A 63,093-nucleotide genomic window follows, 5' to 3' on the forward strand; every position below is an offset into this window, starting at 1 on the left:
CGCTGGGATCGTTTGGATATGAATAGAGACCTTAATGTCTTAACAAAGTAACACTAAGGGAAAGAATGTGACATGGAGACTTCAACTTCCGATATAGCTGGAGACGAGTGCTTCAAAATAATAGGTCAGATTTTTCTGGATGTATAGCGGAAGGATCTTCTCACCAGTAGTTGAAGTACGACAAGAGGGGATCATGTTAGATTGGTTTGTGAGCATGAGACATCGTAGAAAAAGGGTGGTAGGGGACAACTTGGTTCGAGTGATCATGCATGATTCAGTTCAAACTAGATGGAAAGATAAACAAAGGTATTCGGGATTAGTTTTGTTGACTCTCAGGCGTAATTTTAAAGAGTGAAATAGTTAGGAAGTGGATGGGACGAGGTAACTTGCTGGATTTAATGCGGAGGAGGCTGGAATTCTAAGTCGCAGCTGCGGAACTGCGAAGCCTCACCAAGAAAGGGAAAAACCATGGCAGAGTTGTAGGCAGCTGGATAGCAAGCATCTCAGAGAGGGGATAGGAAAAAGAGAAGCTTACAGAGTGGAAGAAAGGGGTAGCAAGGGAAGCTACCTAGTGAGGTAAAACATGTAGGATAAAGTGAGAAGCTAAAGAGTAAACTGGACTTGCAAAGGAATAAACCAATATAAGGTTCTACAGCCAATAAAAGAAGAAAACAAAGAAAGAATGGGCGCTATACACGAGGATGAATGGAGGTTAGATAACCTAGGCATGGCCCAATATCTAAATAATACTGTGCTCATCTTTATAAGACTAGGAGAGAGTTTGGAGATGGAGGATGATAACGGAATGAGGATATGGAGTGGATATTACTGCATCTGAATAGAGCAAACGAACAGCTAATGGACATCGGTGGTGGATTCTCTGCAGCTTGAAGTCTTCAAACCACAATTTTGAGGACTTCAATAACTCAGTCATGTGTTAGGGGTTGTTATAAAAGTGGATGGGTAGGGGTCTGTGGCCTGCTTTGTGCAGGAGGTCAGACTAGATGATCATATTGGTCCCTTCTGACCTACGAGTCTATGAGTCTATAATTGAGTGACGTGAAATGTAAACATACCATGCAATAGCTTAAAAAGTAAATTTTATTATTGTTTTAGCTTTAATCTAAAAATGGGACTAGTAACCCACCTAATTTTTTAAGGTTTTTCTCATTACGTTACTGTAATGCTGCAATTAAGATAGCAAAAATTCAGTGGTGCTGATGAACAGACTGTGCTCTTACGAAAGACAATTATTGTACAGTTTGGTAAATGAAACTCAATAGGTAGGAAATGGAAAAATGAATAAGCAATTAATAGTTAGAGATATAATTTAGAGGAAACTGGAATAATGTCTCTTTATTGAATTCAAAATTGTTTTACCACAGACTCAGAATAAGTACCAGCATTTGTGATATCCAAAATATGTCTCTTTCAAAACAATAGAAAGTGGCCTCTAGTAGATTAATCCAAACAGGGACTCTTTGAGGCCTTGATACTGCTGAGTCTTAAATGTGTGTAAAGTTACACAGGTTCTTAAATCTTTGCAGGATTGAGGCCTGAGAGAACAATGAGCATAGTGGTCGTCTTTGGTTCTTGGCCTGAAATGATTTTACTGATCACCTTCGTATACTTCAAGCTATTCTTATAATTTAGTCAGCTGAATTAAATTAAGTTAGCAATAGATGAAGGTATTTTAATTTTTTTTTTTTTTTTACTCAATAGACTACTGGAGTTACAAGAGTCTATAACCAAGGCTGTAAACAAGAGTGTATACAATTACATCGTTCTGTAAGAGAGACTGTTTTTGCGTGACATGGGACTTTATGCACCAACCCTCACAAAATGCAGCCTTCTTATCCATCAATAGAATTTACACACTAGGCAATGATTTAGGCAACAGGTGAATAGGCACTGAGCCTAGTTTTCTTAACCTTTTTAAAGCTTGTTTGGTAACTAATCTGACTTATATTCCACAATATCAAGCACAGCAACACCTGACAAAGTATCAATCAATAGCTGCATGTTTCTGCTGCTGAATTGCTTCATTCTCTCTTCCTTTTATACTCCTAAACCTACTGAAGGTCTCAAACACCAGTGTTTTTAGAACACTGAGTTTGTGCATATGACAGAGGGTCAGAATTTGCAGCTTTATCAAAATCTCAGTTTTTGGTGTGTGTATTACACACTTGAACTATACCATTTCTTTTCAAACCATGCAACAGATAAGTACTACTAGCTAAACAAGATTTTTTGTTTGTTTTTGAAGTCTTCTGGGATAGGAAGCATTAATTTAGTTTCTGGGGTTGTTGCAGGCTCTCTGAAAAGTTCCATTTCAGCGCTCTTACACTAAAACTGTGTTAGACAAGTTCTAAACTCTTCCACCCTGTTGGCTTAATACAGCTCCCTTTAATCTCTTTTCTCTTCTGCTCCTTAGTAACGGCCAATGTTTTTATTCATTCATACTGAGATCATCAGATGGAAGTCATAAAATACATAACACCATACTGGGATTTTCTGCAATATTTGTATGTTAGCAAGCTAATCTGTTCAACATCATTTCCCCTGGTTGCAAATACAAGGATATAAATCTTGATAGGTCCTAGAAAGGGTGAAAGCAGCACCTTTTAACTCAGTTGCAACTGCCTAAATTTAGGACCAACTCAAACAATAGCTGAGCAGATTCAGAGCACACAGAGTCCAAATCAGTTTTCAAGAAGAAGCAACAGCTGCAAGACAGCTAGCTCAGTGAGATGGTATCAAGATTGTGGCAGTCATGTAGTCTCAAGGACCTTACTAAAGCATCGAAGTTCCAGGAAAGAAAAACCATCCTTGTGGTTTTAAACACTGAAGTCATTTTGTACTCTCTCAAAGCCTTGGCACCAACACTTTAAAGCCTCCTTCAAATCCACTAAAAGAAGAAAGTTTAAGAACTGTTATTGCCTCACAACAACAGCTGGAGATGTTTTGTCCGTGTGGATCCCACTTATGGGGCATATGGGCTTCAGGCACTCTAGATTGGAATCTTTTGAACTGCAGTGTCTATTGGGGCTGTGCCTGCCTCTGCCTGCCCTTGTGTCCTCCCACTAAGGACATAAAGGCTAGAATGGCTCCAACTTAGTTCCCTCATTAATTCAGAATCACTGCAGAGAGGGACTCTGAAGGAACAGGGATGGAGGGTGGGTCATGGGATCCACATGGACAAAATGTCTCAGAGAACCATGATTACTGAGGAGTAAATGTTTTCAGTCTCTGTCCACGTGGATCCCACTTAGGGTGACTAGCTAGCAGTTCCCCAATTAACATGGAAGCTGAGCTACAATTACCTAAATATGGACTGCAAAAGTGCTCTCTTGAATTTGATCTCCGAACTAGTCACCAAATCCAGGGCATAATGCTTGAGAAAGGTATGGTCTGAGCTCCAAGTGGCTGCCCTGCAGAGCTCCGATACAGGAATATTTCTTCAGCATGCTGCAGAAGCTGACTGGGCTCTCATTGAGGGATAGTTGGGAGCACATTGCAACGCACTGAGAGATCTATTTGAAGAACTGCTAGAAAGGGATGGCCTATCCATTCACAACCTTCTCTAATATGACAAACACGATTTCCTGAATGGCCTTGTCCTGCCTAAGTGATAAAGGAAGGCTCTGGAGGCATCTAAAGGAGCTTGGGTTTCTCCAGGTTTGTGTGTGATTTGGAAAAGAAAATAGGGAGTTTGGTTTGAATGGGAAAAAAACAAACGCACACCATCTTGGTGAGGAATTCAGGGGGGGGTCTCAGCATCATCTTATGTGGAAGACAGTTTGAAGGGGGTGGATGTTTGCCATTAGTACTTGAATTTCACAAACTCTCCTGGCTGAGGTGATAAACCATCATGAAGGCAGTTTTGCTTGCAAAATGCAGAAGAGCTGTCATAAGTAGATAGGTAAGGTAAGGGTTAATTTTCTTTTCCTGTAAAGGGGGAACAAAGAGAACCAAACACCTGACCAGAGGACCAATCAGAGAACTGGATTGTTTAAAGTCAGGGGCGGGAATTTGTATACTCGGGGTCTTTGTTGTTTTCTCGGCTATGGGTAAACAAGTTTTCTTCTAACTCCATCTTATCTCAAATATTCTACTAAAAGTCTGTGAGTACAAAGGAAAACAAAGTAATTCGGCTGTGAGGAGCTTTGTGTTGTATGTACAGATGTGGATTGCTGTGTCTTTGTTGTTTTCCTCGGCTGTGAGAAAACAAGCTTTGCTTCTAACTACCTCTGCTTTCAACCCTTCTCCTAAACATCTGTGAGTACAAAAGGAAGCAAAGTAATTCGGCTATGAGGAGCTTTGTGTTGTATTTACATGTATGTGATTGCTGGTCTATTTAAATTGGCTATTTTTTAAATCAGACTGGGTTATTCAGATTTTCTTAAGTAGGAGCCTGTATAAATGTTTATGCAAGTTATTAGTCTGTATTGTCTCTTTTCCTATATAAAGCTTTCTTTTTCAAGACTTGTGGAAGATTCTTTTTCTAGTAAGGCAAAGCCAAGCTGTTGGTATTTTGCATCTCAATTGTCCTGAGGGAATAGAACGCTTATCTCTTGGGAAGCAGAAAAACAGGTTTCTTGGTACGCGCAAGCTAGACCAGGAGGAAGCCTGGGAAGGAGGGGGGAAGGGGTTATCTCTCCTGCTTCTGAGACTCCAAGGGATTGGGAATCTGGGGGTCCCCCCAAGGAAGGGTTGGGGACACAAGAGAGAGGAAAGGGGGGTCAGGCCCTATAAATTCCTGACCTGGTGGCAGCCTATCAGATCTAAGCTGGAGATTTAGCTTAGAGGACTTCATGCTAGTACCTCATATTTGAACTCTAAGGTTCAAATCGAGGAATTTATACTATGACAAGAGCACTTAGGAAAGAGGTCAAAGAAGGACTCCATAAAGGGTCAGGAAGAACTACAGTAAGGTTTCAGGATGGGGGAGGTTCCTGAACTTGGGGGGGGGAGGGGCATCAATTTGTAGAATTTTAAAACAGTCAGATGAGAGAACACTGTATATGTTTGAATAAGAGGGTGGCAAGATGAAATGGCATCTAAACAGAGGCTGATAGAACTGATGGTGAAGCCTGATAGCTAGAGCTGGAGGACGTAATCCAGGATCTTGGGGACAGAAGCTCACAGTGGGTCAAGACCTTATGAAGCCCAGGTGGAAAAATCTCTTCCACTTTGATCTTTATCAGGATCTCCTGAATTTCTGTGGAACAACCCCATGTGGTGTAGCCAAAGCCTCAGTCGTCAGGTGTACAGACATGAAGTTTGGGTGAAGAATTTGTCTTTGATTCTGGTAGAGTAAGTCTTGCAGATTGGGTAGAGAAGTTAGCAGCTGTGTAAAAAAAAAAAAAAAAAAAAAAAAAAAAAAGCCAGAATGCACCCAGGAATTACTTCATGAGAGAACAGCCAGCCTAAATGCTCCTTTAACATCAATTCCTTAATCAGAGATTAGGGCTTCTGCTTCCCCTAGGGCTCTGGCTGATTCCTGCATGCAATATGGTGCAAGTTTATAGTGGACATGTACATAGGCTGCTCCCTGGGGCTGTCTCCCAACCCAGTAGGACAGATTCTAGGCCTGCTGCATTCCTGCAGTATCAACACATGTCCTTTCCCTGACTCTGAAGTCTTTTCAGCAGCATCCCCAACCTATAAAGGAGAAGAGTGGAATTTCTGCTACCAATGAGCACAATGGAAGGGGATACCTTGATAGAAATCTGTCCAACCTCTAACTAATCAGGGCTCTGCAGGTAGGGCTGGCATTAACAGCACTGCTACAGACATGTGGAGTAAGGATTCAGCATGAGAAATCCACTTGTCCTCGCTCTTTCCACCATTGCAAATAATTCCATAGCACTAACCTGTTATGTCAAACACTTACTATATATTGTTGAAAGACTTAGGCAAACAGGGAAGCAGAACAAGAAAGTGATGTGTAAATATATAACTATCATTGGCTAGCAAGGCGAACAGAAAAATGCATTAGTTAACTAGAATTTAATATACAGTAACTCCTCATTTAAAGTTGTAGTTATGTTTCTGAAAAATGCGACTTTAAGCAAAATGATGTAAAGCAAATCCAATTTCCCCATAAGAATTAATGTGAAATGAGGACGGGGGGGGGGGGGAGGGGCGGCGCCGGTTAGGTTTCCAGGGAAATTTTTTTTTGCCAGACAAAATGCATTATATACATTTTAAACAAGCAATTTAATCCAAGTATTAAACAGGCTGGCAGCTCCCCTATGCCCCCAACCCACCGGCAGACCCTGCAGATCAGCACATTCCCTCTGCTCCCCCGCCTCCTACCTGCAGCAATCAGCTGTCTTGCGGCATTCAGAAGGCTGGGGGGAGGAGCGAGGCATGCAACCTCCTCCCTCCCTCGCTTCCTGAAGGCTGCAAACCAGCTGATTGCTGTGGGCAGAAGGCAGGGGAGGGAGGAGGAAGGCTGCGTGCCATGTCCTTGTCCCTTCCCCCAGCTTCCTGAATGCAGCAAACCAGCTGATTGCTGCAGGCAGGATGTGGGAGGTGTAGGAGAGCTGATGGGGGGCTGCCAGCTGTGGACAAAGCAGGCATCCAAACAATGTTATAGCAAAGCATTGCACAACTTTAAACAAGCATGTTCTGTAATGGAGCAGGGACATAACATTCAAATATTAAGCAAGACGACGTTAAGTGGGAGTTACTGTATTTATTGTATAGTAAACTATGGAGCAGACAACTGCAATGGCTAGATTCTCAGGCAGGCTACAACCTACTTTTCTGCAGACAACTCAAGGGAATTTTGCCAATTTTAAGGAATATTTTTGGAGGGCCTTTGAAGAGTCAAAAACATTATTGATTTTCCAAGAAACTCAAACATTAGCATTGCTTCTATCAGCTTATTGTGCAAGACCAGAGACCACACACAAAAAGCGTTCACAATCTGAAATTTTACCACAAATTTACCAGATCCAATGGATGTTTTCTGCTTATGTGACCTTTCATCCAAAAGCCTCAAATCAGTTAAGCCTTACCTCACATATATGGGCCTTGAATGTAGCGGGGAGAGAGGTATGGCGAAATAAGTGTCAGTGACTTAGTCAAGATCATATAGCAAGTCAGTCAGTAGTAGAAATGGAAATAGACCCAGAATCACTTTGAACACTATTTCACTTTCATGTGCAGCATACAGTTCGTAGCTGGAGAACCCAACACATTACATTACTACTCCACGGGAGATTTTTAGACTAGACTAATTTACTTAACTAAGTTAGCATTAAGATAAAAAACAGAATTAAGCAGAGTTGGAATTATTAGATTTTGAGGTCTTCACCTCACAGAGAAGGGTGGGACAGAACGAGGAACGAAGGGGAATGGCTGTGTCAGATTTATATTGCATGCTATTTTCCTAGGGTTATGAGTCAACTTTGCAACTCTAGTTGGAGGCCAATGGCATTAGTCACCAGTTTACACATAATATTGACGTAGTTAGGTAAAAAAAAAAAAAATTGTTCTTGCTGAGTGTTGCCAGACTGATCCACCTCCAATTCAGAGTCCTGAATCTTTGATTTGGACATTTGCCATTTTCCGCTATCTGATCCACTCAAGGTCAAAACATTACTGAGACCTTGGCCTCAGTGCCAGTCAAATGGGTCCTAAGTACTTCCAGTCCACAGGAGTTTGAGGCAGTCATCATAGCACTTTTAACTACTGGTGGTGAAAGACAGAACATGCCGGGATAGGTGCCTCATCAGGACACACAGATCAACAATAGGGTAGGCTCAAAGCAAGAGAGCACCAGTTTTGCCAGTGGTGCTTCGGAAGCTGAGCAAGCCTCATACTTGAAAAGGGATGTGGGGGAGGGAGGGAGACAGACCTAATGGAGCCAAGTGCCAAAGCAATATCTGCAATGTCCAGGGAAGACCAAAATCTCTGAAAAGGAAACCTAACCATGAACTATATTAACTTTTAGATTACTGTAGTCATCTTGCTGGTCATTCTACAAACATGATGAGAAGGAAGTGAGGCTGCTTTATAATAATGTATGAATTCTGTATTTTAACCTGGTAAGTGAGATGTTTACTGTATGTGAGGCATTTCTTCCACTCCAATGATCCATGAATGTTTCTGACTGGAATATCAGTTCGAGTTAAAAAAGCCCTGGGTGGCTTTGAAAGCCACTCAAAGGATAGCCATATGCATCTAGTAAAACCATGAACAATCCCCCAATTAGTCAGAAATGTCACTCAGACTCAGCCCTATGACTCCAGAAACCAAGTCAAATACGTTCTGAAGGCCATTTGGCAGTAAAATTTCATGAGACAGAGTTGCTTACAAAAAACATAGGTTTATTATTTAAACAAACAGTGATTAACAGCAGGTGTACAGAACAGAACAAAAAGACAGGACAAAGATGGAGGAATTCATGAATGTGCTTTAGGTATTAAAACATACATTTAGCAGTCATACATGAGGCTGGTTGGCACAGAACAGTTTGGTAAAGAAAATGGGTAAAACATCTGTACATATCTAGTTAATGCACCAGGTTTAAGAGACATCTAGACATTAACTCATAATAAACATTTAACAAGTTCTGTATAAAGTATTGAAGAAACAGTTGCAACCAATTTCCATGTTTAGCACTGAAAATATATTGCATATTCAGTATTAACACCAAATTCCCCCTGGAATGGATAATAAGGGGCAGCTGGTTGCCCTTCTACATGGGATCAGAGAAAGTTCTCCACGTTGAAAGTTTCTCCCAATTTTGCTAAGGTGCCACAAAACCATTCTTGCACAGAGCTGTTAAAAATGCCACTCATTTCCTCTTTTAGTTCCCTCAGCATAGGCACTGTGGACTTACCATCCGCGTTCAGAATCCTCCTAAAGAATTTATTCCACAAATCACTGTCAACAGTCCTAAAAACACAAAACAGTTTTCAATGAGAACAGCATCCACCCGCATGACAGCTCCATCACGATTCCTGCTTCAATTCAGCTCTGCAAGCCCTGTGGACGCTCGGCAGTCTAAAACAATATTCAGCTTCACTCTCTGATGAGCATGTGTAAAGAATAAGTGAGGGGTGCTGTCAAGCTTGTATATGCAGGCCCTTTACCCTTCACAAATGGACTTACGTGCAGGAACTAGACAGAGACAACCTTAGCATTTCTGTGCATGCCAGTGAAACACTTTCACCACCACCTACCCCAACATAGCTAACACCTATTTACCATTTTACATAAGGCTAGCCAGAGGATTTTGGGAAAGGTTAGCAAGATAATTCCATGACGCATCACCAAACTTGGCAGATCTCTTTCATGGAGACAGGCTGGACGTGGATATTGAAGAACCTTAAAATATTCCCCAACTCTCAGTTATAGGAGCAGCAGAGCCCAGCTAGGTCTCTGTATGATTACTAGCATTTAAAAAAAGAGAGCTTTGCAAGGGACAACTGTCAAAGTAAGCTTGCGGCTTGGCTGCTGCTAGAAACCTCCATTCTGCCTATCTACCAAAACAACGTGTGTGCATTCTATGCAGCCAATTGTTTGTGAAACACTAGCTGTCACAAGTTCCCTGTGGGGTAATTTCCCCATATGTAATATAAATATTAAAAACAAAAGGCTGAGTGACTTTACTAAGGCCAAGAAGGATCAGTGTCAGAGCTGTAATTCAAATAAAGGAATCCTTTGCTCCTCAGTCTTGTGAGGAAATATATATTCTTTTTTCCCCATGAGGCCCCCACAACGTGCAATAAAAATTCAAAGGCCCAGCAGTGGGGGGGGGGGGGGGGGGGGGGGGGGGGGGGGGGGGGGGGTGGCGCGCCCCCCCCTTTTCTTTGGGGGGGGCGGGGGGGGGGGGGGGGGGGAGAGAGAGAGAGAGAGGTGTGTGTGTCCAGGCTCCCAACTTTAGCTCTGAAGGACTCGGTGGGGGGTGGGAATGAACCTCCTCAGAACGTACAGAGTCCCGGTTAAGAACTGCACTAGATAATACTGCCTCAAGTAGGCATTTTTTTCCTTCAAGCTAGAAATTACATTGGCTGTTCAAAGGAGATGGGTCCGCTGCAAGCAGTTGGCTAGAACAGAGTTTATAGCCGCCATATCAGCAGCAGTAGTCTGAACAGCACTACACCACACAACTGTGAATTGATATGGGGTCTTCTAAAACCAAAAAAAGTCCACCCCCAAATTCCCCCCTCCTCCAAAAATAAAAAAATCAACAGGCAGACTGAGCCCAGGAGGTAGGGCTGAGGAGACTAGATAACTTGGGATCTTTAGAGAAAAAAACAAACAACAACAACAACAACAACATATCAGTGGCAAACATTCAACCCTAGTGATCCATTTAACAGGTTTACATGACAACCAATATCAGCCTGGACATTTCCAGTTTGCCAGAATGCCATGGTGGGAAGACAAGGTACACACAATTCTGTGAGCTTTATAGGCCCCAAAGATCAGCTCCAGAACTAGAAATGCAATTGAAATATGCTTTGAATAAGAACAGTACCAACTGTGCTTAACATAAAGGCAGGAGATTTTAGTATGTTAATAGTTAACTCAAGGGATTCTGAAAGATGACAGGAGAATAAATGGTTTCAATCCTGTAACTCCTTATCTAGACAAACACTCTAGCAAAATAATAGGATTCCAGCTTTTCCTATACTTTTGTTACTAAATCAAGTCAGCAAGTTAGGAATTCAAGTTGTCTAAGTTTTCAGAGATTTCTACTTTATGTTTAAATCTCCTCTTTCCTCCAAATCTAAATTCTGCCTCTGGTCCTGGAATTCCAAACATCTCTGTACTTCGAGAAAGTAGCTCTATCAACTCAACATTTTTACCACCAGTCACTCACCCATTTATTCAGCCTAGAATTTTCTTAATCAAAATAGCTCTCACAGTGAATTTTTAAAAGGAAACTAAACTGAGATCTTGCAGAGCCACCGTTCCAGCATTCACCACAAGTTTCATGTAAGAAAGTCATTTTCCCCTTTTACTTCCTACTCCCCTACATCCCAGAGTCCTTTTCCCGGAAAGCAATCCTCTAATTATTTCTCTCAAGTAGGTTCTAAAATCATTTATGGCACCTTTCGTAGACAGGACAGAATTAATAATGTCTTCTTCAAAAAGCCACACAGGAATTACATGCATCACTCCCACAGTGCTCCTGACCCATGCCTGGATGGGCACATGGGACCATACTGAAGACTAACCAATATCCCTCTGCTGAAACTTACTCAATGGAAGTTTCTCCATCTGTGCAATACCTTCTGAGGGCAAAGGGTCCCTGCAGTGGGAAACTGGTGTTGTCAACAGCAGTCTGCAACCATAGAATGTGTTGCATGGCTCAAATAACCAGAGAAAAACGTATGCAGTCTGCATGCAAGAGCAGGACACACTAAAAGCTGAGTCTGTCTTCTCTGGCAGATCCTAATATCCAGACTCACTGCAGATTCCTCACTCCCACACTATGAGCCGCACTTCTGAAGGTATGCTGCTGCTACTGATGTAATGCTTCATGTTAAAAATATAAAATTAGTATAGTTTAGAAAAATATTACTGTAATTCTTGTTTTTGGAAGATACATAAATGCAACAGATCACTTGTCCACAAGTCTCTCTCAGCAGGTCAGATTTAATTAGCTCAAAGACCTGAACTGCCAGAATTTCTGACAGCACAGAGCAAAAGTCAACCTGCAACAATGATTCAGTTGGCAACTCCCTTTGGGTTCCTTCTGAAACAAACATCCAAAGTAGTGAATTCATCTCCAACTGAAGGAGCAGTGGGTGGTATGTGACACCCATAGGTCCACAGTATGCCTCTCTCTTCAGAGAACAAGAATTCCAAGCAATAGTCTCCTACGGAAACTGGCGCAATAAATTGCCACTCAAAAAGAGGTACAATATGAAAACACTAACAATATATATGAAACCAAAAGTGTTTGAAATGTATCAATATATTGACAAATCACTATATACAAAGTAAAGAAAAATAAAATTTTTCTGCTGTACAACTCAACGAAAGGACAGATTTTTTTCAAGGTACACTAAGAGGCATCACAAACAGAATTTAGTTGGCTAGAGGCAACTCCCAACCTGTGAACAGATACTTCAGTACCTGTAGACTAGATGTGAATTAGCACGGGAATACTGCATCTAAGCAATAGTTGTGTAAACGTATGCAGAAACCCAAGAGATAACTGATGCAATGAGCAGAGGATGTACTTTCAGAACAGAGAAAGTGGGCAAATGAAGGAATAGCTGTCTGTCCACAGAAGTGACTTCTCCTGGGCATTATTTTAATGATTAGTTTGGAGAATGAGAGATTAGGAGGGGGAAACTCTTAGTTCACCAAAAATTGTAGCATACTGGTATGAATGGCTACCTCTTGTCATTTTTGGAGTGCCTTTTGAAGATGCCCAGAAAAGGACGCAATCAAGGTATAGCAGAAAAAATCCTTTCTGGATCCATTTTAGTGGAAAAAGTCAAGAATGCCAAGTGGATAGCTGCTTATCAGCAAGATCTGCAGAGGAGATTGTAGAATCTAAGGGAAAAAGGTAGACTTAGCCATCAGGCAATAATTTAAGTATCCACTTTAGTTACAGAAAATGTTGTTCTGTTGCTGCTTAGTTACAAGCAGTGGCAGTAGGGACATTAAGTCTTCTGCCCACCTGTGCCCAATTCTCATTAACAATTTCTAAAGCAGCAGGGAGTTGAGAAAAAGGTAACTGAACTGTTACTGGCGGCTCTACAGAAACAGAGGGAAAAAAACAAATCTTTGGGTCAACCCCACAAATGAGGAGGTCCAAATAAAAAAGAAGCACTGAGCTACGCACTGTGCATGATCTATATTTCCTCAGTGGTGACTAATTCATCTAATTCTTTGAAGGGATTAGCATTCCACTAAAGGTCAGGGGCCAAAGAGTGACAAACTAGAAGTCTGGAGTCCGGGAAACAAACTGTGTGCGTCTAACAGTAACCAGGCCCAAAGTAGGAGGAGCAGGACAAGTCACTGAAAAACACTGGGAAGGGATAATGTGGAAGACTAAAGAAAAACATTATAGACTTTGGTTCAAAATGTTGAGAAATCTCTACTCAAAGACAGTACCTAGGCAGGAAACCATAGCTGATGCAGAAGACTGAAGTGACAGCCTGGGACCAGCTCCAATGTGCATAAGACTGAATGGCTGGCTCAGCAAGTTGGAAACTCCCGTGAAGAATCGAAGGCCTTAGCATAAGCTGCCCCTTTCCCAAGATGCTTGACTACAGGAGATGAGGAGGAAAGCAGGTTCTTGCTCTCTGGAAGTTAACAGGTAAGTGTGCAGACAGCAGCTGCCCACGCAACCTTAATTTTGCCCCTTGTGTGTATGCATGATGCAATCTTTAAATTGCATCATATTATTTCCTGCCCCAACAGGACCCCTGAATCAGTCTCTTTCATCCTGCCCACGCTACAGCACAGCACACAGCACAATGTGAAAAGCTGAAAAACAAAAATGATTACAACACAGAATCATGCCCACTTATTAATGTGTGATCTCTCCCCCTCAGCTCCAAATTTGCCTGCTGACTCAGAGGGAGTGTACCTCATATTAAAAGCACAGAAAAGGGTTATAAAATAAAGTAACAAATTAGGCCATGCTCTAATTTACACACTCTTTCAGCACCTTGGTGAATAAGTTACTAATGTGTGAGGGAGTCTAAACTGTAAGTGGGTGTAAATAGGTGTAAGGGAGTCCAAGAAAGCATCAATGAATCCATCTAATTCTATTACAAACAAAAAATTCAAAACCAAATCCTCAGTATAATGTAACACTACTGTTACCAACTAGAAGCACTGCATTTATGCTCCAGCTTTGACAAAAGCTGCAGCACAGAGGTGAGGGAGAAAGCTAAAGCTGCCTTTACCTACACAGAGATTCCTGATGAAACACTTACTTGGAGAAATTCTGGCTGATTTTCCAGAGGGAATCTTCTTGATAAACCTGGAGGTGCTCTCCAAACAGCATCAAATGCACTATTTCTGCAATACCAACCAAGTCTATCTGAAACCACAACAATCAATATTAGAAAACTGCTTCTGCTAATCTCTGCAGCCATTTCACCATTCCTCCACATCCATTCAATACAGCACAAAAGCATTTTTAATAGCAATCATGCCACTAAAGATGTCCTACAACACCTTCTGCATCCAATAACCCTGTATTGTGGTGTTTGTGAGGAATTAAGCTAAGCAAAGCAATCTACTATAGGAAGCAAAATCCTTGTTTAGCATTTCAGATTGAGACACGGTTTAGCTATTTATAACGAACTCTAGCTGTCAGATGAATGTAGGTACACAACTGCCCCAGATTAACAATGCCAGTTTCTTCAGCTAATGTAGAATACACAGGGTCCAGCAGAAGGGTTTTTGTTGAAGAGTTATGGCTGTTGTGGATCTTATCTAATTAAGCAACATCTTTCACATGTCCAACGACATTCAGCTTAGAATATTAGCTCTCAATCTCCATCTCGGTTCTTCAGATAAGCTAGAGACACTTGTCAAGGGGCACTCATAGCAATTACCCTGGGGTTAATATGTACTTACCTGATAAGGAAGAGAGCACTTGGCTAGGATCTGTTGTCCATACTGGGTCTGAGCTACTGGGAAGCTGTTGAGTAAACTCACTCTAGGCTGCAGCCTCACATCCAGGCTGTAAGAGAAGTCCACTATCTTCAAACCACTGGTAATCTCATTATTAGCAAATGGATCACAGATCCTAAGGAAAGAATTCCAAGGAAACATAAAAGATAAAGAAGCAGTAACATTTCCTTTTATTATCTTGTGCTGCAGGTAAGAATCTTAACCATGTCAATGGCTCCCTCTAATGGTTAGTTAAGGAATGGCTGCTAAAAAAGGCTTAACCCTCATATCATGTGAGTTAAATGATAATATTGGCATCTCCAAGCTTTGCTACGGGGAAAGTTGCTTTACAGAGATAATCCTATCTTGATATAAGTATCACAGCTAGGGGGTCTGAAATAAGAGATGCCGTGAGGAGGAAAATTTAATAGAATGCTTTGAACTTCTTTATCTCATTCTCGCGAAGGATCTCAAAACAATTCAAACATGAATGGGGTATTGGGAAGTTTAATCCATTAGATATAGCCTCTGTTTTACAGTTAGAGAGACAGACACCAACAGTGACAGATTAAGTGATTTACCCAAGGTAAAAATATGTAGCAGTGCCAGGAACAGAATCCAGGTCAAGATCCCCAGTCATTCTCTTTCAATACTTGTACATTGTGGGCCTACTTCATAATTATGAGTGCCTTTTCTTTTTAACTTTAATATTAATGATGTTGTTTTAGCATTAAAAGATGGATCAGTATTTTCCCTCAAATGTCATGGATTACTGTGTCTTATATGCAGACAATATGGTTCTAATAATCACAAACATCAGTGGGATCGAAGTGCATATTAAATGTGTTTGGTTTACAGTGACAACAGGAGGGCCTTTTGATAAACTACTCCAAAACTAAATAACTATTTTTAGTCAAAGACTGAGGTTGCACAAATTCAGGATTTATGGGCAATATATTGAACAAGTTAGTTCTCTCCTCTACCTGGGTATCCGGTTCTCATAAAACAAGTTGTGAGATAAACATATTCAGGTAGCAAAAGAGAAGGCTTCAAAATCAATGCAAGCTGTGTTACTTTCACCTGGTTCATGAAAGCAACTTAACTGCACTAGCCCTTAAAATGTTTGAAGCTAAGGTATGCACTCAAATTCTATATGGCGTGGAAATATGGAAATGGAATGATCCTACAGGAAGGGAAGGGATTCAAAACAAAAATTTCTTTGGAAGATTTCTTGGTTCTCTCAAATAACATTCCAGCTGTTCTTCTTAGAGCTGAGACCTGCATGAATTCTATTCTGTCCGAAGTGCAATATCGTAGTATCAATTTTTGACTTTGTATTTACAGTATGCCAATGTTTGCCAAGGCTATGCTTAGAGGAACAGCTTAGAAGGGCTTTTTCATGTAAGCTTCATTGGTTAAAATTCCATGTATTCTCTCTAGGCTTCTTGGAACTGGAAATGATTAGATTTAAATCCCTAATCAAGTTGAGATTAGAGGACATTAATAAGTAGCTAGACACAGCAGTTGTTCCAACTATAGGTAAGTCAATTTGTTAAAATGACTCATGGGTACACCAGATATTTAGAAAGTTTGCCCAATAACAAGTTAAGGAAGGCTTTTACAGCTCTCTGATTTCAATCTATGCAGACAGCTTACTTAGATGGCTGATATTACTGGCATTGAGAATTGTAACCTCCTCTTTCCCTGTGGCTTGGGGAAGGTGGAAGACCTACCCCATTGTTATAGTGTAATTGCAATTGCTACTTAAAGGTCAAAATGGCTTTCAGTGTTTTTGTCCTGGATCTCTTTTTCCTACGACTTCTCAGAAAATAAAACATTTAATAGTAACTGACAGCACATTTGTGACCTGAGCGATTGCCCTGTTTGCATGGCTAGCCACTAAAATAAGCAAAAGGCAAGAGACAGTGATTATATAGTTAGTTGGTTTGGTTTTTTTAATTTGTATTTGTGTATTTTAAAATTCTGGATTTAGTTTTAAGTTTTATTGTAATATACTGTGGTTTTGCCACATTGGCCTATAGCAATGTTACTATTAATAAACATGATTAGTAATTATGAGCTCACTCGCTTATCCTAATAACTTGTCAGTTGGAAATGACAGAGGAGGAGGAGGAGGAAGACCTGGGTGTACTGATTGATCACAGGATGACTGAACCATCACTGTGATGTGGCTGTTAAAAAGCCTGATGCATCCCAGGACTGCATTAGTCGAGGTATTTCCAGTAGAAACAAGGAAGTGTTAGTACCATTATACAAGGCACTGGTAAGACCTCATCTGGAATACTGTGTGCAGTTCTGGTCTCCTATGTTTAAGACAGATGAATTCAAACTGGAATGGGTGCAGAGAAGGGTGAGTAGGGGAATGGAAAGCCTACCTTATCAGAGGAGACTCAGAGCTTGGCTGGTTTAGCCTAACCAAAAGACGACTGAGGGAACATATGATTGCTTTCCATAAATACATCAGAGGGATAAATAACCTCTCTCTCTCTCTCTCTCTCTTTTCCCCTGGTGTTTAAGTTAAGCGCCAATGTGGACACAAAAACAAATGGATATAAACTGGCCATCAATAAGTTTAGGCTTGAAATTAGGTAAAGTTTTCTAACCATCAAAGGAGTGAAGTTCTGGAAAATCCTTCCAAAGGGAGCAGTGAGGGCAAAAAAACTAACTGGCTTCAAGACTTGACTTGGTAAGTTTATGGAGGGGATGGTATGATAAGACTGCCTACAAAGGCATGTAGATGATCTGTGACTGCTAGCAGCAAATATTTCCAATGGCTGGTGATGAGAAGCTAGATGGGGAGATATACCCCATAGTAACACCCTAGCACTCCCAGATTCATCATTGTTATATAAATTGCAACAAATCTTGTACAAAATGTGTCATGGAGATGTCAATGGAAAAGTTAGGGTTTCCTGAATATGATTATCCTATTTGTATACATGTACCATTTTTGTATCTGAAGTTATGAATATTGATTATGTACCTGTATTTCAAATGTGTTTGCTCCTGTGGTAGCTCCCACAAGGTAGTTTACATCCAGTCAAGCCTACATATTGTGAATGGATTTACCAAGTTGATGGTCCATCAATGAACACAATGAGCCATGGAAGAAGCTTACCCCCCCCGATGGACTTTCCTGTGGACATTCTAGCCAGAATATTGATAATGGCTAAGGCTACGTTTCAGTCATGGGTATTTTTAGCAAAAGTCATGGACAGATGCAGTAAACAAAAATTCATGACCTGTGACCAGTCCATGACTTTTACTATATACTCTTGACTAAAACTTGATTGCTCTGGGGCAGAGGATGGCCCAGGGGCACCATGGGTGCTCTGGGGCAGGGAGGGGCCTAGGGATGCTGTGGGGTGCGGCCTGGGGCGTGCAGCCCAGGACCCGTGCTGCTGCTGAGAGGGGTGGGGGTGGCTGGCAGACTCCCTACCCAGCTCTGCATGGCTCCTGGAAGCAGCTGGCATGTCTCAGCAACACGTCCCTCCCTAGGTGGACTCTGAGCCTTGGCAGTTCTGCACACTGCATCCGCCTGCAGTCACAGCCCTCACAGCTCCCATTGCCAGGAACCACAGACAGTGGGAGCTGTGGGGCCGTGACTGCAGGCGGATGCAGTGTGCAGAACTGCCTGGCGATGCCTCTATCTAGGAGACAAGGGAGGGACATGTTGCTGCTTCCAGGAAGCCCCCCGCCACATGGCAGAAGCTATAAAAGGGGGAAGTGACATCATCACTTGGCTTTACTTCCCCTACAACTGAACACCTGGAAACATGGCTAGAGGATAAAGACTGACTGGGGAGGTGGTCCAAGGCTGGAAAGGAAGAATTCCACCCTGCATATGGAAGATTGGTGAACTGTTTGTACTATCAGAGTGAGACTCTGGTTGATTCAAATCCTGTTTAGTTTATTGAACTCAGATTCAGAGGGGTAGCCGTGTTAGTCTGGATCTGACGAAGTGGGTATTCACCCACAAAAGCTCATGCTCCAAAACGTCTGTTAGTCTGTAAGGTGCCACAAGATTTTGCTGCTTTTACAGAAGTCAGATTGCAATTTTGTTTTATTTCTTAGGTAATCTACTTTGATCTACACACTTATTACTTATAATCACTTAAAATCTATCTTTTCTGTAGTTAACAACATCTGTTTTACATTTAAACTAAAATAGTGTGGTGCAAAGGGAAATCTGCTCAGGAACAGGGGCTGGTGCATTGTCCTCTCCACATTGAGAGAGGGACAGACTGGATAATAAACTTACACTGGTCAGGCTTTTGACCAGGGCAAGATGGTACACATGCTCAGGGTCCAACTGATTGCCATACTTGGTGTTGGGAAGGAATTTTCACCCAGATCAGATAGACAGAGACCCTGCGATTTGTTTGCCTTCCTCTGCAGCATGGGGCACTTGCATGTTTAAACTAGTGTAAATAGTGGACTCTCTTTAACTTAAAAGCAGCAGAGAATCCTGTGGCACCTTATAGACTAACAGACGTTTTGGAGCGTGAGCTTTCGTGGGTGAATACCCACTTCTTCAGACGCAGGAGAAGTTCTTCCACTGACCTAGCTGCATCTACATGGCGGTTAGGTCAACTTAACTACATTGCCCTAGGAACAAAATTTTTTCACATCACTGAGCGATGTAGCTAGGTTAATTTAATTTTAGGTGTAGGCCAGGGTTTAGAAGCTGGCTGCAAAGGGGAACTGATTTATCTACTTTCAGACTAGAATATTCACTTTTAAAACCTCAGCCTTCTAAATTTCTTTTCAGATATTTAATCTCAAATGGCAAGTTACTTTACATCCATTGCTGTAGCGTTCTAATACATTTGTATGTGAACTTTCCAATTTTAAAATAGTAACTATATAATGGAGTATTTTCTTCAGGAATACCCTGTTCCTTCATATATGCCTTTTATAGATTTCCACATCAACTTTCCTAGCCTGCTGCCCTCTTACTCCTGAAATAGTGAACCATGTCACTATTAACCTGCACGAGGCTCAGGACAGAGCTTGAATAGAATGGATTTTTCCAGGTCTGTGAAAAGAGGCTACCAACCTGTCTCCCAGGAAGAGAGCCTCTGGACACAAGTTTCCATGCACAATCTCTGCTTTGTGTAGCTTCTGCACCACATCCAGGATATTGTAAACAACCACCATAATCACTTCCTCAGGGATGGCTTTACAGCACTGGATGATATCCTGAAGACAGAGAGAACAAATATAAGCCACTGTGGAACCATTCTTCTGTCAAGAGATAGAGCAGCAGACAGGAACAATCCTATGATACAAGCTTTCACTTTCTCTAGACAGCTCTAAGAAGAAACCAGGAAGCTTCTCCAATTCAGACCCATACATGATCAGTTTTCCACCTAGACAACAAACCCATCAGAATTCAAGTGACTGCAAGTTCTTAGCAGACTCTGCTGATAAATAGCTGAAGAATCTGGGTGGAAAAAAAAAGGTTTAATTGAAGGCTGAAGTTTGCCTTTATTTTTTAAGCCCTGTATATGCTAAAGCTCAAACTGTAAGTCAAAACCGTATTTAAACACAAATCTTTCTAGCAAAATGCTAATGCTACTCCCCTGTGACCAGAGCAGACTGGAAATCTAGATTAGAGAGTTCTCAGGGCTGCAGTTAGAAGACCTGGATGACATATGAACGCTAGTTCTGGGGGATCGGGGTGGTGTGATTCATGCCTCAAGTCACTACTGATGCCTCTAGGGACCAAAAAGTTTTAGGCCACATCTACACAGGGACATTCAGGAAAGTTAAAGCAAGGTCAATTAAAAGTTGTGAAGTTATTGTGCATAAAATTAAAGTGTGATAAACTTTGTGTAGGTGCTCTCATTCAGGAGCAAAGTGGCCTTTGCAGGGTTAAGCTACAGCAACCCCGCCCCTCACTTTACTTCTGAACGAGAGCATCCACACGAGGGTTCAACACACACTTCAGTTTATCCACATTAGCTTCACACCTTCAGCTGACCTGGCCTTTACTTTCCTAAGTGTCCCTATGTAGACAAGCCTTTTGAAGTTGGGGAACTCCTTGTCTCATACTGGGAAGCACAAAACCCAGGAGTGAGAATGCTGCTTAGATATCATTTTTATAGAAAAAATGCTTCTTGCTAACATACTTCAAAATTGCATTCAGACAGGGCCCTATGTTTAATTTAACATTCCAGGTCCTTTGAATCTGCTTCACATTCAGCAAGAACCAACATTTCTAACTGCTAGTACAGGGATTGGCAACCTTTGGCCCGTGGCTCACCAGGGTGAGCCCCCTGGCAGGCCGGGCCTGTTTGTTTACAGGTCGCGTCCACAGGTTCAGCCAATCGCGGCTCCCACTGGTTGCGGTTCACCGTTCCAGGCCAATGGCGGCTGTGGGAAGCGGCAGGCGCCGAGAGATGTGCTGGCTGCCGCTTCCCGCAGCCCCCATTGGCCTGGAGCGGTGAACCGTGGCCAGTGGAAGCCACGATCGACCGAATGTGCAGACGCAGCCAGTAAACAAATCGGCCCGCCACGACAGGGGGCTTCCCCAGGCGGGCCGCGTGCCAAAGGTTGCCGATTCCTGTGCTAGTATCTGTGCTACAGTTCAAGTCTTCCTATGTCATACATAGATTGTTCGCACTGACCCAGAGGGTAAAGCAATTTATCTCTCTATGCAGAACAGCACAGCCATCCAGGTATAAGAAACAGCTGCAGTTCTCACTGAAGCTTTGGTCAAAGTCAGTACTCAGACGCTCTTGCAGCTGGAGTGTGATATAGAAATCCCAAGGCACAGGCTTCGAAAACACCTATAAAAAGGTACATAAAAAAAGATATGAGTTACTGTTGGAGTAAACCTAAATCCTCATCCTCACATACAGCTCAGGAAGCTTCTCATTTCACTGAGAAGTCAGACTACACAGGGCCAGAACTACTATTCTATTTCAAGAGCAAGGTGCAAGATTTTAAATAATTCTATACTCCAAATTCATTCAGCTGCCATGACCAGATTTTACCCTGATGAGCTGATAGTTTTTAACTCTTTACTGTTCAGGTGTGCATATGGTGACAGGTCCTACCTTTATTGCAAACCCCTTTGCATCCAACTCGGCAAAGCTGGACAGAACACCAAAGAACATCTTATACTCTTCACTGGTCCAGTATTCCCGTTTGATGCAGTAAATCTCATTCCCTATTGAGGAAGTTTAAGTTTAGAAGAGATCACAGGAAGTACATGTATACAGAATGTAGCAAATCTCTGTATTATCTTTATGAAAAATATGCATGTTTGTTTCCCCACTCACTTTTGAGTTTTGACCTACTAGGACTGAAGACATTGGCCAGAGACTGCTGTTGGCCATGTAGGCGCATCTGGGTTGTTGTGAAAGAACTGTGAACATATGAATGGGAGTTATAATGGAAGACCAACGACAGGACATTAACCAAGGAAGGAAGACACTGTTTCAAGCCCTAATTATGATGATCTGGGGTGTCTAAATCGTATTCAGAATTCTGCTGCCCAGTGAAGTGGGAGAGATTTGAATCCTGGATGCTTGGGCAAGAAAGGTGATTTGGACTGCCAGCAGAGAGATGCACATACGTTTTACTTTTTCACTCTAATCTAAGAACCCTAAAATACTTTATTGCAGTTGACTAATAAATATGGGCTTATTTTGAGAAGTGCCCTGCAATGCTGAAAATATCTGCTGGTTGCATATAAGGTGGACAGAAAGCTGGCTGGTTCGTTGGGTTCAACGGGTAGTGATCAATGGCTCCATGTCTAGTTGGCAGCTGGTATCAAGTGGAATGTCCCAAGGATAGGTCCTGGGGCTGGTTTTGTTCAATATCTTCATTAATGATCTGCAGGATGGTGTGGACTGCATCCTCAGCAAGTTTACAGGTGACACTAAACTAGGAGGAGTGGTAGATTTGCTGGAGGGTAGGGATAGGATACAGAGGAACCTAGACAAATTAGAGGACTGGGCCAAAAGAAACTTGATGAGGTTCAGCGAGGACAAGTGCAGAGTCCTGCACTTAGGATGGAAGAATCCCATGCACTGCTACAAACTAGGGACTGAATAGCTAGGCAGCAGTTCTGCAGAAAAGGACCTAGGCGTTACAGTGGACGAGAAGCTAGATGAGTCAACAGTGTGCTCTTGTTGCCAAGAAGGCTAACGAAATTTTGGGCTGTATAAGTAGGAGCACTGCCAGCAGATCAAGGGACATGATCATTCCCCTCTATTTGGCACTGGTGAGGCCTCATCTGGAGTACTGTGTCCAGTTTTGGGCCCCACACTACAAGAAGGATGTGGAAAAATTGGAAAGAGTCCAGTGGAGGGCAACATAAATTATTAGGGGGCTGGAGCACATTACTTATGAGGAGAGGCTGAGGGAACTGGGATTGTTTAGTCTGCAGAAGAGAAGAATGAAGGAGGATTTGATAGTTGCTTTCAACTACCTGAAAGAGGGTTCCAAAAAGAGGACAGATCTAGACCAGTGGTCAGCAACCTACGGAATGCATGCCAAAGGCAGCACACAAGCTGATTTAGCGTGGCATGCTGCTGCCAGCCTGGAGTCCCAGCCACCAGCCCAGCTCAGTCCGCGGCTCGCCTGGATGGACAGAACCCCAGGCTGGCAGTGGGCTGAGAGGGGCTGGCAGCCAGGATCCCGGCTGGCAGGGACCGGCGGACGGAATCCTAGACAGGCAGTGGGCTGAGATGCTCAGCCTGCTGCCGGCCAGGGGTCCCGGCCACCAGTCCGCTCAGCCCACTGCCAGTCGGGGGTTCCATCCGCCAGCCCCTGTAAATATAAAATGTATTACTGCATGTGAAACCTTAAATTATTGTGAATAAATGAAGACTTGGCACACCACTTCTGAAAGGTTGCTGACCCCGATCTAGACTTCTCAGTGGTACCAGATGACAGAACAAGAAGTAATGGTCTCAAGTTGCAGCAGGGGAGGTTTAAGTTGGATATTAGGAAAAACTTTCTCACTTGGAGGGTGGTGAAGCACTGGAATAGGTTACCTAGTAAGGTGGTGGAATCTCCATCCTTGGAAGTTTTTAAGGTCAGGCTTGATGAAGCTCTCGCTGGGATGATTTAGTTGGGGATTGGTCCTGCTCTGAGCAGGGGGTTGGACTAGATGACCTCCTGAGGTCCCTTCCAACCCTGATAGTCTATGATTCTATGAACAGGGATAAGTCTCTGATAGGAGTCTAAACTCATTTAGACCTGCTGGAGGAGCAACGGTGAGAAAGAGGTGCTGAAGCTGAGCTGTGGGTCTCTCTTGCAAAAAAGGGGGGGGAGGTGTAGGGGCTAGTGCTAACAGGGTACACTTCCAGAGAGACTGTATAAAAGAGAGACAAGCTTGCCCTTTGGATCTGTGGCATGTCCATATTAAGCTCTCTAGAGGCAACATGCTACCACATTAATTGCAATATCGAACTCCCAAGTTATTTTTCAAAATGTACAGTTTGGAATCCATTCTGAAGGGAAAAACCTAAGCCAGTTTGAATAGAATGCCAGCACACTAGGGTCCTCTTACTGCTTACCCAGCTCTATTTCTTTTTCCAGCTCCATCACGGGCATGGGCCCATTCTCTGAACAAAAACTTGGAGAATTACTCAGTGAATCTGGCAGAGGGTCCAACAGCCTTCTGCGCTGCTCTGCACTCCACAACCCTTGAGGTGGGTCATCTAGAAACAGAAAAGTAATAGAGTTACAGATGGGCAGGATTCAGATGTGGATTTGGTCTGTGAAGCCAGCACATATGATTAGATTAGCATGTGGATATCATGAGATGTTGCTTGTGTTCCCATTCTGCTACTGATCTTCTGCAGTATCACTCTGGGCAAGTCCACTAACTTCTTATTTATGGTTTCTTCTTTTGCTAAGCGTACAGAGTAACATTTACTCACCTTTGAAGATTCTGGGATGAAAGGTACTGAATAAGTGCAGATCATTTAAACCAAGGCATAGTCAAACTTTTGTACTTCTTACAAAACAAGATTTAAAACTAGCAGGTATTTGGGTTTAGGTGCATTTATCTGAACACCACAAAATCCTGTCAGGACATGTTCCAGAGCAGATGAAATTTGTGGTTTTTTTTGTTGTTGTTTTTTTTTACACTAAAGACTTACTGGGAATGTAACCCCTCTTCCAGACCATGACAAAATTAAAAGGTTACAGATGAAGTCATCCAGCCACATTTACCCATAACAGTGTTAATCTGTTTATTATAAAGGTGGGGCCACTAAATCACTTTGAATGGTCACAAACAAGGCTACATTTTAGTCACGGGTATTTTTAGTAAAAGTCACTGACAGATCACGGTTAGTAACCTGTGACCTATTCATAACTTTTACTAAAAACACGAGTGAATAAAACTTGGGGTGGGGGACTGCCTGGGGGCCTCGTGGGTGCTAGGGGGGCACACCCAGGCAGCAGTGTGCTGCCTGGGACCCCAGCTGGTGCTGGGAGGGGTGAGAGGCTGGCAGGGCCGGTAGCGGGAGAGGGGGGCACAGTGGCCTGAGACTGCCCCAGCAGCTGCTGGTGCACCTGGCACAGGGGCTGCCTGAGTCTTAGTCATGAACCCACAGCCTTAGTCATGAATCTTAACGTTTTTCATTCTACAGAGCAAGTATACAGGAGAAATACAAAGATATGAGCTGAGATTCCTCCACCCACTCCTGTTTACTAGAATATAAAGAGAGTAAATTCTGAAGATAAAAAAAGAAAAAAGAAAACCCATTAGTCTTATTCAATAGTTCTATTAAACTGGAAGAGATAGTTTTGAAACCGTTTGAGAGAACAATGGAGAGAAAAATTGACCTTCTGTGATAAGGAATAGTTCTATACAACAGAAGAACTAGACAGAACTAGATGGTTTTGAATATAGTTGTCTCTCCTGATAAACATGCTTAGCTATACAGATCCAACGGCCTCTGAAATATTATACTTTAGAAGGGCATTCAATATTTTCTAGTACTCTACTGAGCTCACTGGCACCAATTCTAATTTATGCTTCCAAAAAAACCAAACTATCTTTGATCACTCTGAAATTAGAGTGTCAAAGAAAACTATTGAAGCCCAATTATAGGAGTATTAAACTTCAGTGCGAATGATTGGTTTTTACTCAATAACTATTCAATAATTAGTATAATTCAAATGACTGAGATGTGGTAGCTCCTGGAGTGAAATTCACTTTTTGTATCTTCATTATAAGGCAGTTTTTCCAGAGAAAGATATAAAGATTTAGGATCTGATCCTGCATACTGAATGTGCATGGATGAGCCCCTGTGCCAGTTCAGACCCCCTCAACTTCACCAGGGATTCCACACAAGTGTGGACTCTAATTTGCATGACTGTGGCTTAAAACAGTATCCAGCTTTAAGTTCCCAAGCAAGTCTTGCAACCTTTGCATTTCTGTTCACGTAAGGACAAAAGGTTTTCCTTACAAAAAGGTATTTCGTGGATCCATTTGAAACATTTCAAAAATCTCATCCTGACAGGATTCTTTTCCGAGCCACACTTTCATCTCACATCCTGGGGATGCCTTTTAAACAGTGATGCCTAATTCTAGAAACAGACAGTTATCACAAAAGGCTTACTGGGAACAGATTTTAGGTATGTCTACTCTACAATTAAAAACCTGCAACTGGCCTGTGCCAACTGACTTAGGCTAAGCAGCTGTTTAATTGAGGCACAGATGTTTGGGCTTGGGCTGGAACACTGGCTCTGAGACCCCACCAAACATACCCTAAATGATCTATGCTAATGAAGGATTGTTTCCAATAGTATGCGAGTAAGTTTACTATCCACTAACTGAAGAGTAACAGTCAACTTACATGCTTCTTCCTGAAATCAAATGGGAGATATGAATGCTCAACATCTTTGAAAATATAGCCACTTAATATGGATTTAAGTACCTAGCTATACACACCCACCATTTTGCAAGTTTGGGCTTATTACAACAACATATGAGATTACTCCGACTCTAGATGAAAAAGTGTAGTTGTAGGCATATCAGTCCCAGGATATATGAGAGACAAGGTGGATGAGGTAAAATCTTTTAGTGGCTCAACTTTGGCTGTGGGGGGTGAAGGAAGAGAGAGAAGATTTCGAGCCACACAGAGCTCTTCTTCAGGTCTGGGAAAGGTACCTGAAGAAGAGCTCTGTGTGGCTCGAAAGCTTGTCTCTCTCACCAACAGAAGTTGGGCCACTAAAAGATATTACCTGATCTACCCTGTCTCTTCTAGAAGAAAAATTTCTTTCAATTACAGCAGCCATTTCGACTAGAAGAGGAAAACAACTGAAGTGAAAACAATCAAAGTGACTTTATAGAATCAGTCCTCATAGTTTGTGTTTTCCATACCAACAAGGGAGGAAAGACATTCAGAAAAAAGAAAGTTGTGATTGTAAAAGCAAAAAAGTTGAAGTAGAACTTAAAGGGCAAATTTAAGGCATTTCCAAAATACGTTTAGATTTTGAGTTGGATGATGGCCTTTTCAATATCCCAAACTATGGCACTTTGACTACTTTCCTGCGAAGACTGTTCTAGAGCCTAAAAGATCTTCCTGTAAGGAAGCTTTCCCTGCCATTCAACCTAAGGGTTGTCTACAGAATAAAAATGTCCATACAAGGAGTTAATCAGGAATAGTTAATGCACTTTAAATTCAGATCCTACCTTATTCTGGATTAGTTTTTGTGTGTAGAAAAGCCCTTATTTTTCCATTTCTTAATTTCATCCCATTACTCGGAATTATATTCTATTATATTACCTTAAATGATCCCTCTCCCCATTTAATATTAACATCCTTCAAAATTTGTTTTATTTATATCCCTCACACTGTTACTCAGCTTAGTTATAAGACAGGATATCACAGCCCACTGCATAGACTTACACTTATAAAACCATAAAGCCAATGAGACATTGACACAAAGTACAGCAGAATACAGGACATACATACTGAAGAGACTGCAGCTGAGCTCAAATCTAAGACACATCATATCAAGTAAAATTCAGACTTGGTACTTACTAGTAGTGTCTTCACTGCCTCCAGTGTCGCTAGCCATTTCAACAGGCAGGCTCTGAGCCAATTCCAGTTTCTCAGGGATATGCAGATATTTAATAGTGGAGATATGTGTAACAGAGGAAAGAGAGGAGGCTGAGGAAACAGATGAACCAGAGGAGTGGGTGTCTTCCTGACTTGCTTCCATAATTGGGCTGTAAATGAGAAGACTATCAGCTATTCAACCTTCCAGCTGCTGTGGTGCCTGCTGCCAATCCCTGAGCTACAAAAATATGCCAGGCATCCCCAGGAAACACAGTGAATTCACAATCCCCTTTTCATCCTGAAATGGAGACTGGACAAGCCCTCATGAGCCAAACCATTAATATATTAACAAGAAAGTAGGAAGCGCTGAAATATAACCGGAATTGGTTATTCCCTCTAATCTTTTTGGCTAAAATTTTTACTCAGCTTTAATCTTTAGATACACAGAGCATGAAGTTAAACATTGCAGCAAAGCTGTGACTGTTGGCTGAACAATGAATTCTACTTTATTGGTGTAACATCTCGAAGAATGGCAAAATGCAACCCAAATCCTGGACTGAGCTGGAAAAACGATGTGTTAAGTACACCTGGCTCTACTAACAATATTCGTTACATCTAATCTTGGGAGAGAGACTCCCAGCAACCAAAGACTCAAACAGGAAAAAAGGGCACAAGGTATTTTGCTCTTGATGGAGATGTGATCTACAGAGAATTACCTCAGCTTCTTAATGCAAAGAGTTTCATTGTAGATACCCTCACAACTAGGGATTTGCTGGCTCAGAGATGTGCTTTTAGGCTCTGGACACTCTTCCTTCAGGGTACTCTCTGGATTGGTAGGAGGTTGGATTCTCTGTGCCACTACACCATGAAAGGGAGTTGATGCCAAGTGGGCTGCCCTAACAAAGTCACAGGTATCTTCTGGGCTGGGGCAAAGGGTTTTGTTCTTATAGGAGCCAGTCAAAATTGCATCTTCAGCTAAGGGTTCAATTCCATGGAGCTCATCCTGAAACAAGTAGAAAGCAGAACAAATTAGGTGACAGCTACCACCCAGCGTCTTGATTTTATTTTATTTTGGGTCTTGAATAGTTTCTATTAAAAAGCCTGTCACATATAAAAAGCCTCTGAAGATATCTACCTCCCCCTACTCTCCAACACAAAAAGCAAGAACTTGTTTCTCATTTTTAGCTTCCTTCCTGAAAACTTCCAGATGGCAGACTACTGGATGTCCTTGGTATTTATGCATACGTACAATTTACATTGTTAATCATTCTGCTTTCTGACAGTTTACAGTAGAACCTCAGAGTCAGGAACACCAGAGTTACAAACTGACCAGTCAACCACACCTCATTTAGAACAAGTAGTATGAAAAAAAAAGTCAGACAGCAGCAGAGACCCAAAAAAGCAAATACAGTACAGTACTGTGTTAAACTACTAAAAAAATAAAAGGGAAAGCAGCATTTTTCTTCTCCATAGTAAAGTTTCAAAGTTTTGAAAGAACCACCATGTTTTGTTCAGTTATGAACATTTGAGTTACAAACAACCTCCAGTCCTGAGGTGTTCGTAACAGGTTCTACTGTACATGCAAATATACAACTAAAATTGGTCTTCACTTTTTAATTTTTAAACCCATGTCACCTCCTCCAATGATCTGTCCCCTTTCTCACTCCTTTTCCAGTTCATAATATTCCCATAGCTAGTAAAGTCATCTGATCATCCCCTTCTTCCCACTGCACAATCATCAAAATTTGTATTTCTCTTCCCTTCTGGCTCTTCTCATCTTAGATGAAAGGTATCTCTGGCACAGGCATCATATGCTCCTCCTATATCATACTGTTAGTTTTAGTTGGGTAACTGAGTTCTGCCTACCTAGAATTATATCATTTTCTTTCTGTCCTGAGCTATTATTTAACATAGTGTTGCTGAAAACTGTTTAAACTAAAGCTTACTACCATTCACCTCAGAAGTGGGTGAATTTCAGTGACTAGTAAAGTGATAACCGAATAAAATTTATTTCCATCTAAATCTGTGTATGTTTAGTAGGCACATTATAAAAAGTTAAAAGTCAAATCAAAAAAGTGCTACATACATTTAAATCCTTCATAATTCAAGACAGTCTTCAAAGCCACTAATGACTTCCGAATTCCAAAGTCCTAAAGATCTCTTCTCAACAATCATTCACCTGCAACACCCTGAACCTTTGACACAACCACTCTCCCCATTTCTCCTTGAGATGCTCAGGTTTTTTTTGGACTTCAGGACTGTCCAGTTCTTAGTTCTCCTACCATGCTAACCAAGCCTTCGTAATTAGAATTGCCTCAGGAGAAAGATTTCCTGTCTTCCCTTTTGGACATGCCCTAAGGCAGTGGTTCCTAAACTTTTTAATAAAGGTGACCCACTAAATGCATTTTTGTCTTTTGAGGGCCCTCACTGTTTTCCTACTTCCTCATCTCCCCTCCTCCACCTTCCTTCACAGCTGTCCCCACAACCCCTTACTCTCCCAACCCTCCCCCCACCCACAGCTCCTAGCTGGACCCCCTCTCCCCCCATGGCCAGGCCACTGTCCCCACCAGCGTGTTGTCTGCTTGTTAGCTCCAGCTGCTTCCTCTGTACTGTTGCTGCTTCCCAGATCCTGCTCCCCACTCTGCTGCCTAAGGGAAGTGACAACAGGATCCAGACAGCAGCAGCACGAAGGAAGCGGCCTCCAGGCAACGCGCAGGGCAGAGAAAGACTGCTGACTGACTGTTCACTGGCTCTGGCTGCTTCCTCTGTGCTCCTGCCGCCATCTGGATCCTGCTGCCAATGTCACTGCCTGATGCTCAGGGTAAGCGGGAGCAGAAGGGGACACACATGACCCATGATGTGGGAAACACTGCCCTAAAGGCCAGTCTCTCTCCTTTGCATTAGCCTTCTGGCTGCCTACATGTACAACTATTATTGTTATTTTTACCCTTCTACCTGCCATTCTGTACAGACCCCCATACCTCCTCAGAGATGTCTCACCACTTACACATGACAAAAACTGAACTTCTCATCTTCTTTTTGAAACTTCCCTGCCTCCTTTCTCCATCATTGGCAACAAATCCAGTCTCATTCCTATCGCTCAAAGTTGCAACTTTGAGGGTCTCTTTTACTCTTCCTTTTCCTCAACATCTTGGCTCTCACCAAATCTAAATGCTTGTTCTTCTATCATACTGGCAAAAAAAACCAAAACGCCCCTACCTCATCCTCTCTTCAGCCAAGCCATGGTTCATATCATGGTTATGTATCACATGAACTACTGTAGTCTTATCTACTCAGTTTTCACTGATATTCACCTTTCTCCACTTCAATCTATCCAGCATTCAGCCTTAATCATATCTCTGGCCATCCTAATTATATCTTCCTCTCTCAAATCCCTTCACTTGCTCATTACCTATTTCCTCATAAAATTCAAACTCATCTTGACTGCTAAGACTCTGCCCCCTGCCTTGTTATCCCTCACTCCCCATTTTGTACCTTGTTTCTTCTTGCTTTTTTACTGTTTCCCGTCTTGCCCTCTCACCTTAATGTCTTTTCCATTCGGCTTCTAACCACACATCAGTTGTCTTCTCTCTGCTCACTTTTATAGCCTTGTTTTCTGTCACCAACTTCCATTTCTGTGCAGGGTCCTCCTCCCCCCTCACTCCATCTCACTCCCTACTTTAAAATCATCAGAACTTATGATTTGCTTGTTATACAAGTGATTTTTGTTCACTTCAATCCTCGTTTCCTTTTGTCTACATTCCATGTTTGTTCAAATTACACTGTAAACTCTGAAGCAATGACTAGGTCTGTTCAAGTTGTATAAGAAATAGTAATTAATATGCCATAACTGCATTATGCTTTAGTGTTTTTTTAAAAGTATCCCTCCACCCCAAAATAGCTGCACTCATGTCCTGATCAGCCACGTCTCAAGAGAAAGCTAAAAACAAACAAGTCTTCCAGTGTGATCTGAAGGTCACTCCAATGGCTTGCAAACTAAAGAGAAAAGCCAGGGATCCTTTTTTGAAAGTATGGTACTGCTAGTTTCCATCAAGGACTCATTAGTCCTTCTATCACACCATCACCAAGTTCAGCAATAGCACATTCTACTCTCCTCCAAGAGCTGATAGAGGAAAATTCTCCTTACACAGACTTCTGGTGATATATTCTCTTTGGCGGTGATACTATCTGAACGTTTACGAACAGCAAGAGGACGTCGGGCACTTTTCTGTGGGCGGCCTGCAGGATGACTAAACAAAAAAGTGACATTACATTAAATATTTACAAATATAACTTAAGTCTCTATCGGAGAGCAATTCACTCAACACTTCAAGACCACTTTGCCTCCTTTTTAGGTCAGAATTACAAACCAATACAATAAACTACTTATTAAGAATCAAGACAATCTTGTTAAGGTAGTACGTGTGTGTGGAGGGGGTGCGGGGGGGAAGAGAGGAGAAGATGCACTGCAAGAAGAGAATAATTATGTGGAATTAATAAAGGAAAGATTTAGGATGAATATTGGGGAATTATTTTCCTGACCATGAGGCTGTGGAGTCTCCCAAGAGCAAGGAGACAAAACTAGATAATGCAAAAAAGGGAATACTCTCATGAATAATTGTGCTGTAAAGGGAGTGGTATGGGGGTAGTCTGGGCAAATTTATTATATATACACATTTCAGTGATTCTGTAACCTGACATTCTGGTTTTCTGAAGCAGACGATTCATCAAATATGGAGAAAAACGTAGTAGGATCCAGTGAAGGAGGGAGATCTGCATCTGGAATTAAAAACAGAGATGGGGTAATACAGACTGATACTCCTGCACAGCACACACAATGGTGCTTCAGACCCATATAAAAGACAGCTCAAAGTGCCTGTCATAGCAGGAAGTATTTGGACTCATGCTTAAATGCATCCCATTTAAAACACAATAGTGGCTCACTGTGTTAAGATCATTTGGTTTTGCCATGTTAAAGTAACTCAGAGAGTAAAAGGATGGTTCTTAATGAGCCAGTGTGCTGTGTTTGAAATTTTCTTTATAGCTTGTACCTTTTTTCTTAAGTGTGGTCTCAACTTTCTGTTCATCCTGGTCATCCAAAAACACACCGTCTCTCCGGGTTTCTGAGCGCACAGCTAGAGGCTGGGTTATTTCTGTCAATAAGGAACAGTAATCTCATGTCTGACCATCAAGAAGATAATTTCGTCAGCCTACACTCTTTCAAGAAAGAGTAGAGTACACAAGGTCTGAGAAAAGGCATTCTCTGCTACAGCAGTCCAACTGTAGAATACTGCCAGCTCCTCCAGAGACTCTAAACTGATAGTCTCCAAGGCCACGTCTAGACTACACGCCGTATCGGCGCGTTAAAAATCGATTGCTCGGGGATCGATATATCGCGTCTAATCTAGACGGGATATATCGATCCCTGAGCATGCTTATATCGATTCCAGAACTCCACCAACTCCAACGGAGTTCCAGAATTGACATGGCGAGCCGCGGACATCGATCCCGCGCGGTGAGGACGGGTGAGTAAATCGATTTTAGATATTCGACTTCAGCTACGTTATTCACGTAGCTGAAATTGCGTATCTAAAATCGATTTTACCCCGTAGTGTAGACCAGCCCCAAGAGAGAGAGTATTAAACTCTAGAACTGTGCTCAGGAAAAAGGAGGAAGGATCCTCAGCTATTAAAATTATTAGATTTGCAAGTCTCTTTAAATAATCACACCTCTTAATCAACAGAACACTGAGTATCTGAGACCCCTGAACAAGACCAGTGCCAATTAAGCATGTTCTTTTCACTATTCCAATCCACACAGTTCTGCTATTCATTTGAATGACTTTCCATCAGCACAGCCTTCTCTCAGAATGGTATCAGTGCAAACAGAACTTACCCTTGGAGCACGGCTGTTCGTGCTGCTGAGCGTTTTCTGCCAACTGGGACTCACTGTGAACAAAATATAGGCAAGTTTTTAAATACATCCATGCAGCCCCTAAGTAGACGAGCAAGCTGAACTCAGCTATGGTATAAACACACTAAACATTACTCCTCTCAGACAAAAATTATTAAAATCCTATGAAGGCAGATACCTGATTCTGTTCAGAGGCCAATACAGAGATCAGGGTATATTTTGATGTTTGATAGTTTTTCCAAAAACACGAAGAAAAATTAAAAAACAGGCTTCCCAGAAAGTGATCCATACTAAAAAATGCAAACAAAACCACACTGAGGCAGATCCTCTCCACCGCCTGCTCCCAAAGCAAATCCTGCACTACCTTTGCAATCCAGTCAGTTTCTTCATAAGAGACCCTGTAGTGAGTGCTACTGCCCTGGAGAAAGCAACTCCTCCTTGTGCTTCAAGAGGTTCCAAAGCGCCCACCAAAACTGATTCCATTCTTGCAGGCTCCCTCTCCTCTGTTGGCTGTGACCATGAAAGGGGAAGTGGCAGAGGTGAGAGAGACAGCACTCAGTGAGTGAATTGCAAGCCATACTACCAACTTCCAAAACTAACTACACACAGAATGCTATCCTGTAAAGTCAAGGTAGATTGATCACTTATTTAAGCCACCGATTTTAAAGATGATTTAAAATCAAAACGCAGATAACTTATTTAAAACAATTTAAATCATGCTTCCTGTATGTGCTTTATTTTTCTAAAGAAAGATTCTCATTGGTTGGTATAATAGTGACATGCTGATTTTATTATTTACAATTAAATATAGTTTTTACAGTTAATTTGGTACTTGGTTAGCCAGGAGGATACAGCATAACTACACACATTTATTTGAGCAATTACACTGCTTAATATAGAAATTAAAACTGAATAAATGTAAGAAAGTGCATGGTTAGAAAGTGTATTTACTAGATGATTAACTGTTTATTCATAATTTGTGTCTAGCTGTATATGGATGAACATTAGAATTCTGTCTGGGCATTTTTAAACAGCGTTTTTATTTCTAGTTAAAAACTACCGTATGGATGCATTGGATACATAAGAAAAAAGTATTTCTGCTTAACTTTCCAGCAAATTACTAACATTTGGAAAAAATGTAACACCAACATTCACTTCACTTTTAGGATTGAAAATTATATAGAAATGTAGTGCAGCATATGACAGACTATGCCATATTTATAAAGGTTGACATCAAAAGTGAAAAATGTTTTCTTCCAATTCAATATGTAAAAAGCAGCCTTTAAGTAAATAAGTTTGAGGTAGACTCTTGCATTTAGTATATTTTTATTTACACAATTTCAATAGAAGCTCAGACCTCAACATAGGTTGTCAAATTTAAATAAAAAATTTAAATAAAAAAATCAGATTTAAATAAGTCAGATTTTTTAAAGCCATTAATTTTTATCCATCATAGTTAAAATAAACTGGGGAAAAAAATGAAACACCTATAGAAAACAATATTTCTCCCATCTTTCAGTTATTAGGGTGGTGGCCTTATGACTTGTTTACACCAAAAATTTAAATATCCCTTCAGAGTAAGAGAGAGGAAACTGTACTAGCCAGATAAAAACAGGAGTCACTGTTCCATTAGAACTTTCATCTGCCTTCATACAGGTAGGCCATTAGCACAAATGAACAGGAAAGAAGATACCTGCTCAGATGGTCTCTGCTGCTGGTCATCATCTTTCTCCTTTAGCTTCTTCTCCAGCTCTTCAATCCTCCTCTGCATTTCTGCTGTCTGCTGTGCTATGGCATGAAACTCCTCTAAAGAAGGAAAGCCTAATTAAAGTATTACGTATTCCTTATGAGTAACCCTGTAGCTAAGCCCAAATTATGCACACCCTAAGTAACAGATACAAGATCCTCTTGTAAAGAAAAAAAGTTTCCCCACCTTACTTCCTGGGGAATGGTATCTATTTAGACTATTAACTAGGGCTATCAAGCAATTAAAAAAAATTAACCACGATTAATCGCACTGTTAAACAATAATAGAATATCATTTATTTAAATATTTTGGGTGTTTTCTACATTTTCAAATATATTGATTTCAATTACAACACAGAATACAAAAATGTACACTGCTCACTTTATATTTATTTTTTAACAAATATTTGCATTGTAAAAAATAGTATTTTTCAATTTACCTAATACAAGTATTGTAGTGCAATCTGTTGTGAAAATTGAGCTTACAAAATGTAGAGTTATGTACAAAAAAACGCATTCAAAAATAAAACAATGTAAAATTTTAAAGCCTGCAACTTCAATCAGTCCTACTTCTTGTTCAGCCAAATCACTAAGACAAACAAGCTTGTTTACATTTGCAGGAGATCACACTGCCCACTTCTTGTTTACCATGTCACCTGAAAGCGAGAACAGGTGTTCTCATGGCACCATTGTAGCAAGCGTTGCAACATATTTACGTTCCAGATGCGCTAAAGATTCATATGTCCCTTCATGCTTCAACCACCATTCCAGAGGACATGCGTCCATGCTGATGATGGGTTCTCCTCAATAGCGATCCAAAGCAGTGCGAACCAACGCATGTTCATTTTCATTATTCAAGTCAGATGCCAGCATAAGGTTGATTTTCTTTTCCGCTGGTTCGGATTCTGTAGTTTCCGCATTGGTCTTTTGCTCTTTTAAGACTTCTGAAAGCATGCTCCACATCTCATCCCTCTCAGATTTTGGAAGGCACTTCAGAGTCTTAAACCCTGGGTCGAGTGCTGTAGCTATCTTTAGAAATCTCACATTGGTACTTTGTTTCCATTTTGTCAAATCTGCAGTGAAAGGGTTCTTAAAATGAAGAACATGTGCTGGGTCATCATCTGAGACTGCTATAACATGAAGTATATTGCAGAATGTGGATAAAACAGAGCAGGGGACATACAATTCTCTCCCAAGGAGTTCGGTAACAAATTTAATTAACACCTTTTTTTAAAATGAGAGTCTCATCAGCATGAAAGCATGTCCTCTGGAATGGTGGCCGAAGCATGAAGGGGCATACAAATGTTTGGCATATCTGGCATGTAAATATCTTGCAATGTTGGCTACAAAAATATCATGCAAATGCCTATTCTCACTTGCTGGTGCCATTGTAAATAAGAAGAGGGCAGCATCATCTCCTGTAAATGTAAATAAACTTGTTTGTCTTAGTGATTGGCTGAACAAGAAGTAAGACTGAGTTGACTTGTAGGCTCTAAAGTTTTACATTGTTTTGTTTTTGAGTGCAGTTATGTAACAAACAGAAATCTACATTTGTAAGTTGCACTTTCATGACAAAGATTGCACTACAGCACTTGTATGAGGTAAATTAAAAATACTCCATCTTTTGTTTCATTTTTACAGTGCAAATATTTGTAATAAAAAATATACACTTCAAAATTCAATTACAACACAGAATATATATGAAAATGTAGAAAAACATCCAAAATATTATATAAATTTCAATTGTTATTCTATTGTTTAACAGTGCAAATAAAACTGCAATTAATTTTTTTAATCATGATTAATTTTGTTGAGTTAATCATGTGAGTTAACTATGATTAATCGACAGCCCTACCATTACCAGAACCAAAGAGGATCAAATAGGTAAAAAGGCCCATTTGCCAAACAGATCCAATTTAATCCCTTCTATTCCTGGATAAACCCCTATAGCTGAGGCAGACAGCATACATTCCTTCCTAGGAACAGTTTGAGGAGTGCTGTCATCCACAATGGTTCACCTATTAACACTGATGAGCCAGTGAACCTCTTTCCCCTCTGCACCTGTTATAGACCTCCACGTAAGTCTTCTCAGTCCTCAGTTTCTGGTTTTCTACTCCTAGTATCAACAGGTGCTAAGCAATAGTCCTACCTGATGCTTTGCCTTCAACAGTAGCAATAATGAAGGCTGCCACACCTAATGGAAACTGCAAATGTAGTTTTCTGAAGCAATCTGAAGAAACTTCCAATCATCCCATTTTGATGCATACCTTCCCATTTTGATGCATACCTTCCCTTCTCTTTTTTGCTTTCTTTCTGTATATTTCAGCTCTGATCTCCTCCAAGGAGAACTCCTCTACTCCAGCATAAACTCTCTCTTTACAATACATTGCAATCTCTTTCTTCTCCTGACTGTCCTGTTGATGGTTTTGCACCCGTTGTAGTGGATCTTCTTCCTTCCCAGGCTTCCGAGCACTTAAAACATGATTTATGCTGGGCTCAATTTTGCAGGGAGTACTAAGAGAACAAAAGATAATTAACATTCAGCACACAGTCCCCAGAGAGGGGAGCATGGGTGGAAGTATGGATATCTCAAAGGATCCAGTTAAGTTCAGGACAGCCTATGGGCAACATAAATCAGCTCATGAAACAGGAAAGGCAACAGAAAGGAATGGAATGGCAGAAAAATTATAAGTAGACACCTATGGGTAAGTGGTAATGAACACAAGCACCAATAAGGCCTAGTCAAATAGCATACACCTGCTATACAACACGCATGTTCTAGAGTGGGAATTTTTGCCTTTAGCCCCAGAGACCCTTATGGATTCATTTGCCACCTGCAGCTTCTTGTCACCAATCACCTCCCCCACCCCCCCAACTCATTTTGTTATCTAAGCAAGAAAAGTAAGCCTTAAGACAACAGTTCCAATGTCACCACTCCCAATCAATGCAGACTTGTGAACAACTGAATCTGTGAAGTCTGTTTAACTCTGTGCAAGATGATGCTTATTGAAATTCCAGTGTAGAGTTCTGTGGAAAAAATCCTAATGCAGAAAGTTAAAAAAACTTATGTTTTCATATTAAGAAAATACTGAGAGACAACCCTGAGGCCAGCACGAAGATTTTGAAGCATGAAAGATAGAGGCCTCATAGTTGGGTTTGGGAAATTTGTTAGAGTCAGCTAAATCTATTTAGGACCCTTCTACCCCAAGCTTTCACATCATTCTGTTTTTCACTCTGTAACATGGTTCCAGTTAAACTCTTTCAAGCATAGTTTGGGGCGGGCCAATGCCCACAGCATGGACAGAACAGGATAGACTTTTCTAAACTGTTCCCATAAGGTAGAGCCTCATCCAAAACTGATTGGCCAAACCACTTAGAAAGCTAATTTAGGTGGAACCATATTTAAAATGTTTCTCAATTCCCTTTAAATTTAAGTGTAGACAGGACCACACTGTGCAAATAGCAAAGGTTCAACCTATACGGTAGGAAAGAACCATGTCAGGGGACCCAACTATATAGCATGAGGCAACTCCCATAACAGGTGAGTTATGTTTATGTCTTTAGCATAGACAGGTCCTTGCCTTGTTATAAACATGTTCCTGGATTATGATACACTTTTGGACACAGCTAGGTAGCATGGTTCCAGGACATGGCTTAAATTCCATGCACAATATACAAAACTATGGGCTTAGCTACACAGTGCAATAATGCACAACAGTGGGGTGTGAATTCTAATGTGCATCAACATTTTGTGCATGGAATCTAGCTGGCCTGTGTAGACTCTGATGGAGGACACTAGAAGTTCCCTAGAGAGCATTAATGCAGCACTGTTCACACTGTGTAGACAAGCCCTTTGAAGTAGGGAAAAATCTGTGCTGCAACCAAGCCCTTGATGTTCTTGCTTTTGTATTTTACACATAGTCAAAAAAGAAGCAATGTTAAACTCATTTTCCCTACTGCAAGATAGCTGTGGCAAGAATAACTATCACCAGTCACCTTCTCAGAAAGGGGTAAACATCGCTTCATACATCATGAAAAAAATTACAAAATGTTGAGGATATAAAAACAAGAGGAATTTACAGGCATTTTAGTGAGCAATGCACAAGCAGGAAGCTAGGTTCAAGCCAAGTAACATACTCCTCCATACTTGTCATAGAAACTTTTTGAAAGTTTTTCTGAAAAGAAAATCCCTCTTTAAGATGACTCTAAAGGTCCAAAAAACACTACGAAACATAGCTACAAACCCTGATCACACTTAGCTACTCCCTACCACCACACAGACAAGAAGTAGACTTATGAGAATTCAGGGCATCAGTGCTCTTCTCCCCAACCCTGCCAGCTCCCACTACAAGCCTTCTGAAGCGACAGAAACTCACATGACTTGTTGCTGTGCAGACTCTTCCACATATGGGGTAAAACTGGGCAGCATACAGGGCACTTCTATACCAGAGTTCATGTTACCACGAGGATGCTGAGGGAGCAGAAACTTCATGTTAGCAGCTTAAAGATTCATTCTTAAAACACACTCACAGGCTGATTTGTTCTCCTTCTCTGCCCAGACTTTTTGATGTCCATAATGACAACTCATTCCTTAGTCCTTAAAAATCCTGCCTCCATAAAAATCCATATTTCTCCAGCACTTCAGTTTCCTTCTGCTATGCAGTCAAGTTATAAAATTTCCAAATGGCCATCAGTGACGCATACCTTTCTTTTCGACTCCTATCTCATTTCCAGAGATGCTGATAATTGTCACTACCCAGGCAATATCTTTTTCCTCTTCCACCCACTTTTAGCTTAAGATTGCCCAATACTTCAGAAGCATAATCTCTACTCTCAGCTGAATGCTTCCTGACATCCCTATTTTCCTGCCTTGCAGACTATGAACAGGAAGTCAAAGGAAGCATCAAGTTGGCAACCCTTGTTCCTTCTCATTCCCCTTGACTTAATTAAAATAAGGCTGTCAAGTGATTAAATAAATGGTATTCTATTGTTTAACAGTGCGACTAATAGCGATTAATTTTTTTTTTTAAATACTTTCGGATGTTGTCTACATTTTCAAATATATTAATTTCTATTACAATACAGTACACTTTATTTTATTACAAATATTTGCTGTAAAAAAAAGAATAGTATTTTTCAATTCACCTCATACAAGTACTGTAGTGCAAGCTCTTTATCATGAAAGTTGGACTTACAAATGTAGAAGAATGTACAAAAAATAACTGCATTCAAAAATGAAACATAATACTTTAGCACCTACAAGTCCACTCAGTCCCACTTCTTGTTGACAATGTCACCTGAAAGTTCGAACAGGCATTCACATGGCACTGTTATAGCCGGCGTCGCAAGACATTTATGTGCCAGGTGCACTCAAGATTCATATGCCCCTTCATGCTTCAACCACCATTCCAGAGGACATACGTCCATGCTGATGATGGGTTCTGCTCAATAATGATCCAAAGCAAAGTGGATTGACCCATGTTCATTTTTGTCATCGGAGAGTCATGCCACTAGCACAAGGTTGATTTTCTTTTTTAGTGGTTCGATTTCTGCTGTTTCCGCATTGGAGTGTTGCTCTTTTAAGACTTCTAAAAGCATGCTCCACACCTCATCCCTCTCAGATTTTGGAAGGCACTTCAGATTCTTAAACCTTGGGTTGAGTGCTATAGCTATCTTTAGAAACCTTACATTGGTACCTTCTTTCCGTTTTGTTAAATCTGCAGTGAAAGTGTTCTTAAAATAAACATGTGCTGGGTCATCATCTGAGACTGCTATAACATGAAATATATGGCAGAATATGGGTAAAACAGAGTAGGACACATACAATTCTCCCCACAAGGAGTTCAGTCACAAATTTAATTTTTATTTTATTTTTTTTAAACGAGCATCAGCATGGAAGCATGTCCTCTGGAATGGTGACCAAAGCATGAAGGGGCATATGAATGTTTAGCATATCTGGCACATAAATACCTTGCAACGCTATCTGCAAAAGTGACATGCGAAAGCCTGTTCTCACTTTCAGGTGACATTGTAAAAAAGAAGCAGGCAGCAGTATCTCCCATAAATGTAAACAAACTTGCTTGTCTTGGTTGAACAAGAAGTAGGTCTGAGTGAACTTGTAGGCTCTAAGGTTTTACATTATTTTTGTTTTGAGTGCAGTTATGTAACAACCACCAACAACAAAAATCTACATTTGTAAGTTACACTTTCAGAATTGCACTACAATACTAGTATTTTTCAATTCACCTCATACAATTTTTGTTTATTATTTTTACAATGCAAATATTTGTAATAAAAAATATAAAGTGAGCACTGTCCACTCTGTATTGTGTTGTAATAGAAATAAATATAGTTGAAAATGTAGAAAAAAATCCAAAAATATTTAATTTCAGTTGGTCTTCTAATGTTTAACAGTGTGGCTAATCGTAATTAATTTTAAGCACATGAGTTAACTGCAATTAATCAACAGCCCTCATTAAAAACTTCAGATACTATGAACAACACTCCATTCACTTGGACCAACATGCTAGCTATGCAAACACATTTCATTCTCTTAATCAAATTGCCCTTTAACTAGTGGCAATTCTTTTCTCAGGGTTTCCATTAATTGAGTCCTTTGCTCTTTCCTACTTTTCCTTCTCTGTTTGATTTCTAACCATTTTCACTCTCATTAAACTCAGGTGGTCATATTTTCTACTGCCCTTTGACTCTTCCACATCTATTCTCTCCATCTGCTCTGACTAAGTCATTCAGGTATTGGAGCGATGGAGGCCAGAAGTACCTATATAAACAAACGTTTTACTTAATTTCAGCTGCTCTAAGCTAACATCTGAGACCAAACTGCTTCTTTTCAAAGAGGAGCAGCCTGAAGCACAATCTCTTCTCCCTCAGCCTTTCCCTGTCTGTCTGCAAGCCTCTCTACATCGCTAGTGTATTGCCTTGCTGCAACTTCTCCTCAAATACCTTCTTGATGCTTTTGATGAATCAGCTTAACTGCCACCACTCTTAAGTCTCAGTTCTCCAGCCACCAGACTTGTGGAATGTTACTGACCCCCCTTCCCATGCATATAAAGCTGCACAACCACATCCTCAAGCTATTGCACAGGTTGTGCTGCACTAAGCCAATTTAGCTGCAGCTAATTAATCTTCTGCTTTGCTCTCATCTCATGTCACAGGACTAACCAAAATTTGTGAGTGCATGTGTGTACACACAACCACACACACCTTCCCTCCCATCCCTTTTCCTACTCCACCCTTGGCCAGCTTCTCTCCTTTCCACCCCACCCTAGCTCCATGATAGGGTACGAGGTCTCTTCTGTTGCACCTTCTCATTAGCAAGAATTAGACTCAGCAGACATATCTGTTGACTTCACAGTGGCAAGGGAGCTCTCTTGTAAATCAGTAGAGCTAAGGGGCTGGAAGCAGAGATGTGGAGATTTTTTAGGAAGTTATAGAAATAGCTTGGCTTAGGAAGAAATCTTAGATTGAGGTTTTTGTTATACGAGTTACAATAAAGCTAAATCCTAAAGGAGGGAGGTAAGTTTTACTTCATATATAGCATGTGTAGACTTAATTTGAAAGAGACTGGGAAAAATCACTTACTCTTATAACCTCCCTCCTCCTTTTTTAACCAACCAGCCTTGCCACTCCTTACCCTGCCCGAGTTCCAAGGTCCTGCCTTCAGTTCGTTCTCTTTGGCCCTTCTTGTTGGGGGTGCTGCCCATGGCTGTGGTGTAAGTATAGGAAGCTCAGCTCTGGAGATTGAGGCTGCATTCTCATCAAATACAGCAAAATTTGGGCCATTTGATACCTGTTGAAATGTTGAATTCTGGAAGCTTTGGCCTCGGTTTGCAGCTAGATGTAAAAAGGAGACAAGTTGTATATGAATAATGTTAGGAAGTTATTTGCATACTATACTCAAGTGTATTTTTGACATCACAAGATTACTGTTTTTCAATAAGCATAAGGATTGACCAGCCGAACTTACCTTTAAGAGCATCGCCTACTCGACTGATTGGGGCTCTCACGTTTTTCTTCCCCTTGCCTTTCAGTTCTGCCAGTGAGCATCTTTGGGTTTCAGTTATAACAGGAAGATCCAACTCCTCCTCCTCATCTTGCTCAAGTCCCAGCAGGGTCTGTCGAGAGACACGGGCTTGAAACTGCCTGAAGAAATGCAAAAAAGTCAGTGTGAATTTCACTACACAGGTTGCCTATTCAGAGCCGTACAAAACAAATCCATTTTTACTCATTCCACGGGCAAGTTTTACCTGTGATGGGACTGTAGTTTGTCTTGAGGCTCAGCCCTGCGTTGAAGCCCTTCCTGGAATATTAAATCTGCTTTCTTATAACTACCTCTCGCCTCAAGTGCCTCTGCCCATGTGATGTAGAATAACGCCAGCGATGTGCCAATTTCCTGGCTGTGTAGATAACTGTAGAGGTCCAACGGTTCACTACAGTAGTTTCCCTGCAATAGCCCAGAAGTTTCAGTGATTTACTGCACCAAGTTAAAAAAAAAAAATTAAATAAAAATAAAGACTCTGGGTCTATTGCTGCCCTATGATGTACCTGCAAGGCTTCCATTGTTTTCAATTCAAGTTCCACAAGAGCAGACCCAAGGTTAGACATAATTCTTTGCATTTAAGAGAAATATCAAGAGTTCACAAGATGAGGAAAGCAATTGCTAGAAATTCAAATATACTGCTACTAAGCAAGACTGCTATTGCTACCTATGACTCCATGCATATACTTCATGGGTGATAGAAAATGCCTATATGTAAGTTTAATTTTTCTTTATAATAGTGTTTAAGAATTGTTTAAGGTGCCAGACTAATGGCCCTGTAGGAAAAACTCCTGTTAATCCTCAGAACAGGTACACCCTACCCTGTCAACAGCTTGACGTTTGGGGAATGGGAAGAGAAGCAAGAAGAAAGACCACCTCTAGCATCCAGAAGGCAACTTAAGATTTAGGGAATTCATTTAGTACCAAACTCAATTTGGTACCAACTAAGATGAAAGTTAGTGGTAGTTTTGATGTGGAACTGAATGGGCATCCTATATCATTAACTTTAAAATCACTCCCAAACCAGGCTAGATTCAGAATGGTGATCTACAAACCACCATCACTAACCTCAAGCCATCCAGATCCAGTCCGTCCAACAAATGCACCTTGTGAAACCAGCACAACAGTGCTAATCAACATTTATTGTGTTAAATTATTTCAGGTCTCATTTTATAACTTGGGCTAGAAAAGTTACACTAAAACTAGAACCCTTCCTTCTGCCTCAGAAGCAAGCAAAGCTTTACGCTGGTCTGATCTTCACTGGAAGGAAAGCAGAGTTGTTAGGGTATTACTGTAATACCTAGAAGACCTAGTTATGGACCAAGCCCCCACTGTGTTAGGCACTGTAGTTACAGAACAACCAAAAAAAAAAAAAAAGCCTCTGCCATAAAGATCTTCCAATTTTACTTTATTTTTTTGACTGTTACATTAGTTTTGGAATTAGCTTCTTTTCACTGTAAGGCAGGTGAGTGGCAGCAGGATTCTCACTTCATCTTAACTACAGATGTTAGATAGTTCAGGATCACCCATTTTCCTACCTGAAGGGACCAATGAAAACACCACTCTGAGGGACAAGGAAAAGGATATGAACTTTATGAAGCATCCATGTGTGATAGTAGATAGAGGACATTATGTGTCTTCCAGGAGTAGCAATCTTGCCTAACAGAAGACTTAGTCTTCCCCTACCGGGGCAATGCAGAAGAGAGGGTAATAGGCAGAAGGAACCCGGTTCTGGGAAGCAAAAAGTGCTTCAAAAAGGATGTGCTGCCTCTTAGAAACACACAGGGCATATGCAGTGGAAAATGAGCCCCCTAAAGAAGCCTGTGGACTGCTGTTGCATATGGTGCACCTGTGCCTTTAAAAAAAAAAAAATGTTTTTGAAATGTTTTTGCCTGCTATTGTTATGACATTTAAGACAACTAGGAAAAGATTACAAGAGAAAATTTTCTTCTTTCCATTTATGCTGTGTATTCAGTTTCACTGTCAGTTTCCTCTGTTTGTGTGTGTTTTCCATGCAGCAAAAGGGGAGAGAAGAAAAACATCAAAGGATGAAAAACCATGAGCCATTCTGAGGCTTAGGGGCAGATATAGTAGCTGACACTTCATTTATCCCTCACTGTTTATATATTTTAAAAAACCAATTGACTAGATTTCAAGTCAGCTGCATTCCTTTAAGCTTCTTCTGCTCTGTTTAACTGATCAGAGAATCAAGCTGCATCAGTCTGAAGAAATATGTAGTTTTTCAAATGAATACTTCTGAAGAAAGCCAGGTACAATTTCTGTCCAGGCTGAATGACACCAGAAGACTCCTGAAGATTCCATTGGAAGAGCAGTCTTTAAATGACAGATTGGTATATGAATCCTATATTGTGAATAGCTGTCACGTGCCTGACAGAAGTGTAAAGAACTAATCTTAAATTTGCACTGGTAGCAGTCACAAAATGCACTGTACAAAGAAAAGCAGTTTAGTAACATCCAAAAGCTTCAGAAAATGCTTAAGAAAGTACCTAAGAGAACATCAAAAGGATACTTACAAACTTGAGCCAGAGACTGAGATAGCGAGGGTCTTTGTAGTATCTCTGCTGCTCATTCAGTGCTTTTACAGCTCTCTCCAGCACAGCTGAGAGATTGCTCTCTTTTCCACCTTGAGGGAATGTTTGCTCTGTCCATTTGATGTATCTGCAAATGGTATAAAAATAAATAGAGGCATCTTAATTTCTATATATTATGAAGAGAAAAGAAGAAAAATTTGGTTTATAGTACTGAAAAAAAGATAGATCATAGATTATTACAACAGAAGACATTTCTCTTTGTAGACCTTAACCCATTGATGAGGGGGTTTCTGTTAACAAAATGAAAGCACTTTGCTGCTCATCTAGGAATTTACAAGAAGTGAATAGAGTGTCCTGTGGCACCTTATATACTAACAGATGTTTTGGAGCATGAGCTTTCATGGGTGAATACCTACATGAAACTCTACAATTTCCAACTATTAGAGATTTGAGAGATTTTACTGTCCCATTCTAGCAAAATAAAGATTGCCTACCTGTCCCAAACATCCAATGGATCATCCCCAGAATAAAAGCGGATTTCAGATTCAAATCCCCTAGAAAAAGATACAACACGATATGTAAACAGTAGTTCAGTAACTACAAAGATATAGTTAACATGGCAAAAAACAAGATCATCACTCCTATTCAAGCAGCAGAGAATCCTGTGGCACTTTATAGACTAACAGACGTTTTGGAGCGTGAGCTTTCGTGGGTGAATGCCCACTTCATCAGACGCAGGTAGTGGAAATTTCCAGGGGCAGGTATATATATGCTAGCAAGCAAGCTAGAGATAACGAGGTTAGTTCATCAGGAGGATGAAGGCCCTGGTTCTAGCAGTTGAGGTGTAAAACCAAGGAGGAGAAACTGGTTCTGTTAATTTGCAAGCATTCAGTTCTTGTTTAGTCTGAGCTGATGGTGTCAAATTTGCAGATGAACTGAACTCAGCAGTTTCTCTTTGAAGTCTGGTCCTGAAGTTTTTTTGCTGCAGATGGCCACCTTAAGATCTGCTTATGTGTGGCCAAGGAGGTTGAAGTGCTCTCCTACAGGTTTTTGTATATTACCATTCCCGATATCTGATTTGTGTCCATTTATCCTTTTCCGTAGAGACTGTCCATTTGGCGATGTACATAGCAGAGGGCATTGCTGCATATATTACATGTGGATGTGCAGGTGAATGAACGTGATGTGTGGCTGATCTGGTTAGGTCCTGTGATGGTGTGCTGTTAATAGATGGGCAGAGCTGGCATCGAGGTTTGTGCATGGATGGTTCCTGAGCTAGAGTTACTATGGTACGGTGGTGCAGTTGCTGGTGAGAATATGTTTCAGGTTGGCAGGTGTCTGTGGCAAGGATTGGCCTGCACCAAGACATTGTGAAAGTGTGGATCATTGTCCAGGATGATTGTAGATCCTGATGATGTGTTGAGGTTTTAGTGGGGGGCTGTATTGATGGCCAGTGGAGTCCTGTTGTTCTTTCTTGAGTTTGTCTGCAGTAGGAGGCTTCTGGTACACGTCTGGCTCTGTTTCCTAATTTCCTCGGCGGTATTGAGTTTTGAGATGCTTGTGGAGATTTTGTAGGTGTTGGTCTCTGTCTGAGGGTTAGAGCAGAGTCGGTTTACCTCAGTGCTTGGCTGTAGACAATGGATTGTGTGATGTGCCTGGGATGGAAGCTGGAGGCTGAAGTACGCATAGCGGTCGGTAGGTTTCGATATAGGTGGGTTAATGTGACCATCACTCATTTGCACCGTGGTGTCTAGAAAGTGGACCTCCCGTGTAGATGTTCCAGGCTGAGGTTGATGGTGGGGTGGAAGTTGTTGAAATCGTGGTGAATTTTTCCAGAGTCTCCTTCCATGGGTCCAGATGATGAAGATGTCATCAATGTAGTGTAGGTAGAGAAGGGCGTGAGTGGACGAGAGATGAGGAAGCGTTGTTCCAGGTCAGCCATAAAATTATTGCAATTGTGGGGCCATGCGGGTGCCCATAGCAGCACTGATCTGGAGATATATATTGTCAAACTTGAATAGTTGTGTGTGAGTATAAAGGCATAGAGCTCAGCAGCCAGTTGTGCTGTGGCATCATCAACGATACTGTTCCTGACAGCTTGTATTCCATCTGTGTGTGGATGTTGTGTAGGAAGCCTCTACATCCATGTGGTAGATTGTGTTTTCTGGGAGGTGACCAATGCATTTGAGTTTCCTCAGGAATCAGTGGTGTCACGGAGATAGCTGGAGTGCTGGTGGATAGGTTGAGTAGAGAGTCCACATATCCAGACATCCTCAATGAGAATGCAATGCCCGAGTGATGGGGCGTCAGGTTGTGGATCTGGGTAGTAGATAGAATACCTGGTCAGGCTCTAAGGTATGCTGATTTGTTCCGGTGTTATGTAGGAGCGTCCTGAGTAGATGGTGCAGTTTCTTAGTGTATTCCTCAGTGGGATCTGAGGGAATGGCCTGTAGAATTTGGTATTGGAGAGTTGTCTGGCAGCCTCCTTTTGGAGTCAGACCGTTTATACGACAACAGCACCTCCTTTATCAGCCTCTTTGATGATAATGTCAGGGTTTTCTGAGGCTGTGATGCATTGCGTTCTGCACACTTAGGTTATGAGGCAAGCGTGTTGTTCCATGATTTCTGCCTGTCACGTCGGCGGAAGCATTCAACGTATAGGTCCAGATTGTCATTTCGACCTCAAGAGGAGTCATGTGGAGTCTTCTTCTTGTGCTGTTGTTGGAGGGTACCTGTGTATCAGTGCACTGTCCATGTTGTCCTGGAAGTATTTCGAGTCGGAGATGACAAAAGTAGGTTCCAGATCGCCACAGAACTGTATCATGTTGTGGGGGGTGGCAGGCAGAAAGAGAGTCCCCGAGATAGGAACAGACTTTTCTTCTGGCTGAGTGTGTAGTTGATGATTGACGATGTGTGGTGGGTTAGGATACTATGGTTGTGTCCCCATGTGGCAGGTAGGAGTTTAGACAGCTTACAGTCCTTTTTCCTTGTAGAGAGGTGAAGTGAGTGGTGATCTCCTGTCTTATTTTAGTGAAGTCGTTTTATGGAAGTTTGTTATTAATGAAATGCTGATCAGTGGTTCCTCAGTTTCTTTGATAGTGATGGCAATCTCTCACTGTGGTCTGTGTAGTATGTAGAGCAGTGGATTTTTTTTATTTTTAGTCCATTTGGTAGATGTCCATCCATTTGCATTTGAAAGGAAGATATATCTGTCTGTATTTGTGCAATTTTCTTCATGAGGTTGATGGTCTGGACAATGATTCCACACTTTTACAGGTCTTGGGTGGCAGGCCAATCCTTGCCCAAGACAACCTGCCAACTGAAACATATTCTCACCAGCAACTGCACAACCGTACCACAGTAACTCTAGCTCAGGAACACAATCCATGCAACAAACCTGATGCCAGCTCTGCCACATATCTACAACCAGCGCACCATCACAGGACCTAACAATCAACGCCAACCATCACCGTTCATTTCACTGCACATCCACCAATGTAATATACCCCATCATATGCCAGCATGCCCCTCTGCTATGTATCATCGGCCAAACTGACGTCTCTACGGAAAAGGATAATGGAACAAATCAGATATCGGAATGGCAATATACCAAAAACCTGTAGGAGAGCACTTCAAACCTCCGGCCACACTAATAGCCAGACCTAAGGTGGCCATCCTGCAGCAAAAAAACTTCAGGCCAGACTTCAAAGAGAACTGCTGAGCTTCAGTTCATCTGCAAATTGACCCATATCAGCTCAGGACTAAACAATAAGATCCGGCAATGCCCCCCTTGTGCAAAAAAATTATTATAACAAAAATGAAAACCAGTTTTTCTCCTCCTGGTTTCCCTCAACTGCTAGAACAGGGCTATCCTCTGATGAACTAACTTCGTCTATCTAGCTTGCTTGCTAGATTATATACCTGCCCTGGAAATATTCCACTACCTGCTGTCGAATGAAGTGGGTATCGCCACGAAAGCTCACGCTCCAAAACGTCTGTTAGTCTATAAGGTGCCACAGGATTCTCTGCTGCTTTTACAGATCCAGACTAACACGGCTACCCCTCTGATACTTGACTCCTATTCAAATCACTGTGACTATTTCTTCGGAGACAAACTTGTTTATTTCTCCTGAAACAGGACCCAGTCCTGCTCCCACCGGCGTCAAAGGAACCAAATCAGGCTCTTAAACCACCCTTGGACACGTTTTCTAGTACTCTGACATTTAACAACAAGTAGGCATTGGAACAGCCTTTCAGTGCACATTTCCAAGTTACTATCCTGAGAATCATATGGTCCCATCAAAGAGAATTCTTGTACCCTGCTATGGGAAGTTACCAGGGAGGGAAAGATAATCAACTGACAGGTAGCCCATTTTGATGGATTATTATAGTGGAGAGGTGTTTCTCCCTGACAAGTAGCCGCTCTTTCCAGATTATTATGGGAGTGCACAACTCCTACCTGTTCAGTACTTTCATTTGGAAGATTAATATAAAGCAAAGGGTGAAAAAAGGAGGGACATCCTCCTGTAATATTTGTATATTCCTCTTTAGAAGACTATTCAGACACAAGAGATTCTCCTTAGTGCAGTGTTCTCAAACTTTCTTATTGATGACCCCTTTCATATAGCAAGCCTCTGAGTGCGACCTTCCCTTATAAATTAAAAACAACTTTTTTATATATTTAACATCATTATAAATGCTGGAAGCAAAGCAGAGCTGTGGTAGACGTTGACAGCTCACGACCCCCCCATGTAATAACCTCGCAATCCCTAAGGGGTCCCAAACCCCAGAGTTTGAGAACCCCTGCCTTAGTGCTTGCAGTTTAAACGTTCCACTACTGAACCATGAAAGAATTCCTTCTGGCACCAGCCCTTCATCTATACATTGCATAACAGGCAAATTCCTTTGACAGCTTTAGTGTGCTACAACCATACACAGCAGCATTAGTAAAGATTCAGACTGTACTTCTGCTCCCTACACTCTTCTTATAGCCAGGAGACTAATGGTGGAAACTCAACAGAAGGTACAGAAACACTGATGAAAATAGGTCAATATTTTACTCACTGTTTTTGTTGCTGAATAGCTGTGTGGCTGGAAGTCTCCTGGTGAGCCAAGACTTCCTGCAGGGTAGACATGACCCGCCCCTGTCTCAAGGGTTGCACATTCTCTTTACTCAGCTCCCACTCATTCCACTCCTGTGACATGGTGACCTCTCCTGAAACACTGCACAAGAAAGTTAACAATAGAGAAAGGGTGGTCCAGAGCTTCAGGCGCTAGCCTGGGACTTACTTGACACACCCAATTCTCTGCTCTGCCACAGACTTCCCACAACCTCAGGCAAGTCACTTAACTCTCTCTCTGCCTCAGTTCCCCATGTGCAAAACAGGGATAACAGCACTTTCCTGTGTTGCAAAGGTGTTATGAGGATAACTGCATTAAAAATTGTGAGGCGATTAGATGCTACAGTAAAAGGGGGTGGGCCAGACAGATAGAATACCATGGACTCCTGTTATACTCCTATTAAAGCTACAACTTGAGAAGAGTGAGGATGAGAGAGAGACCCTTGATGGGGTATTAACTAAATGAACCACCAACTTTAAGCATTGGCTGAAAAAGCACAGCCACTGTGGCTCTTCTATAGACTTGGCAGAATTCTATGTTTTATAATTTTGACAGATAATATAGATGCTTAATTTTAAACATTTCTCCTATTTACATGGTCAGTTGCATTAAATTATGGGTTTTAAGCATTTTGTTTCGTTTTTATCAATTTACATTTTCACAGTTGCAGGAAATTAGGGTGACCAGACAGCAAGTGTGAAAAATCAGGATGAGAGGGGGATAGGAGCCTATAAGAAAAAGACCCCAAAATTGGGACATCTGGAAATGATGCGGGGAGAGGGGAGGGGAGGTCAGGCAATAAGTACTGACTGACAGCAGAGGTGGGGGTTTAAAAAGGTAACGCTTTATAAGACAGTCTCTCAACATCACAGAACAAAACTATACAAACTAAACATCTTTCAATCAGAAGCTCTGGAGCTGTGTTTTTTTTTTTACTTTGCCTATGGGTAAGGGGCAGTAACGATGGACAGAATCGCGTTTCTGTGGGTTTGCCGGTGCAGGGTGAAATCCCGGCTTTGCTGGCATTTACCAATAACAATGTAATCGGGGGGGGGGGCCCTCAGCAGCGGCCCCCATTGCGCAGGGCGGGCGGGGCTGGTGCATCTACCACACGGTGGTTTGTAGACCCCCCCGCCCCTCCTCACGGTGAAGGGGGAGACCGAGGTTCTGAGATCGCTGGGGAATGTCCGAAGGGCCAGCCCTTCCCGGGACACCGCGCTGAGCCACCGCGGAGCCGTCCTGCCCTCAGCGCTCCCCGGGCCGCCTCCCCTCGAGCCGCTCTCGCTCACCCACCTGGCGCGGCAATCACAGGTCCGCGGGCCACGGACACCGGCTCGGCGCCTCTAAGTCCCAACAGCAGCCAGCTCGCTCCGTTCGAGAGTTTAAACTTCAACCGCCACCAGCCTCGGCCCCATTGGCCGGTCCCTAGTCCCACGAACACATCTGATTGGTCCCGCGGCCCGCCAGAGCCTCCATCAGCAGAAGCGTAGTTTCCGCTGGGCCTATTTGCTACGGTAAAGCGTGGGGTGGGGTGGGGTCGGGTCGGGTCCTGCCCCTGTGCAGCGGGAGTCCGAGTCTGCGTTCTTTCTGGGTGCTGCTGGCTGGAGCATCACAGGGTTCAGGCTGACATCGGCCCTTCATTAAGCTCAAAGCCCCACAAAATTGCTGGTCAGGCCCTGGTCTTCAGCCGGCAGGGACAGCATCAGGGTTGCCAACCAGCTAATCCCACAGACTCCCCTGGCAGTCCGCGCTCACTCTATTCCTTTCTGCCCCGCATGCTCTCTTCCACCCTCACTCACTTTCCCAGGCTGGGGTAAAGGGTTGGGATTCAGGAGGGGGTATGGGCTTGGGGAGGGAGTTTGGGAGGAGGCTAAGGACAGGGGGTGAGGTGTCCTGGCTGTGGCTGGGTGGTGGTTACTTTGAGCAGCTCCTGGAAGGGAAAATGGGAGAATTTTCAGAGGCCTGGAAAAGGGACGAATGTAGTGTCCAGCTATAAGAAGGGAAATAAGGACAACCGAGGGAATTACAGACCAGTCAGCTTAACTTCAGTACTGAGAAAGCTAATGGAGCAAATAATTAAGCAATCAGTTACAAGGGATGCCAGATAATCCACATGCGCAGGAAGGTTTAGCCAGCCTTCAACAGAAAACCAATATATGGACAGTCAGAAAAGCCTGGCTAAGGTTATCCCATCCAAAGGATGGCTCAAGATGGGCCTACATCCTCCAACCATACCTTTGCTCTTCTTACCTGCAATGGCAAATCTTGGAGGAAAAGAGGAAGGGGTAGGTCTCAGGGACAACTATACCACCTAGTGTTCGGTTAATCCTCAGTCTGACTGAGTAACCAGTTCCCGTCATTGATGCTCAGAGTTAACTACTGAGAGTTGCGTTCAAATCCCTCCTACCATGACAGTTAGAACCATTAAGTTATCTTTATGGAAAAGTGCCATGCTATTCCTGCAAACAGTGCTGCATCTCGCAACAGTGCCACTACAGCATGTGGGGTAACTACTGAGTAGAATACTGTCAGATTTTTTTAAATAAGAGTGAAAGGGAAATTTAGAGAGAGGGATCTCACGTGGTTGAGATTTTCACCTTCTTGCATTAAAAAGTATCAGATCAAAAAAAGCCACCCAGGGTGCTGCTGCATCGGAGCAGGCCAGTCCTCACCAGTTGATGAGTACTGATTGGACTGCAGGGGAAACAAACTGCTTGGCTAAGCCCAAGAGAACCAGATCCCTCAGCTGGGGAGTGAGACATCACTGGCCCAGGGCTGGGTGGAGCCCTCTCTCCTCAGCGCAGCCCCAGAACTGAGAGAGAGGACCTGGGCTGAGGGGATTCCTCTCTCCGTGTCACAACCCACGCTGAGAGAGAGCCCTCTCTCCCTGCCACAGCCCCAAGGCTGGGGGAGAAGCATCTCTCCCCACCGCAGCCCTGGGGCTGTTTGAGAGGTGTCTTGCTCTGCCACAGCCCCAGAGCTGGGGGAGAAGTGTCTCGCTCTGCCACTTCCCCAAAGCTAGGGGAGAGATGTCCCTCCCTGCCGCAGCCCTGCATACCCCAAGCTTCCCCATTGCTACCCCCCACCTCACCCCATTGCCCCCTGCTACCCCTTATTACCCCCACCTCACCCCACTGATCTACCTACCTACACATTCTCCAGGCCCACCTGTAGCTACACCCCTGTGTGTGCACCTGCACAGCTGTACTAATCAGCTGCACAGCCCGTGATGGCCTCTTGTGTGGCTGTGCAGGCACGCAGCTGAGAGGGAACACGGGTTGCAAGTGCTTTGGAGGATAGGATTAAAATTCAAAATGATCTAGATAAACTGGAGAAAGGGTGTGAAGTAAATAGGATGAAATTCAACAAGGACAAATGCAAAGTACTCCACTTAGGAAGGCTCAATCAGTTGCAGACATACAAAATGGGAAATTATGTTTAGGAAGGAGTACTGCAGAATGGGATCCGGGGTCATAGTAAATCACAAGCTAAATATGAGTCAGCATTGTAACACTGTTGCAAAAAACCAAACATCATTCTGGGATGTATTAGAAATGTTGTAAGCAAGACACAAGAAGTAATTTTTCCACTCTACTCTGCACTGATTAGGCCTCAACTGAGTATTGTGTCCAGTTCTGGGTGCCACATTTCAGGAAAGATGTGAACAAATTGGAGAAGGTCCACAGGAGAGCAACAAAAATGATTAAAGGTGTAGATAACATGACCTATGGGGGAAAATTGAAAGAATTGGGTTTGTTTAGTCTGGAGAAGAGAAGACTGAGAGGGGCCAGGACAATAGTTTTCAAGTACATAAAACGTTGTTACAAGGCAGAGGCAGAAAATTTGTTCTTGTTAACCTCTGAGGATAGGACACGAAGCAATGGGCTTAACTGCAGCAAGGGAGGTTTAGGCTGGACATTAGGAAAAACTTCCTAACTGTCAGGGTGGTTAAGCACTAGAATAAATTGCCTAGGGAAGTTGTGGAATATCTATCATTGTAGGTTTTTAAGAGCCAGTTAGACAAATATCTGTCAGAGATGGTCTAGATAATACTTAAGTCCCGCCATGAGTGGAGGACTGGACTAGAAGACCTCTCAAGGTCCCTTGCAGTCCCATGCTTCTAACATTCAAGACAGGTAGCTTCATCCTTCTCCTTCATACTGCCTGTGTGCCAGCAGGAGGAGCACTGAGCACCAGAGAGAGAGTCATTTTGCTCTTAGTTCAAGTCCACAGTAGCTGGGAGGAACAAAAGGAAAGTTCTGATCAGCAGCTGCAGCCTTGTGGTGGAGTATGCTCAGCCCCACTGTGGGGAGGCAGCCACATGCATAGGCTGATCAGCACAGGGCACTGTAAGGGGATGGAGCACTCTCAGTGCAAACAGAATCTGTGGAGAATGTAGCTGCCGAAGTCTGTACTTCATACATATATGCAAATTGAGGGGTTTTGTTTGCTTGTTTTGTTTGTTTTTGAGGCTTATGACTTGGCCAAATATAGGTGAATTTTCACTGGGGCAGCAAAAGGCACATACCTGACATCAACTGCCCTGCCAAATTTCAAGTCCCTGATCCAAATCCTGGAGTCACTAAAGCTTCCCACCAAAGCAGTAGTAAGAATATTTTAACATGGGCAAACACCTGTTTTTTTCTCTAACCTCATTCTTGACAATGGCTGTATCATTTGTAGCTGAAACTTTCCAAAAAAATTCAGGCTTAGGCAGACACCTGGCATGTAGAATGTCAGCCCAAACATTTTATGTTTGGCAAAGTTGTAAGCAGCTGAAAGCAAGTTCTTATCATGGAAAGTGTTGGGCAGTCTAAACTAGAGGTGTCGCTACCTGCACTGCCTATAAAAATAAGTGGTCATATTAAATCAGATAACGTTGGGAATTGAGAGAAGCACACTGAAGAGCTTGCAATTATGGGCCTGATTCATCACTGTATTAATCCATTTTTGCACTGGTGTAACCCATCATAAAACTGGAGCAATATAGTGGAGAATCAGGCCCTGTATCAGCACCTCTTATGCTGGGAATGTGACTTCCATTTGGATCATTAATTTGACCTTTGGATGCCTTATTAGATATTGGGTTCTTCTGGGCTCCTAACTAGCAGTTGGTGCCAAGGGCCTTTTGCTCCAGCTGGCATAAAGAGTGCAGCTTTTCTTGACAGAGGTGGAACCTTGCTACAATTATCCAGACCTTTGTCACCCAAATTTAATTTACTTTAATGCACTTTATATGGGGTTAGTGTATAGTGGGTCTGCCTGCTAATTAAGCATTATGCCACACAGAGAGCACTTCACCCTGGTGCTTTCAGTGGAGTACATGTGTTTCCACTAGCTAGGAATCTGTCCCAGTTTCTCCTGCTTTTGCATTCACATAGCCCAGTATCTCTACTTTTCATTATTTCCCAAATTTTACTGCCATTGTAATGTTTTGCCCATAAGACCCAGCAAAGCACATTTGGCAATCATTCTATTAACCTCCTGTTCCCACCATCCATGGGGTTCAATTAAAAACATATACATTGGGCTTCCTTACGTTGTCCTGAACTAGATATCTCCACTGTCATTTCTCTGGACAGTAATTGTTGGGGGGAAATGAAAATCAAAGTCACATGTTCCCTTTATATTCATGAGACAAAGGAGCAATAGCAAGACAGTTTGCCTGTGATGTGAATTCATTAGGATTATTAGGAAGGTCATCAAGTTTAATTCTGGAGAAGATTACAACACAAAGATGGTTCCCTTGATTTGGTTTGCTGACCTTAGTCTCTATTCTTAGCATAACAGGCAGCTCAGACCAACACAGTGGTCTCCAACCTTGTCTGATTGGATCCTCCCCTTTGTGACAGGTTGGCACCCGGCCCCAGCCAGACCTACCTATATCCCACCAATCCCACATGCTCTGCTCTGATCACTTTTACTTTTACTTCCTGTCCCATGTTTTCTCTTCTGCTTAAAATTTGACTCTACTTTCTTCTACCAGTCTGGCTGTGCTCAGGGCCAGCCCTAGTCCAAATGGCGCCCCAACCCCCATTTGTTAAAACTTTTGAATACCTTATTTTTTATTGCATTTGTAACTTATTTCACGACTTTGATGCATGATTTGCATGCATGATTTATCCCTATCATATAAAATGATAAATTTGCATGTTAGGATTTGTAAAACTGTATTTATTCATGCCATATATAAGTAAATACAGAATGCCTGAACCATGTTACTTTAAACATTCTATTTTCCCTTTTGTCACTAATAACATAAACAGCACCCCGAGCCCAGCGTTCCCCAAACCTGGCACCCCAGGTGGTTGCCTAGGTCACCAGCCCCTAAATCTAGCCCTGGCTATACTAATCCACCAAGAAGTAAACTGCGAGGTCATGTAATACTGTACGCTTCGCCATACCCAAACATTGGGCCTTATTCTGCAAATGCTTACTTGTGTGAGTAGTATTATTAGCCCAGATCTTCAGGTCTGGCCAAGCTGTGCTTTGCATGGACACTGGGGCACCTGGCTGCTTGCTTCTTACACCCTCTGCATGACCCCTTTATACTCCTTTGCTGAAATTTACCCCCCTCTTCCATGGTATAGGGACCCAGCACAAATCTCTCCAGACCCTTATACGCAATAGAAAAAGCCTCCACATCCTCCGGGGTAGAAGGCTGGAAGGGGAGGAGGCACAAGCAGACCATGAAAGGGCCCGAGTGATCTATGTTTACATGGATCCGTTGGCCCCAACACTCCATGGGATTGGTGTAGAAGGATTGTTGTGGATGATACTCTAGTGTAGCTGAGGGAGGTGGAGCAGGGCAACAAGGAGCCACTCCCTGGATCTAGATTAGGATGGTAAAATTCTTCTCCCTAGCTGCCCTATGTTCCCCCATGCGGAACCTACTTATTATGGCTTTCTGTGGATGGAATGGATTTGACCATCCCAATTAATATTCCGTCAAGCACCTCTCAGAGAACAGTTCCCATGATAAACCCCATGTGGCTGTAGCCAGCAGCTTGTAATATTTTTCAAACTACTGAGTAATGTGCTGTTAATTACACAGGCAGCAGGACCTGTAAGCAGTGGGAAGAAAAGTCTCACCTCAAATGTGGGAGAGCTCTTCTAGGGTTTTTTTAGCTCAAGTATTTTTTACTGTATCAGTTGTCTCTACTCAGTAGGATGGACCCATTCGTATATCAAAGAAAGGGTTAGAGTGGTGTGAGGTAATCCCAAGAACCCTCACAGGCAGAGATCAAAGCAGCTGGAAATGTTGCAACTAAAAGACCAAAGCTGCTGCCTCTTTGGAATGGAGAAGAATCTAAGGGGGCTGGAGGTAGCATCTATAAAGTTCATAGTTGTAGGGGGAGAGGATGGTTTATTTAATTGCTTCTCAATGACATGTCTATCTTAGGTATTTCTAGGATGCCCATCCCAGTAGTATCTGAGCTCCATCTCAGCTGTCTGGGAGCTAGTAACAGAAAACTGCTATTTGATCTCACTCCTCCTTTATCTAATCTCATCTCTCAATAGCATGCGCAGCAGCATGGTATCTGAGCGCCTCACAGAAATGACACAAAGTCAACAACCTTCCTTGGAATCTTCTTTCTGTGTTGAAATAAAAGTTAGGGTTTAAAGAAAAGGGAAATCCAAATGGGTACTTTGTGATTCACCTATACCCACCCCTGCAGCTGGCCAGATGGTGGAGGTCATATCCTGTGTGCAGAAAAGGAACATTGTTTTATGTGCAAGAGTTCTAATGCTAATATAATAATAATTCATTAATAACAATAATAGCATTTATATAGGGCTCAGCATGTTCAAAGCTCTGTGGAAATACTAATTAATCCTTACAGAATCCTTGTGGGACAGTGTAACGAGGTATACAAATCTCACACTGGAAAGCAAGGGGTTAAGGAACGACTCTGAGCTTGGGAAGCCCCGCCCAGACGCATCTGCCAAACCTGCATAAGCAGAAGGCAGGGCTTTAAAAAGGGGAAAAAAGCTCAAAGTGGGGGTAGGTGGGTGGAAGGGAGGAGATGGCTGCTCTGAAGTGAAAGTGATGCCCAGGAGCTCATTGCCTGAGACTTGACACCACAGAACTATACCAACCTACATATGAGAGGCCCAGGACTGAGTGTGCAGGTCAGAGACTAGACTGAAGTGATTTACTCTGGAAGCTAAAGGAGGCTGGGGCAGGAAGTGGTCTGAGAGGTGGCTGATTAGCACCCCAGTGTGCCAGCTGGAGACACCCACACATTGGGCCCTGGACCAGAGCCTAGTGGAGAGGGTAGCCTGGGCTCCTTTACCCATTCCAAGAGGACATTACAACAACAAAGAGCTTTCACCTAGGCTGAGAGGCCAGCTGGAAAAGACTGACTGTTCAAGGGGCCAGTCCCCCAAATTCTTGTGCTATGGGGGGACTGGAAACCCTTAGGGTTGACAAGTTGCTAGAAAGACTGCGAGCAGCCAAGTATATCTCCACCCTAGACCTCGCAAAGGGGTACTGGCAAATCCTCTGATGTCAGAGTCTCAGGAGAAGATTGTTTTCTCCACCCCATTAGGTCTGTGCTAATTCTGAACTATGCCATTCAGCCTCTATGGGCAGCAGCCACTTTCCAGAAAGTCATGAACCAAGTGCTGCAGCCACATGGCCAATATGTGGCAACATACATAGATGACATAATGATTTACAGTCGTAATTGGGATGACTATATGTGTGACATGTCATGTCCACCCTACAAGCCCTTGAGAGTGCAGGACTCAAGGTGAACTTGATCAGGTGTAGAATGGTAAACTGGGAAGTCAGATACCTTGGCTACACTATGGCGTGGGCAGATTACGAGCACTAATTGGCAAAGTTCAGGCCTTATAACTTTTCCCATCCCAACAACCAGAAAAAAGGTATGGAGCTTTTTTGGTCTGGTGCGCTATTGTAGATGATTCATAGCAGATTTTGACACTATTTCAGTGCCCCAAACAGATCTTGTGAAGGTACTAGTACCCAAAAGATCATTTGGTTGGAAGAGTGCAACAGGGCATTCCGGACTCTAAAGAACCATGTGTGTCAGGACCTGGTACTTTTTCACCCAGACTTTGAAAAAAAATTTGTTACAAACTGATGCCTCTGCAGGAGGACTTGGAGCAATCCCTTCCCAGGAAGTTGAGGGAGAGGAGCAACTTGTCCTCTATATATGCAGGAAACTGTTCCCCTGGGAGATGGCCTATTCAATCATAGAAAAAGAAGCTTTGGCTGTGAAATGGGCTATAGATATTATTTAGTGGGAAACCCCTTCTCGTTAGTGTTGGCTGAACGACATGAAGGACATCAACCTCTGGATTATGCAATAGTACCTTTCATTACAACTGTATAGTTTTCAGATATTTCACCATTCTGGGAGGACCCACCAGAATACAGATTTCTTTTCCCACAAGGGTGGGGACGCAGGACTGGAGAACAAGACGCCATGTCTTGTTTTAAGGGGGTGGGTATGTGATGGGGTATACAAATCCCACATTGGAGATCAAGGGGTTAAGAAACAGCTCTGGGTTCGGGCAGCCCCTCTCAGACACACCTGTCAACCCTGCACAACCTGGAGGCAGGGCTTTAAAAAGGGGAGAAAAGCTCAAAGGGGGAAAAGGATGGAATGGAGCAGACAGCTTCTCTGAGGGGAAAGTGCTCCCAGGAGCTGATTGCCTGAGACTTGACACTACAGATCTGTACCAGCTTACAAAGGAGAGGCTGGGGACTGAGTGTGCAGATCAGAGACTAGACTGAAGTGATTTACTCTGGGAAGCTAAAAGAGGAAGTGGTCCAAAGGAGTGGCTGCTTAGCACCCCAGTGTGCTGACTGGAACCACCCAACCACAGGCCAGTGGAGAGGGTAGCCCAGGCTCCCCTACCCACTCCAAAAGGACGTTACGGTGATAAAGAGCCTTTACCTAGGGTGAGAGGCCAGCTGGAAAAGACTGGCTGTTCAAGAGCCCAGTCCCCCAAATACCTGTGCTAAAGGGGAGGACTGGAAACCTTTAGGTGAGGCATTGAAGGACAGGACTCTGTTTCCACAGGGAGATGACCTACCAACCCCTGCATGATCACTAGGGAGCATTGTTGGTGGCTGTGCACCTCCTACAGGCAGGTAGGAAAATATCATCCTTATTGAACAGATGGAGTAACTGAACTATGGGTGAAATGACTTCCCAAAGTCCTTAACTAGTCAGTAGCAGAGCCAGGGCCCCAGTCCTTGGGCCTGAATGAGCTGTTGTCAGTACAGACCCTGAGGGGAGAAGGCAAGGTGGTTTTATGCTATCTTAGCACTTTCTCAATCCCCAAGTTTACCACAGGGACCAGTTTGGCCCTCCACGTAAGTTAGAGATGCCTCAATGTTACTCTGATGGCCACATGTCACAGCCCCCAAGGGTGGTTGTGGAATTGCCAAAGGAGAGCACTCCCCATGCATCCTCTAGACCAACAACTCTGAGAGTGGTGGTGGCCTAGAGCCAGGGAAATCTCCAACTGCGTGCTTAAGCTAACTCCAAGACTTCTTTGTGTCGCTGGAAGGGCGCAAAGGAGCTGTCAGTGGGCTGAGGATCTTGTTCCAGGGCTTCCATATACTGATGTGTATCAGGATGCTTTCTTGTTTCATCTCCTATTGCAACTTCCTTAACCTGGTGGTCTTGTTGGACAAGGAAGGGGTCACTCGCCAGGCAGTGTCCCACCATTTTCATGGTTCAGATTCATTTTAAGCTCTTCCATGCTAGTGCAGTGCCAGATCCCAATATATTTAAGCCTCATAAGAAATAATAAAACCCTTGCCATATACCCTTAGTATTCCCTGTAAGAGTGGTCAAAGGATTTGAAGAGGAGCTCTCATTGGCAGAAGCTTCTGTACAGTTTCATGTCCAGACTTCATATCACATAAACTTTAATACACCTCTATCCCGATATAACGCTGTCCTCGGGGGCCAAAAAATCTTACTGTGTTCTAGGTGAAACCGTGTTATATCAAACTTGCTTTGATCCACTGGAGTGCACAGCCCCACCCTCCAGGAGCGCTGCTTTACTGCATTCTATCCAAATTTGTGTTATATCAGGTTGAATTATATTGGGGTAGAGGTGTATTTCTCTTTCTGAAATGGGTTCATCAATATTTCTGTGGTATTACTTACTTCATAACTTGCTGCAGCGTCAGCCAAAGGTGCCTGGAGCCAGCACTACAATATCTCAAGTCAGGCTAAATGAACAGTGCCTGCAATTAATAGGGGATCATGTGCCCAAGTCCTATAAATAAATGAAAGGGACAGAGTCATCCTTCGGAGGCTCGTCACCTTTTAGGCACTCATGCATACCTTAGATGCACTGGGCCAGCACGACAGCTCAGGAACAAAATGAGCAATTAATTAAACAAATGTACAGTAACAGAGGTAATGGAGTAACTATCTACACAGTGGGAAAGTTTCCCAGAGCCACATCATCTGACTAGAGAATACTGGAAGAGGAAAGGAAAGAGTAAAAAAGAAAAGAGGTTCTAATGAGTTGAGAAAAGACCAATAGAGTTATGTCTCGAACATAGAAGGGCCTGATTTTGACCTCACTTAGGGTACGTCTACACTACAGGATTATTCTGATTTTACATAAACCGGTTTTGTAAAACAGATTGTATAAAGTCGAGTGCATGCGGCCACACTAAGCACATTAATTCGGTGGTGTGCGTCCATGTACCGAGGCTAGCGTCGATTTCTGGAGCGTTGCACTGTGGGTAGCTATCCTGTAGCTATCCCATAGTTCCTGTAGTCTCTGCCGCCCACTGGAATTCTCGGTTGAGATCCCAATGCATGATGGCGCAAAAACAGTGTCGCGGGTGATTCTGGGTAAATGTCGTCACTCATTCCTTCCTCTGTGAAAACAATGGCAGACAATCATTTCGCGCCCTTTTTCCCTGGATTGCCCTGGCAGATGCCATAGCATGGCAACCATGGAGCCCATTTTGCCTTTTGTCACTGTCACCGTATGTGTACTGGATGCTGCTGACAGAGGCGGT

The 63,093-nt window shown here is 42.5% G+C and overlaps 1 protein-coding gene across 2 annotated transcripts; it reads right to left on the reverse strand.

Annotated features, from left to right (window-relative positions):
• Positions 1-8,321: 8,321 nt before the first annotated feature.
• Positions 8,322-52,478, reverse strand: BUB1B (BUB1 mitotic checkpoint serine/threonine kinase B). Of its 2 annotated transcripts, XM_032802537.2 has the most exons (24): positions 52,355-52,478; positions 51,009-51,167; positions 46,439-46,498; positions 45,927-46,071; positions 43,601-43,797; positions 43,321-43,496; positions 42,988-43,187; positions 39,710-39,804; positions 37,621-37,847; positions 35,281-35,393; positions 33,952-34,097; positions 33,570-33,622; positions 32,726-32,827; positions 32,369-32,453; positions 31,822-31,924; positions 28,391-28,677; positions 27,657-27,844; positions 24,171-24,314; positions 21,699-21,811; positions 21,267-21,428; positions 19,694-19,836; positions 14,578-14,749; positions 13,929-14,035; positions 8,322-8,913 (listed from the first exon to the last, which is right to left on the reverse strand). In XM_032802537.2, the coding sequence occupies exons 2-24, from the start codon at positions 51,146-51,148 to the stop codon at positions 8,724-8,726; spliced, it is 3,348 nt and encodes a 1,115-aa protein (XP_032658428.1). In that variant the 5' UTR covers positions 51,149-51,167; positions 52,355-52,478; the 3' UTR covers positions 8,322-8,723. The 2 variants fall into 2 exon arrangements, with proteins under 2 accessions (XP_032658428.1, XP_032658430.1); XM_032802539.2 differs by lacking the exon at positions 32,726-32,827 and having other exon boundaries at positions 52,359-52,451.
• Between the last annotated feature and the right edge of the window lie 10,615 nt (positions 52,479-63,093).

The sequence above is a fragment of the Chelonoidis abingdonii genome, chromosome 4, assembly GCF_003597395.2.
Source record: "Chelonoidis abingdonii isolate Lonesome George chromosome 4, CheloAbing_2.0, whole genome shotgun sequence".
Taxonomy (NCBI): domain Eukaryota; kingdom Metazoa; phylum Chordata; order Testudines; family Testudinidae; genus Chelonoidis; species Chelonoidis abingdonii.

What these genes read in the sequence shown, in the direction of transcription:
- BUB1B (XM_032802537.2), bottom strand. Translation starts at nt 51,148, where the DNA reads ATGTCACAGGAGTGGAATGAGTGGGAGCTGAGTAAAGAGAATGTGCAA. An exon ending in ATATATCACCAGAAGTCTGT is followed by an intron (nt 28,678 to 31,821) that starts GTAAGGAGAATT and finishes TACTTGTTTCAG; the next exon opens with GATGAGCTCCATGGAATTGA. An exon ending in CTTTGCATTAAGAAGCTGAG is followed by an intron (nt 27,845 to 28,390) that starts GTAATTCTCTGT and finishes TCTCATTTACAG; the next exon opens with CCCAATTATGGAAGCAAGTC.